At 51.4% G+C, this 68,850-nt stretch overlaps 3 protein-coding genes and 2 long non-coding RNA genes across 7 annotated transcripts in view; 2 read left to right on the top strand and 3 right to left on the bottom strand.

Annotated features, from left to right (window-relative positions):
- Nucleotides 1–4,619, bottom strand: part of PRKAG3 (protein kinase AMP-activated non-catalytic subunit gamma 3) — a 14,439-nt gene extending 9,820 nt beyond the window's left edge. The window contains exons 1-3 of one of the 2 annotated variants that reach the window (XM_084779315.1): nt 4,483–4,619; nt 1,154–1,193; nt 298–450 (exon numbers count right to left, since the gene is read on the bottom strand). In XM_084779315.1, coding sequence (XP_084635441.1) covers nt 298–450; nt 1,154–1,193; nt 4,483–4,572 — 283 coding nt within the window. In that variant the 5' untranslated portion in view covers nt 4,573–4,619. Of the gene's footprint in view, nt 1–297; nt 451–1,153; nt 1,194–1,557; nt 1,702–4,482 lie in introns of those variants that run through there. The other variant, XM_084779316.1, reaches the window with a different exon arrangement.
- Nucleotides 4,620–21,761: 17,142 nt separating this feature from the next.
- On the top strand, nt 21,762–36,127 carry WNT6 (Wnt family member 6). The gene is made up of 4 exons (XM_084778379.1): nt 21,762–22,071; nt 33,170–33,390; nt 33,617–33,951; nt 34,860–36,127. The coding sequence occupies exons 1-4, from the start codon at nt 21,992–21,994 to the stop codon at nt 35,319–35,321; spliced, it is 1,098 nt and encodes a 365-aa protein (XP_084634505.1). The 5' UTR covers nt 21,762–21,991; the 3' UTR covers nt 35,322–36,127.
- A 7,136-nt stretch (nt 36,128–43,263) lies between these two features.
- On the bottom strand, nt 43,264–45,966 carry LOC311595644. Its single transcript, XR_014778514.1, has 4 exons — nt 45,853–45,966; nt 45,627–45,733; nt 44,858–44,929; nt 43,264–43,727 (listed from the first exon to the last, which is right to left on the bottom strand). It is a non-coding gene; the product is annotated as an uncharacterized lncRNA (long non-coding RNA).
- WNT10A (Wnt family member 10A) lies at nt 44,271–56,385 on the top strand. The gene is made up of 4 exons (XM_084778522.1): nt 44,271–44,845; nt 45,818–46,080; nt 52,962–53,341; nt 55,405–56,385. Exons 1-4 carry the CDS (start codon nt 44,733–44,735, stop codon nt 55,900–55,902), a joined length of 1,254 nt encoding a protein of 417 aa, XP_084634648.1. The 5' UTR covers nt 44,271–44,732; the 3' UTR covers nt 55,903–56,385.
- Nucleotides 56,386–56,512: 127 nt separating this feature from the next.
- LOC311595645 lies at nt 56,513–59,307 on the bottom strand. 2 transcript variants are annotated; one of them, XR_014778516.1, is made up of 4 exons: nt 59,006–59,307; nt 57,822–57,896; nt 57,213–57,351; nt 56,513–56,953 (listed from the first exon to the last, which is right to left on the bottom strand). It is a non-coding gene; the product is annotated as an uncharacterized lncRNA (long non-coding RNA). The 2 variants fall into 2 exon arrangements; XR_014778515.1 differs by having other exon boundaries at nt 56,513–57,351.
- Between the last annotated feature and the right edge of the window lie 9,543 nt (nt 59,308–68,850).

The raw sequence follows: 68,850 nt of genomic DNA, 5'->3' as shown, positions 1-68,850 counted from the left end.
GCATGGAGGACAGTAACTTCATCTTCCAAAGCACGTTCTCTGTGCTTTCACTGTTTGGCAGCATTGGGGGCACCGGGATAGTGTAGCTTCAGAGTCCTAGCAGAAAGACACTCTTCCATCTTTCCAAGGTGGCTGTGCTGGGCCTGGGTTGGTAGCATAGTTGCTGCCTCTCATGTAGTGAGACTAGGGCTGCAAGACGAGACTGGACCTAACTCCACGTGGTGAGGAGATCTGAGGTCAAGCCCCACTCTAGAATTCCTGTTGTCTGCTGTCCTCTGTTACCATAACTGACCTCACCTTGTTCCAAACCTGGTGGCTCTGCTTCCTCTACAGCCTCCTGCCTCGTCCATCTGGAAACCTTGACATCCCGTATGACATGAGCTCTTTCTGAGCTGGTGGCCACAGCTGGTGGTGGCCATGAGCTTTCTCCTTGTTCTAGAAAGTTCATCTCTAGTAAGAGGAAAGGAACCTGTTTGATTAGTAGGGAGTGATACAATAAAGCCAAGTACAATTTCATTAGTGAGGATATTGGAAGTTATCAAAACGCATGCACGTGCGCACATGCGCGCGCGCGCGCACACACACACACACACACACACACACACACACATGCACGCACACACTCTCAGACATACTTTTCATTTTTCATTCATAGGAATCTTCCAAGGCACATATTATAAATAGGAGAAGCATCCCTTTTTAGCAGTAAGGGACCAGAAACTCAGAGAGGTTAAGAAATTTGTCACAAGCCAGGCGGTGGTGGCACACGCCTTTAATCTCAGGCAGAGGCAGGGGGATCACTGTAAGTTTGAGGATAGCCTGGTCTACAAAGTTAGTCCAGGACAGTCAAGGCTGCACAGAGAAACCTTGTTTCAAAAAACAAAAAACAAACAAACAAACAAAAGAAACTTGTCACAAATCACGCAGCTGGAAAGCAGTAAGATCAGCATTGGGTTTCAGATCTTCAGCAAAGAGGAAAGGGAAGGTGGGGGACACACACAGGGGAAAGGAGGGGGGAGAAGATGGAAGAGAAGAGGAAAAGCCTCTCCTGACACAAGCCAAGCTAAGGGTTAAGGATCAGGGTTCAGAAAGGTGGGCAACAAGGGGGCTAAAGAGAAAAGACTAGACTCACAGGGAGCAACACTCCACCCACCTTGACTCTCTGGACCCCCACTGTGGCTCCAGGTCAGGGTCTATAGGAGAGAATGTCTGAAGTGTTGTGAAAATGCTTTCTGTTTTAAAGTCCCTGGGTTGTCCCCTTTAAAAAGCACACCCACACAAACACCACGTGTATATATCAACACACAACATACACAGTTGCGCACCCCCTGGCACACACGAAACCTCATACAGGCATGTACACACAAACTACATACTATACAGCACCGGCCTGCTCACACCCACAGAGTAATGTACAACAAGCACGCGGGCCACACACACACACACACACACACACACACACACACACACACACACACACACACACACACACACACACACGGCCACGAGCTTGCAGTCCTTCTCCGTCCCAGCGCCGGCCCCCTGGGACCCCGGTACCCCAGGCAGTGTGTGCTCCAGCTCGGGCTCCATGCGGCCAGCCCAAGTCCGCTAGCAAGTGCGCGACAGGAGGCGACGGGTAGCACTATTCTGGGCCAGTCCCTGGCAGTGGGCCCTCGGGGATCGGGTTCACTTTGATTGTCAGTTCTTGGGAGGGAGCGCTCAAACTGCAGCTGTTCCCACACTGCAGCTTGGGGGCGCTGCGGAGGCAGAATTCTCATTTTCGAACTGAGAGTTCAAAGGAGGAAAATTAGCCGCCTTCTCTTTCTCCTCCACGCAAACTTCCCGAGCGAGGGTGGGATGAGTTAGGAAGGATACGGCCTGAGGCTGGAGGTAGGGGAGGGGGTTGTGGGTGGTCCTGAGAGAGCAGTCAGGATATGTCCTAGACATTCCATTTTGGGTTCTGCCAACCTCTCCCGTTCTTAAGTGAAAGATGAAAAGATGGAGAAGGTGGGTCAGGCAGGTGACCATCGCTCTGCTGGTCAGCACGAAGGTGAGAGATGGGATTGAGAGCTTGGGCTCATAACCTGTGTGCAGCACACGAGCCAACCTGTAGTTGTGAGCTGAGTGGATGTGCAGGGGGCCCAGCCCCTAACTCATCATGAGGTACTGACTCTGCATCTCTCTGTGCCAGAGGGGAGCCCAGCCTGTCTCTGGTGCAGCTCACCCCCTTCCTTGGCATTCCTAGGGCCTGAGTCAGAGTCCAAATGTGGGACGCTGACCCAGCTGCTCTGGCTTCCCTCTCCCTGTCTCTCCCTGTCCCTCCCTTAGCTTGTCATTCCCGACTCTTTCACTGTGACCCCCTGGTCCTGGACACCAGGAGCGGAATATTGAATTTCCTGTTGGAGTTGGTGAACGCATTTCCTTCCCTCCCTCAAAGCACCTGCAATGGCCTCCGAGGAGGGTGGGGGAGAACTGTGCCAGAAGAAGCTTTCCCTTTTCATGCGTGTCCCTGGGGCCTGGATCTGCTGCTGCCAGAGGCACAGAAACTTCTGAGGCACAGAAAATGGGCCACCTCAGAGAAAGGGAGGCGATCAGCCCATGCTCTACTGCCTAGGTGTTACAGAGGACGGTCGTACCTTGTGTTTTGCTGAAATGTGACAACGGTCCACAGTGTGTGCTATTTTCCTTACTAGCTGCTAGTCAGTCTCCAAACCAGTATTTGTTTTAGGTTTCTAAGTAGCATCACTTCCAAACAAAATTAGTTAAGATAGATACTTGGTTGCTGTAACAAAGACCCAATTTAAGAGCACCTTGGGAGCTTGGGTGGCGGCTCAGTGTAGGTAAGGGCACTTGCTGAGGATCTTAGCTGAAGTTCCCAGCACCCACATAAAATGCTGGATTGTAGTCACTTTCTGTGGAAGTGTGGAAACAGGAGGCTCACTGGGTCTCCAGCCTAGTTTCAGGGTTAGTGTGAGACTCGGCCTCAAGAAGTATTAAGGTGGGGATTGATACATTGGGACATCCAACAACTTCCTCTGGCTTCTGGGAATACATGCACACACAACTTCCCTCTCCCCACCTCCGCTCTCTCTCTCTCATAGACACACACACACACACACACACACACACACACACACACACACACACACACATGAGGTGAAAGACACTTCAAACAATTACAGTCTATAGAGAGGCTAGAGCTGGCAGAGTGGTTGTGAAACCGTTCAAAGCATCTTCTTCCTCACGTCTACTCTTTCACTAGCTTTCCCCGTCAGAAGAAGGGAAGAGGGACAAAGAAAAGAATTCACGCACTTTCTAAGACCTGAAACGAGAGTTCCTCCCTTAACTTCCACTCAGGTCGAATTGGCCAAACTTAGCCACAAAAGGCTTCAAGGGGCAGGGAGTTGGGGGGAAATTTCAGAAGTTTCTGGTTGAAATTCAGTCAATGCTACCACTGAAAGAAAAGACAACTAGACAGCAGGTCCGTCTGGCTGTCTCCGTTACATAATGTTTTCACTCCACCATCCAGGCATGGAAAGGAACTCAGAGAAACCAGGCAATGCTTTCCAAGGTCGTCTGGCAAGCGAACAACCACAATAGGCTTTAATTGGGTCTGCATGGTGTCCCAAAGGGACTTTTCATCACAACTAGCCAACATAATTTGGCCACCCAGGGGCCAGCAATCAAATGAGCTGAAAGATATTTGCACATGGAAGGGGCAGCTCTGCACCGAGGTGGACGCAAAGGACACGGCGCTGAAAAGAAAGAAAAGGAAAAGGAAACGAATGGGAACAGGAGCAGAAAGGGGAAATGAAGGAAAAAGAAGACTGGGCTGGGGAGGTACCCCCAGTGGGTGGAGTGCTTGCCTGGGTTGCACGAGGCCTGAGTTTGATCCCCAGCGCCTCATAAAGTCAGCATGGTGGTGTGTACAGTGACCCTCAGCACTCAGGGGTGGATGCAGGAAGGTCAGAAGTTGAAGGTCATCCTCAGCTACATAGGGGGTTCAAGACAGCCTGGGATATATGAGACCCTATCAAACACACACACACACACACACACACACACACACACACACACGACAAACAGACCAAAACCCACAAACAAATGTGCAAAAGTTCCTTTCAGTCTAGTGGTCCTCAACCTTCCTAATTCTGTGACCCTTTAATACAGTTCCTCATGTTGTGGTGACCTCCCCCCCCCCCCCAGCTGCAGTAAGTACCAGGTCATGGGCAAAGCTGCCCACATGGGAAGCCAAGGTCCCAGAAAACAGTCCCAGCAATAGTTAAGTGTGCTGCCTGGACTTAAGGATTGTTAATATCCAGTGGTCCCTGCGTGTTGGCCATCTTTTCCTATTTCGGGATGTTTTCATTGCATTTATCCTGTTTCTCTCCCAATGTCATTAATGGTTAGTATGGAAGGGTTCTCTGCCAGTTAGGCTACAGTGCATCAGAACGGGGCCACCTGGAAATGGGATACCCATACCGCAGAGAACTGGCGCCCAGGTGGAACTGCCTCCTTGCTCTCTTCAGAGGATATGAATGTTTTCTTCCTGTTGGGGACAGGCAGGCCCATGGATTCAGTTCCCTCTTCTCCTATCAGTAAAACCTCACAGCTTCGTTTTGCAGATAGTGTGGCCGTGTGACTAAATCTGGCCAATGAGATTTCAGCAGCAATATCACAAGCAACGACACAGAGGCGCCCATGACAGGGGGAAGCATCCCCTAGGCTCCTAATAGGGATTATGATAGCCAGCACTGGAACAACCTTTAGGTCACCATGGTGGTAGATGTAGGCTGAAGATGGCAGATCCTCCTGTACCTTCATCTAGATCTGCCTGTCTATATCTATTGTGTGTCGCCCTAGCAGGGTATCTCAGACTGGCTACTTTGCAATGAGATTTATTTCTCAGGGATCTGAAGAGTGAGGAAATCTGAGATCAAGAACCTTTAACTATCGGGGACTTTGTGGCAGAAGACAGAAGACAAAAGGCACGCTTGAGTGCAAGAGAAAGACGAACTCACTCAAATAGAAAGCCCACTCTCAAGATAATGCGTCTACAGTCATGAACACAGCCCTTGTCCATTCCCAAGGGAAGACTGTGACCTCATCACCCTCAAAAGTCCCCGTCTCAGTATTTCCCTATAGGTGAGAACTCTCCAACATATGAACTTTGGGGGACACAGACCCCCATCCCTCATCTGGCCTTCTTACCTATGGAAAGTTATGGTAGAAACAAATCGCCGTGTTTAAGCCACTGAGAAGTTGAGCCTTTGTTAAAAGAGCCAAGTGTTTCTCCAGCTAGCACATGTACCCTGTGGGAGTGGGTCAGGCTTAGTGGTTCCCATGTGTCGATGTCATGCTTGTGCAGTGTTCAGCATCTCCCATACACCGTGCAAAATGCATCCTAAGGCAGCGCAGAGCATGTGGCCCCTTGCAGCCCTGTGAGACGAGCAGCTTTATTATTTCTGTTTTGCAGATGAGGAGGAAACAGAGGCAAAAAATAGATTAAGTAACTTGATAAAAAAATATCAAGTGATGGAGACAAGACAGACTGCCCATTTCCGGAGTCCATCAGCCACCACTGACATGCGAGACGACTCATGAAAAGCTCAGGCTTGGCAGGTACTAGATGCTCAGTAAGTCGTTACTATTGTCAACTCACCTCCGCAGACTTCCAGTCTCAAGACTACGAAGGCAGACTGTGTGGGATAGCTCTGATTCTCTCCTCACAGCCATCAAAATTGAGGTGGATTCCAGCAGGGGCAGAGCTGCACAGCACTGAAACCTCGTGGTTTTCCGATTACAAGAGTGTTCAATTCTGTTCTGCCCTGCCCTGCCCTGCCCTGCCCCTACCCGTTTACAAGAGTGTTCTACTCTGACCTGTGCTGCCCTGCCCTTGTCCTGCCTCTACCCTGCCCCTGCCCTGCCTCTACCCTGCCCTTGCCCTGCCTCTACCCTGCCCTTGCCCTGCCCCTACCCTGCCCTCCGCCCCTGCACCTGCTTCCTGACCACTGTTCCCACACCTGCTCTTGCTGCCAGCCCCCCCCCCCCATCCCCTTGGGCAAGGCAAATCAGCAGAAGGCCCTGGCTTCAGCTGGGTAATGTAGACTTCTTTGGTGCTTGGTTTTCACCTCTGGCCATGGAGTTATGTTTCCTGTAACCCTACTTCTTGGCTCTCTTGCACACTAGATACATAATCAGGCCTGTGCACCTTGACCCTCGGGTGGATTTGGCTGCTGTCACTGCGGAGCAGTTTTGTCTGGTGCATGAGACTGGAGATCGATCCTGTTGAAGTATGTGTGTGTGTTGTTGTTGTTGTTGTTGTTTTTATATCAAAGGGATAAAAACACCTTGAAGATGAAACCTACCACTGAAAAGTTGCAAGTGGGGTGGCCTGGGCCCGAGTGGTCCAGACACTGAGAAAGTGGCCTCTGCTGTGTTACCAGATACAGACCTTGGAAACTCTGTCTACAGCTGGAGAACAGCATGGATTCTAGAGTCCCAGGGACCTGGACAGAACCAGTACCTCGTTAATACAATCCAGATGGCCTCATGGGCCCCCTCTGGACTGTTCTCTGGAGGGATATTGGGGATGGTGTTGGGCAGGTGCTGCTGGTACCCAGAATCTCTTTTTTGGAAACTTTCAGGTCTACCTTTAGTGCTTTAGAGACTGTTCTTTCTCTACATAGCATGTGTGTGTGTGTGTGTGTGTGTGTGTGTGTGTGTGTGTGCGCGCGCGCGTGCACATGCAGGCAGAGGCAGAGGTTGATGTCAATTTCTTTCTCAATTGCTCTCCATCTTTTTAAAAAACCTCCTATCTCCTAAATCTCCAGCATTTAAAATATTTGTTTTTGTTTGTTTTAATATATGTATCGTTGTTACTGTGTGTGGGTATATGAGAGTAAGTGCAGGTGCCTGTGGAGGTCAAAAGATGGCATCAGATGCCCCAAAGCTGGAGTTGCACAGGTATGTGCGCTGCCCAGCTGAACTCTGGGCCTCTGGAAGAGCTCCAAGTGCTGGATGAACACTGAGCTATTTCTCTAGCAATCCATCTTACTTTTGGGGACAGGGTATCTCGCCAAACATGGAGCTCACCCATTTGGCTAAACTGGCTGGCATTTGAGTGTCGGGAATCTGCCTGTTCCCTACCCCTACCCCAGTGCTATGTCACAGGCAAATATACCTGGGTGTTGGTGGTCTGAACTCAGGCTTTAGTTTTTTGTTTTGTTTTTCAAGACAGGGTCTCTCTGTGTAGCCTTGGCTGTCCTGGACTCACTTTGTAGACCAGGCTGGCCTCAAACTCACAGAGATCTGCCTGCCTGCCTCTGCCTCCTGAGTTCTGGGATTAAAGGCGTGTGCCACTGAACTCAGGTCTTGTGACTTTTTTTTTTTTTTAGAGCAACTAGCTCAGCTTTTTTGTTCAGTATCGCCTCTCCTTTACTATGTTACTTTCTTTCCCCCCACCCCACCCTCACCCCCTCCCCGCCAAGGCAGGGTTTCTCTGTGTTGTCTTGGCTGCCCTGGACTCACTTTGTAGACCAGGCTGGTCATGAACTCACAGCGATCTCCCTGCCTCTGCCTCCTGAATGCTAGGATTAAAGGCGTGCGCCATCATGCCCAGCCCCACGTTTCTTTCATGTGGAGTGACTTTGCCTAAGGGCCCATCATTCTGACTATCGTTTCTTCTCTGTCTTTCTCTTCCCGACCTCCTCTCCGTGATCTCCTTCAGGAATCCTTGTCTTACTAGCTACACAGGCTTAGATGTCAATTTGAGGATTTAGGGTGGGTAGTTCAGTGGGACAATGCTCACCTGATATGTGAAGCCCGAGGCTCAACTCTTAGTTCTGCAAAAGGAGAGATAAAATAAAGTTATAAAAAAATAAACAAATGCTGGGCTGGAGAGATGGCTCAGAGGTTAAGAGCACTGGCTGCTCTTTCAGAGGTCCTGAGTTCAATTCCCAGCAACCACATGGTGGCTCACAACCATCTGTAACAGGCTCTGATGCCCTCTTCTGGCCTGCAGCATACATGCAGGCAGAATGCTGTATACATAATAAATAAGTAAATCTAAAACAAAAACAAAAACAAAAACAACCCACCTCCAGTCAAGTTCAAGTTCCTGCCCAGAGAGCTGTTTCTCAGCTGTCCTGAGAGTTGTATAGTTCATCTAGAACCAATAAGGTCTTGGGTAAGGCTAAAGGTACAGCTCAGTCACTGGTTTACCATGTACCAGGCTCTAGGTTCAGTTCCTAGTACCAAAAACGGAAGGGGGGAAAAAAAAGGCTAAGCAGAGTGTAGCCTAGCTTTAGGGTCTCAACAGAGTCTGTGCTCTGCCTGGCCTTGGACACTGCCTGCACTGTGACTCTTGGCATATCACAGCAGACGAGCCTTGATCCCCACATTCCTAAAGTGGGAATTAGTAATATCTCTCTTGCACAGTTTATGTTTCAAAAGTAAAACATGCACAGCACTGGAAAACTCCAAAGAACGTAGACAGGCATAAAAATGGAAGAGAGAGGCCGGGGATGTAGACTGTCTGCCTAGCATGCGAAGGCCCAGAAGGCCGGGGGTTTGATGCTCATCGTGCACGCGCGCGCGCGCGCACACACACACACACACACACACACACACACACACACACACACACACGGCTTGTAATCTCAGCCCTTGTCAGATGGAAGCAGGAGAGTCAGAAGCCCAAAGTCATCACTAGCTGTGTAATGACCAGGGGGCCGCCTATCTTAAACCAAACAAAGTTTTTGAAAAGAGCACTCCGGCTGAGCCTGGTAGTATACAAGCCTTTAATCCCGGCACTTGGGAAGCAGGGGGGAAAAAGAAAGAAAGAAAGAAAGAAAGAAAGAAAGAAAGAAAGAAAGAAAGGGGTGAGGGAGGAAATGGAAGAAGAGGAGCATCCCCTTGTTCTCAAGGCATGCTTCCAGAAATGCATCACTTCCTGGGATTGCTCCTGGACATGTTGCTGTTTATCTCCCCCACAGACTGTCTTGGCTTTGTTGGTTCACATAGTGCCCACGTTTCGTAACAGTTGCTGGAAGAAGGAGGAGGAAGAGGAGGAAGAGGAGGAGGAGGAGGAGGAGGAGGAGAAGAAGAAGGAGAAGGAGAAGAAGAATCTTCCTACTTAAGAGCATTTTACATTTTTTTTGCTTTAAAAAAAAGCCATCATGAATGCTACTTGTCAACTAATTGTCTCGTATCATCTTGAAATCACAAATTCACTTCAAACTTGGAGGGGACAAAAAAAAAAAAAAAGATGCCTTTGATTCTTCCGTGGAACTCAGCAGGTTCTAATGATGTTTCTTTTCCCCAAAGAGCATTCTTTGAAAAATGCTTTGTAGGTTGTAAGGTGGAGAAAGGGTTGTCCCCCAGGGAGGACGCTGCTAGAACGGAATGCTGTTCCTCGAGGCTGAGGGTAGACTCTAGTTATTAATCTAGAGAGAGAAACAACTTTTCCAAGAACAGCCCTGGACCCCACTGGTTCACCCTGTCCTTTCTGAGGGCTTTGACCTCAGCAGCTGTGGTCAAAGATGTCACAGAACGCAAACAAGCAGCTTTCCTGCCTGCTGGCCTCTGAGTGGATCGCCTTAGGATGCTTCAACTTTGTTCTTTGTGATATGGTGCCCTCTGCTGGTGATTGTGGGATCTATCCTCAGTTAGGACTCAGGTCTACCCCTCATCATGCAGGGAAAGGGCCGAATGAAATTAGCTCTCAGCTCCCAAGACCAGAACTCTGGCCTTCTTGGAGCACACCACTGTTGGAAAAAAATGTCAAAGACATACAAGTAGCCAGATGGGTCCTCCAGCCTCTCAGGAACCCCAGTCACACAGGAGACTGTCATACAGTGTGAGAGTCCATCTTGGGTTATCCTTTGAGGTGCTCAGAAACAGAGTCCTGTTGACTCCCCTGGAGTGCCTGCCTCCCTTTTCATGGATGAGTTTAATATCCCAGAATGGGTTACATTCCGCCCCTCCCCCACCGCAGATACCACCACCATTTGGCTCTTCCTCTATTTTGCCATGTCTGTGTTCCATGTAAAGTATTATGACTTAGCATTTATGCCTTAAATTGTCTCATTTTACCTTAAAGTTCCAAGGCAATGGAGGCATAGGAATGGCTCTTTAGGACCATTGAGCCTAAATGAACTTAAATGGTTCCTTAGGAAGTACCCTCATCTGGGGCAGGAATATTTGATTCTCATCCTAAATTCTTCACTTGAAAAAATATGGGTCTAGAGAGATGTCTGAGCGATTAGGAGTGCTTGCTGCTCTTCCAGAGGACCCAGGCTTGGTTTCTAGCAACCTGTAATCCTGGTCCTGCATTGGGAGATGAAAGAAGGAGGATCAAGAGTTTAAGGCCAGCTGGGCGTGGTGGCGCACGCCTTTAATACCAGCACTGAGGAGGTAGAGGCAGGCCAATTACTGAGGTCAAGGCCAGCCTGGTCTACAAAACAAGTCCAGGACAGCCAAGGCTACACAGAGAAACCCTGTCTCAAACAAACAAACAAACAAACAAACAAGAAGTTTAAAGCTAGCCTCAGCTACATAGAAACTTTGAGGCAAGACTGGGTTATATATGAGACCCTTCCTCAAAAATAAAATAAAATAAACATATGATTTTGAAGCAGACACATAGTATTTTTGTTGTTGTTGAGATAGGGTCTCTCTTTCTATAGCTCTGGCTGTCCTGGAACTCACTATATAGAGCAAGTTGGCCTTGAATTCACAAAGATCCACCTATGTCTGCCTCCTGAATGCTGGGATTTAAAGGCATGTGCCATCATGCCTGAACTTGGTATCTCTTGGTATTGGCCTTTCTCCGAGTCTTTGAGATGCTTTCTAATCCTTACACAGCTCTGGGAAGTTGACTCTGAACTTTAAAATCCTCACGAGAGGCGCAGACCAGCTAGCTCTCTGCTCAGATTTCCATAGCCCATAAGCACTTTTTTCCTGAATTTGATCATACTCTGGCTATCTGCAAATTCAACTGCTAAGATCTTGCTTGCCTTTGGAAATGTGGTAGGTAAACTGTAATAGTCGGGGCAGCAATGGAAATGCTTGGCATGCCAGAGAAGCAGACAGTGGCCGTGTGAAGACAGCAGTTGGGTCTTTTTGTGACAAAGGCAGGGGCAAGTGTGGGATGCGGACATACAGGGAGCTCTGGGAGGGAGGCCAGAAATCCTAGAGATGAACAGTCAGGAGGAGGGACATTCATGCTGAATCCTGAGCCTGCTGGGTATCTTGCAGCTCACTTTGGTTATGGGAAGGCTATCCGTAATAGTGTCTCCATGGGAACCTGGTTTGGATTGGGTGGCTTGTCTACCTGGTGAGGGAAAAGACAGACTGGGCAGGGAGGGAACTCAAAGAGTCGTCTCATTCTTGACGATGATGATCGAGGCTCTACTTTCCTCTTCTGGCAAACACCAGATCCATGCAAACAGAAAGCCGTGTAGAACCAGCCTCCTTTTCAAGGAAGGGGCTTCTGGCTACCAGGAGTGCAGCCAGCAGACAAAGGACCCCCCCACCCCAGGGCTCAAAGCCTCAGTGGCAGAAAACATCTCTTTTACCCTTGCTGGGGTTACTCACATAGCCAATGACAAAGACGGCAAAGGCATGGCCGTTTCAACTTGGCAAGGGACACCCTGCAGTACAAACTCACTCTGGTACTCTGGGATTTCTGGGTTGAGGACTGGCTGAGGCTTTGTATGCCCAAACACTATTCCTTCCCATCTTTTACAGGTGTTGCTCTAAGCAAACCTCTTGTACTTAACGTTTACTCTAGAGAACCTGTCCTGTTACGGACCCATTTTACACGCCCAAGATGCAAGAGCCAAGGAGTCATTTTGTGCTCAGTGACTCTGGATATGAATCCAAAAGGTAAGACTTACCTAGCTCCCTGGGGACCGCTCTCTGGTCATTCAAGGTCCAGTTGGACTGGAGGCACGGACAGAGGGGAGCAGAAGGTTGGCCTGTGGGGTTCTGTGACAGTCTTCCTGCATGGTGGGGCCCTTGTACAGTCAGAATGAATAACTGAAGGCCTCGGGCTGCAGGGCAGAAAAGAAGGGCAAGAGAGAAGGCGGCAGGTGCATCAGAGCCTGTGTTATGTTCACCTTGTGGCTCCGCAGACATTGATGAAATGCGTGCTCTGGGCCAGGCCTGTGCTAAAGGAGAGACACTTGGAAAAACTCTGCAGGTCTCTAACTATGACTGTCCTTGAAGGACACAAATCTTGTGAGCTGGCAATGTTCTCCTAATCAGTTCCCTCATTTATTTTTTCCCCATTAAATAGCTGATGCTTTGATAACAAAAATTATCAAGGTTGGGGATGTGGCTCAGTTCGTAGAGTCCTTGCCTACCATGTAAGAGGTCCTGGGTTCAAGTCTCAGCATTGCATAAGCGTGGAGTGGTGATGCATACCTGTAATTCCAGTACTGGGGCTGTAATGGCAAGATGGACTAGGAGGCTCAAGGCCAGCCTTGACTACTTACTCAGTCTGGGCTACGTCAGACTTTAAAAAAAAAAGCATTACATATGGGCCTCTTTTCATCACTTGACATTATGTTAAGTGAATGTTCCTGGTTCTAATACAATAAACATTCTTCACATTTTAAAGCCTATATAATATTCTCTCTATATTTATGTATATATGTATCTACCTATCTATCTATCTATCTATCTATCTATCTATCTATCTATCTATCTATCTGTCATCTCTGGTTTTTTAGTACAGGCTTTCTCTGTGAAGCCCTGACTGTCCTGGAACTTGCTCTGTAGACTAGACCGGCGCCCGTGTAACACTCTACCAGGTGACAGGCCATACTTGTGTACAAACATGGTTATTTCCAGCTATTCAAACATCCATAATGTACTCAGAGTTACAGTGCCACATATACACAGGTTTCCCCCTTTTGAATCACTTCTTTTTAGTATCAATTTGGAAGCCCTATGAGGTATCTGCTCACTGTGGGTGGCAGAGTCTCCAGAAAGCACAGTCATATTTACAGCTCCCCCACCCCCCACCCCAACACACAAGGACTCTCTCCTCACCTTTCAGGAGTTAGTACTGCAGCCTAAGCTGCATTGCTAACCTTACACATTGGAGTTACTTCTAGATTCACCGTTTTCTGTCCTGTAGACAAGCTTTCAGTCTTTAAGGAACAGTGTGTCATTTGCCAGGAGATGGCGCTGTGGCGCTGTGCTATGACTGGGGTGAGCAGGCTATTGGGAGTTAAGGAGGGGAGGGGTGTCTATGCGCCTGGAGAGGACCCTGCCTAGGAATCTAGTGGGCTCTCCAGTTTGTTATCTAAGCTCAGAAGACCTGGCTGGCTGAGAATACACTACTTTCTACTAAATTGCCTTGGGTTACCGTTCCTTGCAGGATGTCATCCCCTCTGTGGCAATTCGACATCAGTTTTAAAGTGTCGCCCTCAGGCCAGAGACTTAGCTCATATCCTCTAACACATAGCCAAGGGGAGAAACATAGAGAAGAAAGCCATCCTAGATGCTGCATTTTCTACAAAGCAGAATGAAAGTGCTGTGAGTCGCTGGGAAAGGGAGGGGTTGTTACTGGCATCTAAGATCTTGAGGGAAGTCAGGGTTGAACGGGGCTGGCTGAGAAGTGAGATACAGAGAGCACGAAAGAGGAGTGGGTGGGTCAGGGCTTCAGGTCTGACTCAGAGCTACTTGTAAGGCCAGGACTTTTCCTGGAGACAAATGCAAGATAAGGCTGGGAGACAAGCAAGAACCAAACTGGAATGGGACGTGGATGCACAGGTTGTATTTATTTGGCAAGCCAACCAGGGCCAATGAAAGCTTCACAGCAAGAAAGTCTTAGGCTGGTGTTTGGCTTCAGCAAAAGTGACCTGGAGTGTAGCCCGCTTGGTATTTTTATTTTATGTTTTGTTTTGTTTGTTTGTTTTAAGACAGGGTTTCTCTGTGTAGCCTTGGCTGCCCTGGACTCACTTTGTAGACCAGGCTGGCCTTGAACTCACAGAGATCCGCCTGCCTCTGTCTCCCGAGTGCTGGGATTAAAGGAATGCGCCACCAGATCTGGTCTGCACTCGGTGGTGTTTTCTTGAACACATTTTTATTATTGACCTCTCAGAGGAGTTAACAGGTCTGTCCATTTTCTGCCTCCTGAGGCGGCCCTTACCTTGGATTCCGTGAAACTGCCATGCAGCCCCTCCTCTGTCTCCTCCACATCCTGGTCCCTCATTTAGCCGTTATTGACCATCCTTCCTCAAGGCTACTTTCAGCCCTGTACTGTCCTCTGGGAACTCCAGGGTAATTGTACCTTACATCACAATGACTCAGCCCATATATCTAACTAATTGTACCCTACACACCTCTGCTCCGGATCCACATACCTAACTGCCTTGCCTGACAAATCCTCATGAATGTTTTGGAAGCATCTTGAATTCATATCCCAACTTCCCCCTCCCTCCTTCCTCTGTCCCCCCGCGCCGCCCCCCCCCCCATGCTCCACCTTGCCGAGTGTCAAGTGTTCCTTGTAGGATGAACAACACTAGCATCCATTCTGTTACGGGTTAAACCTCTGAGGCATCCTTGAGCTACCCTCCTGCTTTTTTTTTTATGGGCTCTCCTGGGTCCACTCCAGGTCCTTGACTCTGGTCACAGTGTCCTCTCTTCCTTTTCCCTCCGCCACACACCCAGGTCAAAGCCACATTGTTTTGACAGGCAGCCACAGAACCTTGTAACTGGTCTTCTCACTCCCACTTGAGCTTTTCTCTGCTCCTGTCACCAAAGTGAGTGCCATAACCCATCTCTTCCCCCTTCTCTCCTTCTTCCTGTCTTCCTTTCTTTTTCTTTTTTCTTTTCTTTTCTTTTCTTTTTTTTTTGAGACAGGGTTTCTCTGTATAATAGCCCTGGGTATCCTGGACTCGCTTTGTTGACCTCGAAGTCCCAGAAATCCGCCTGCCTCTGCCTCCCGAGTGCTGGGATTAAAGGCATGTACCACTACACCTGGCTATAACCCATCATTTCAAAGCCTAGGACTGACCATGCCCTATTGCCCAAGTGAAATCTCCTATGTTGGTCACACCTCTTTTTACTCCTGTCACCTCACTACTGGGGAACATTGCTTAGTGTGGCCAAGTAGTGCAGGATGGATGTTGGAGGAGGAAGGGGTCACCTCTGGGCTTCTGGGAAAGCCAGAAGACACCTATGATCCTCAACCTCCTAATGTTATCAAATGTTTCTCTACAGCAGTGCTTCTCCACCTGTGGGTCAAGGCCCTTTGGAGGACAGGCCCTTTCACAGGGATTACCCAAGACCATTAGAAAACACCGATATTTTTCCATTCTAATTCATAACAGTAGCAAAATTGCAGTTACAAAGTAGCAACAAAAATAGTTGGGCCCACTACAACATGAGGGACTGGACTGTATGAGGAAAGTTGAGAATGACAGCTCTATAGAATACAGACAGGTCTCCTTAAAGGTCAGCTCTGTTTCCAGCTAAACCAGTCTCATGAGGCTCTTATATACTTGGTTCAAGGACCATGTAGAACTCGAAAGATTGTATATATTGAGGACTCAGGATATTTCTAGGCTAGGCGTGTGGCATAGCATGAGGTCCTGGGTTCAAACCTCAGCACCACAAGAAAAGGTAAGAGAATGAATTTCTACCTTTGTGGCTTTCCTATTTATAGAAATAAATCTGACTATGTGTCTGTATAAACGCATGTGCGCATGCGCGCCCCGCCCCCACACACATACACACCTTTCCCCCAATGAACATAACGAGTAGAGAAAAGAGCATATAAAGAATGTAAAATTGCTTGCACATCAATAAAATGAGCTTCCATGAAAAAGACACAGTCTTTTACTATCAATTTCTCTCTACAGGCTCCTAGAGATGTAACTGCCTCCTTCTTCCAACCCCAGAGCAACTGCCCCAGACTTTTATGGTGGCCATTAGCTGCTTACAATCTGCTTTGGCTCACCCTGATTACCAATGCTTGCCTTCACAAGGGCATGAAGTTTCTCTGCATCCATAAGACACTGTTCTTTAGATCTCGTGTCTTGAGCAAGTCATATGCAGCAGGATGATCTATCTCTTCAGCTCCTGAGCAGCCCCACCAGGGGGAAACATGAGATGATCCTTCCTCTACGCTGTGCTGTCTGTATGTTTTGTATGTTGTGTTTTGCAGGTTAAAAAAAAAACCCTTTATGACTATAAAGTACCCACCTGTGTGGGCTGTACCCATTCAGTTGTTCCCCTCTTCATTTCAATGCAGTATATATTATATGAAATAGCCAGTTTATTACAAAACAAGTGAATGATGAAAGGGTTTTGAGCATGTTCATGAGGGACCAGGATGAGCTACATGCTCAGTAGGTTAGATAATACTGAATGCATCTTCCATGCAGGACATAATCAGGTGATAGAGGGTTTGTCTTATTTGTAATTTGCCTGTAATCTAAACACACTCCTAAATACTGTAACACAACTTTGCATCTTTTGTTCTTTACATGTGTCTCTTGAACTATGGAGATCTTCCTTCATCTCCTTTTCTTCCCTTTGGCAATGGTTTTGACCTGTAAGTGTTTCACTACATTTTTTGGTTTGTCTGGGTTATTTTTGTTTTGTATTTTTTTTGTTCAGTTGGTTGGTGTTTTGTTTTGAGACAGGGTTTCTCTGTATAACCTCCCTGGCTGTCCTGGAACTTTCTTTGCAGACCAGGCTAGCCTCAATCTCACAGAGATCTGCCTGTCTCTGCCTCCCAAGTGCTGAGGAAAATCACTACTTTTAAAACAATAATTAAAAAAAAAAACACTTTCGTGATTAGCAAGGTTTTCTTGATCTGATAGCCCCAAATCCCTGTGGGCCTAGTTGCCTCCCAACTTTGTTTGCCACATCATCGCTTGTCCTCCCTCCGTGCTCCTAGAAGGAATTTTACAATGACTGTTCCCTGCTTAAAAATGCCCTTCTTGGGCTGGAGAGATGGATCAGCGGTTAAGAACATTGACTGCTGTACCAAAGGTCCTGAGTTCAATTCCCAGCAACCACATGGTGGCTCACAACCATCTATAATGTGATCTGGTGCCCTCTTCTGGCCTGCAGGGATACAAGCAGGCAAGACGCTGTATACAATAAATAAATAAATCATTTTTAAAAAATGTCCTTCCCTCTTAGATATTATCCTCTTAGACATTAGCGGGAGCATTCCTCTTTAGAGAAACCTCTCTATTTTCTCAGTGGCTCAGAAAATGAGTCACTTCCTAGGTCCCCAGGTACTGTCAAGGCTGTAGTTCTCCCCCACCCCTTTTTTTTAAAAAAAGATGCCATAACTAGTCAGACTCAAGTACAGGTGGCACCATTGTCTCCGCACTATCTAGTTTGGCTGCCCAGCACATAGTAGGCATTGTCTGCTGCCAAGGTGAGAGAGCCAACCCAACCCAGTCCCAGTGATACAACCAGGACAGAGGCTGGACTCTGGAGCTCTGACTGGGCTGCCTCCTACCTCCCAGTCAAAACCACAGCATCTGGATGGTGGGATGAAGCTTAGAGGTAACATGCTTTCCTGGAACAGTTAAGGCCCTGAGTTCAAGCATCAAATCCACTATCATAAAAACAAGGACAAAACAATGAAGAAAAAAAAAACCTCAACAAAACAAAAGGGAAGAACCATGCAGGTTTAAAGCAAGATGGCTGTAGAGGTTCACCGGGGCTAACCCTTCCTGTTGGTCAGCTGGGGTTGAACTAAGTGGAAGCCAGTGTTCCCATGGCATCCCCCCAAATCCAGCCTCAGTGAGAAACAGCCCATCTGTCCTCAGTCCCCACTTCCTCTTTCAAGATTCTTCTAGGCAGGTTATTTCTCTCCCTGATTTGATTGGAGGCTTGGGAGAAAGGGTAGAGAGAGATAGAAAGAGGTAAGGTAGGTAAGCTCTGAAGTGAGAGACAATGGCTAAGAGGGAATCTTCTAGGAGTTGGGCCTCTGAGGCAGGTACCACAAGGTGAAGGGTGGGCACACTCTTGGGCTACGAGGCAGGCTGTGGAAGCCGAATAGAGAGCTGTCTGGGCTACCCAGAAGGAGAAGAAATGAGTCTCCCCTTCCTTTCTCTTTTTCCTTCCCTCTACCTCTCCAGAGGGCTGGCCTTTCCTCTCTCTGTTCTCCTGGGTCCCAGAGACCAAGAGCTTGTAGGAATTCACAAGGTTTATCGCCTTCCTGCAAATGAGAGTTAGATCCTATTGCTAGAGACACAGGGAAGGGGAAAATGGAGGTTATTGGGAGGGGAAAGGTCACAGGCCGAAATTCCTGGGCTCCAGCAGCTTCAGTCATCCTGAGGAAAGAAGCTGGGGTGGTGGGGGGGGAACACTACAGAATGATTTAAAGACCAAATTCTGTACATGGGGGGTGGGTGGGTGAGACATGAAGACACAAAAAGTCAGTGAGAGGGAATCTAGTGGCGACAAAGCGCTCTGCTTTCGCCTGCAGCGGTTCTGATGTTATCTGTCTCCAGCTGCCTCTCTCCCTCTCCACAGTCCCCACCTCTGCCTTTCCTTCCCCTTCAACCCCACAGCCAGATACCCAAGTCTCCCCTGAAGGGTCTTTGCACCAGAGCGTAGAAGTGGAATTTACAAGTTCACAGCGTTAGGGTGGAGGATGGTGGGTGAGGTGGAGGCTCCCAGTGCCCACACTAACATCTCTCAACTCATGTTGCTCATTTCTACACTCCCACCATTTCTGTTTCGGTCTCATGAAGAAGTGTTTCTCTATATGAGCGTATATTGCAGAGGCGTGTGTGTGTGTGTGTGTGTGTGTGTGTGTGTGTGTGTGTGTGTGTAGATAGGTGTGGTTGGCATGGAGGTCGTCATGAATTTCAGCCCCAGCCAGCCCACCATTGTCTCTCCATCTGTACCTGCTCCTGAATATTAACTAGCATTGTGGTGGTGGTGGTGGTGGTGGTGGAGGAGGAGGAGGAGGAGGAGGAGGAGGAGGAGGCAAGGGTGTGGTTTCGGTGGGGTGGTCCATCCGATGGTATGTCTGAGTGTCTGTAGCTGTTTCTCTGTGTCTTTGTGTGTCTCAGTCCTCTGTTCTCTGGGGGAAAAAATCTACTAAGGTAAACAGTAGTGACTTGAAACTTCCAGAATCTCCACACTCTGGTCTCTGAAGGCTTGAGGGGGTATAAAGATGAAAGTCACTGATCTGACTCTGTTCAGATAGCAGCCCAAAGGGCAAAGGGGAGCACCTGCGGGGAGAGGCAAGGCAGGCAAGGGTAATCCCAGAGCTCTGTTTTCTCTGATGACAAATACAAATACCTTGGGACCAAAGTTCTGGAATAGGGGCCCCAGAAGGTCTGCCCCAACCTTCGGTGTTCTGAGGCTTCTGCAAGCAATGCTTGGAGAGCCCAGGGATGCCTAAAGATTCTGCAAGATCTGGCTGGAGGGGCACATTGCAGGAGGGGAGGGGTGGGACCAAATTTGTGTGTTTAGAGGAAAGGTGGGGGGGGGGCAGAAAGGCCGCCTGCGGGGGAGCAGGCTTCTTGGCAAATGCCCCAGTTTCCTGAGCTGATCCCTGCTCCCTGCCACTGCTCCCAATTCTGTTGTTTCAATAACATCATTTTTATCCACCCCACAGAGAGACAGTGTCTTAGGAGGGGGAGGTAAGGGGCAGAGCTAGGGCATGGGAGTGGGGGGGGGGTAGGGAGGAGAGGTGGGGTAACTGAGAAAGCCTGGGGTCTGGAATCAGCAAAGACTAGATTTGGGGCGCTCCCTCCTCAGGGCGATCCCAGAGCCCAGGTCCCCTGATGACAAAGACAAATACATTAAAATTCTTGCCTGGGAGAAGAATGCAAGACAAGGGGAGTATTTCATAATCTGCAATAACAGTAGCAGGGTGGGGGTAAGGGCCTTGGAACTGAGGCACTGGCTCCGGGGGGGGGGCTGGTCATTGGCCACCTGCAGCCTCAAGAGACCCCCCCCAATACATCCTAGCTGCCAGGTGGCACCAACTCTAGCCTCAGTAATCACCCAGCCTGGTATACTTTCGAATGTGCCAGGTCCACTGGTGTGATGGTGTCCACTGTGCTTGGCACCGACTAATACAAACGGCAGTGTATAAAATTGCTGTGCGCTGGAGCATTACAGTGTATTGGAATGGGAGGAACAGTGGCTGGTCCATAATCTGGTAGAGCACTGCTTCCTTCCCTCTCCTCCTCTTCTTCCCCTGAGTGCCCGCAGTCTTCAAATCTCGGTACCCAGGGCAAGGACTACAGTGCTACACCTGTGACACCAGGGCCCCCAATTTAGAGCTCCCGGAAGATCCAAGGCCTTGTCTTTGAGTCTAGGCTAAGGCTTCTCCATCCCTTTCCTCTGCCATTCGTCTTCTTTGTTCCTGATCTGCTGCTTCTCCTGATGTAGGCATCCGTGGTCCTTCTCTCATGCCTGCTTTTTGGTCCTGAGTCTCATCTTCACCCATTGGCCCCACTCGCCGGACCTTTCCTCTTCTTGCTCACCAGTGGTGTTTGTCTATCTTGGCAGTGTTCTCAGTTTCCACTTCGAAATTCCTCCCCACCCCAAACGACAAGGAACTTTCCCCTCTGGTGTGAAATTTCTGCCACGTGGGCTCAAGGTCCTCTGTTTAAGGTTGATGGGCCCTTTAGATAGCGGTGGTAGGGAAATTGGCTCCTGCTTCGGAATGTCCCGCACCACCTGTCCCTCAGCACTTCTGGGGCACGTCGGGGGGCCTCTGCCCCAGGCCAGAGCAGCAGAGGCTGCCGCCCGCTGCCAGCCGCTTGGCTTGATGAATGGAGCTGTCCCTCCTCCCCACGAGGCCTTTGATCTCCCCCCCGTGGGAGGGGGTCAGGGGCATCAAAGACATTTTTGTGGCATTAGAGAATCAGATAAACGCCATCTCACCTGCAGCTGGCTTTCCCACCCCTTCTGCCCGGGCCAAGTTGGGGGAGGAACCCGAGGCAGGGACCCGCGGACAAGTGAGACCCAGTTACAGCCAGCGCTGACCCCTCTTCCCTAGGAAGTCTGTAACCTCGGCCCTTCGCCTCGCTTCTGAGTAGCGAATGCTGGACCGCAGGCCCTGGAGAAGCTCCACTGTCTTATCTCCCCTATACTGTTCGCCCCCGAACACCGGCTGGCCACGGCTGCACGGCTAGGGAGTGAGAATCCAGGCCTCGGGTTCGCTCCCTTGCTGGGATAGAGGCTGGAGAAGGGGCAAATGAGTTGGCTATCCGCAAGAGAGTAACGCCTCCAAAGTGCGTTGGGCGGGTGGTGGGGGTTGGACAGCCCTCTACCGAGCATCCCGCGCCCCCGGCCGACTTCCTCCCAGGCCCCCATCTGTATCTTCCTGCGTACTGTTCCCTCCCTCCAAACTCCCTCATTCCTGGGAAGTTTTCTCTCTTTACAGTCAACAAACCTGTCAAACGTCTCGCAGCCAGTCCCCCTTCCTCAGTTCCTCACCCCCCTTTACTCTTCTCTATGATTCTTCCCGCTCCTCGGTGCCCCTGGTCCGGGGTTGGCAGGGGACAAGCCCGCAGAAGCGAGGAGTGGGGCAGGCGGGCGGGTCCCGCACCCAGGAGCTCGCGCGGGCCCCGCCCCAGCACCCAGCTCCCGCCCTCCGCTGCGCTCTGCGCCTGCCGCCCCGGGGCGCACAGCTCCCTCCCAAGAGTCCCGCCGCCTGACTGTCGCAACTGCCACCCCCGTGGCCCCCCTGTCCCCCTCCCCCGCCCACGCTCCGGCCCCGTTCCCCTCCCACCCCCGCCCCCGGCTCTGATTTCTCTCTCCAGCAAGCTCCGCAGGAGACACAGGCGCTGGCTGCTGGGTCCGTTCTCCGCCTCCGCCGCGCCCTCCTCGCCCGAAATGGGCCCCCCCGCCGCCACCGCCGCCGCCGGAGCGCTAGTCTCTCGGTCGCTTTGCTTGTCCTGAAGCTCGGTGCCCGCGCGCCGGGGCTCACTCCGCAGCCTCACCGCCGCCTCCGCCAGATTGCGGTAGAACGCTCAGGATGCTGCCGGCCGTGCCCTCCCGCCTTGGGCTGCTGTTGCTGCTGCTCCTATGTCCCGCGCACGTCGGTGGACTGTGGTGGTGAGTGCTGAGTGACACTGTCCCGCGTGCAGCTTCAATCGCTAGAGGGTGGGGACACTGAGCTAGTCTTGGAACTCGCCACCGCGATCCTGCTGCCTCTGCCTTCAGGCTGTACCCGCGCCAGGATCCCAGTTACCGGACGGGCGGTTGCACCAGGACTCTTGCAGACAACTTTCTGGTCTCTGCAGGAGCATTTCTGAAGTGCCACTTTGACGCTCTCTAACCCTAGATATTCTATTGTGTTTCTTCCCCTGTGTTCTCCCTTCCCCCAAAGAAATGTGTCCAATTCACATCACCAAGGAATTGGCAGATAGGTAAGGAAGAGCTGCTGGACGTCATGTGATCCATAGTTAGAGATTGGGTGAGGGCGGGAGAAAGAGCGAGAAGGGCTCTGGAGCTGGATTTGGGGAAAAGACAGGAACAAGGTGGACAGAGTCAAACAGCTGCCTCTCTCCCGCCCCTCCTTGCCTATAACTTCACTATTGCTGGCTGCTTCAGCGTGGGCGGGAGTGGAGGAAAAGGGAATGTAAATAGGGAAACTGAGTCAGGATTCTGACTTTCTTCACTGCTCCCTGCCGCGCCCCCCCCCCGCGCCCCCCGCAGCAAAAAAGACAGGAAGGGGATCCTGGAGGCCGGCCCTTCCAGACGTGGGAAGTAAATGTGTGGCGATGGAGATGCGGGAACTGGGGCTTGGGAGGGGGGCGTCCTGCTGAAGCCAAGAAGGGTCCTGGCCAGCCAAGGGATGAGGTCAATTCTCAGACCCGAATTCTGCGATTGGATTTAACTAGAGCAGACACCTAGACTTCGAAGGTGCCCAGAGCTTTGAGCCTTGACGGGTAGGACAGGGTAAGGGAAGCTGGGGGGCCCGCCAGGACAGCTCAGATCCAAATCCTCAAGACTTTTTTTTCCCTCTTAGTTTTTAGAGCCACAAACACCCGCCCGGAATAGCTCAGTGTTCAGAGAGGAGGGATTTGGGCAGCAGTGCTGACAGATTAGCCAACCCTAAGAAAGCAAAGACTTCTACATTTGCATATTCCCCTGTCATTGGCTGAATTCTTACCCTCTTGTCCCTCTCTCACCCGCCTTCGCCGCTTTGGACCCAGGGGTGGGGCAGGCCCATCCCTCTCTTCGACCGAGATTGAGTACTATGCCCACACAGGAAGCTGCTGGCTGCTATCCTTCCGTGATGCGGGAGAAACATCCTTGTGGGTGTCAGTGAGAGGGCAAACACAAGACCCAGGTTCGAGTTAGGGAATGTGTGCCTTTAGTTCTCGGGTTAGCGGCAATGTGGTACTTAGCAGCTTTGACAGACTTTAAATCTGTGGTCATGGGAGTGTCACTTTCCTATCCTGCCCTACAAACTCTCATTTATTTATTTTGTGTGTGTGTTTTTTAAAGACAAGGTTTCCCTGTGTAGCCTTGGCTATCCTAGACTTGCTTTCTAGACCAGGCTGGCCTCGAACTCACAGAGATCTACCTGCCTCTGCCTCCCTGAGTACTGGGATTAAAGGCGTGCGTGCGCCACCACGCCCGGTTTAAACTCCCAGTTTTAAAAGAACAATGCCCCTACCTGGCAGACTTGCCAGGCGTGGGAAGATCTATAACATGACCTGACGTTAAGATCCTTTTCCCAATCCAGCTTCTCATCTCCTAGTTCCCCAAGGGATGAAAAGTGGGGTTACTTTAAAATCAGAATAAAGAGTCAAAAAGTGGTAGCCGGCCAAGAGCTCTCTCTTTCTCTCTCTCCTCCCTCGCACACACCTTTCCTCATCTTGCCCTTTCTTAAGATGTAGGACAGGGCTGTCCCTGCCTTCCTCATTGATCTAAATTATTCTTCTTCCTTACAACTAAAATTGTAAGAAAGTCCTTCCTTCTCCCACAAAGCTGTCATTCTGTCCGCCAACGGCTATATGTGGGCTCTCACCTGTGCTCTCACCTGTGCTCTGAGCACTGCGCAACTAACTATGCAGCTACTGCATTTAACTGTCAACTGTCTTCCCTGGGGTCTTTTTGTTCTGTTCCTAAAAGGCAAAACCTTGTCTCAGAGTCTTAGAAGCCCGAGATAGTGTAGGTACTGGACACAGGTTTTTTAATGGAGTGTTTCTTTCTGGGTTTGTGTTGGTGAGAATTCCTTTGTTCAGGAAGGACTGCTGGGTGGGAGCCAAGGCAACGGGAGAGGGGCCTGGGCCCGCTGGAGACTGACGCTGAAGCTGGGACTCAGGGAGTGGGGGAGGAGGGCAGGTGTGGGAGAACACAGGGGCCTTCATGGCCACAGCTGCAGTGGGGAGCTGAGTGAAGAGTGAGAGGGCCAGGGTGATAAGGTGGCCAGGGAATGCTTCTCTCAGATGTGTCTCCGAGAGAACCTGCTCCCCCACCTGCCTTGGCCTCCTCTCTGTCTATTTCTGACACTTAATTCCTATGGTCTGAACCCAGGCTGACTTTCAACTGGGCTTATACTCCTGTCCTTTCATGGCCCTCCCGGGCCAGGCTCGGGCTGGTGGGTACACCCCGTTGGGTTGTTAGCCTGAGGTTCTTGACACTTTCCACCCTACCTCCCCTCTATAGCTGGGTTCTTCAGAAGTAGTGTCTAGGACCTTCTTTGCTGCCCTCTTCCTCTTCTTCTCAGAGGATGATGGCCAGCTTAGAAACTCCATGGGTGGCCGGGCAGTGGTGGCGCACGCTTTTAGTCCCAGCACTCGGGAGGCAGAGGCAAGTGGATCTCTGTGAGTTCGAGGCCGGCCTGGTCTACAAAGTGAGTCCAGGACAGTCAAGGCTACACAGAGAAACCCTGTCTGGACAAAAACAAAACAAACAAAAAGAAAGAAAGAAAGAAAGAAAGAAAGAAAGAAACTCCATGGGTGGCCAGAAAAGCAATGTGACCTACAATAGCTACTTTCACAATCTAGCCATGATCAGGATCAGGACTGAAAGGATTTCAGGGTCTCTGAGTGACTTGATTGTCTAGGTCAGTAAAAGCCACTAAGAGAGGCTTCTGGAGGAGAGTGATCCAGGCCTCGGATCGGCTCAGGAACCAAGCTCCTGGTTCCAAGGAAGTTTTTCTTCCACCTTTCTTTCCCCTCCACCACCTCCTCCCGATGCAATGCAAGATTTCTATTTTTAATTTTTCTTGTTTAGTTTTGAGACAGGGTCTTGCTATGTAGCAAAGCATGCCTTCAAAACTGCCGCCAGCCTCCGTGTATCTCTCCAATGTAACCATATCTTTGTGAATCTCAGAAGCCCAGATTCCAGGACACTGGCCAGGCCCTCTTGAGGTCATCTTGTCCAACCCCTGCCTGGGGGGTGGGGGAAGGAGGGCATCCAACCTGTGTTCTGCCCTCCTTCCAGGAACCCTATCCTGAGAATAAAGACTGGAGAGAGGCTCTGGCTCCCCAGTCACATGTCCTCCTCTTCCTCTTCTGATCCCGGCTCCTCACTCCACAACGTCTGATCCATCTTATTTATACCTTCAATCAGCGGTTGTAGAAAATAGCGCACTCTCATAGTAGAAGCCAAACCAACCTCCCTCCTTCTTCTCTCTTCCTCTTCCTCTCACTGTTTTATATTTTCTGTGACAGAAACTAACCCTCCCCTGTTCCACTAGGAAGAAGCCGCCCACTCTACCCCCACCCATCCTACCTTGTTTCCCTCTTTGCAGGGGTGGGGGGAAGAAACCGGAGCTAAAGGTCAAGGGCAGCCTCCCTGCTGACCCTACAAGGAGGCAAGGAAAGGGCCAGACCTCATCCTGGCACTTAAGTTTTCTAGCTGCCTTCTGCCATACTTTTGTGTGGCCATCCTGGTCCTGGTCATTAGGCCATCCTGTCTCTAACTGGGGCTCCTGACCCTTCGTGGTCAATGCTGATGCTGCTTCTCATCATGCTCCAGAGGAGGGCTGGCTTGGGGGTTGGGTAGCCCTCCAGTCCCTTTTCCAGGCCTCAGCCTTGGCAGCTTCCCCTCCAGGGAGACAATGGGGCTGTGAGCAGAAAAAGGCAGGGGCAAAAGGAGGCTGGCTTGATCCCGGCCGGAGCATGCCCTGGGCCCACCAGAGTCCTGGCACTGTGACATTTCCTGGGGGGGGGGTGAGGCTCCCTCCTGCCCCATTCTCATCTGAAGCCAGGAGTTGGTGGCTGGAGGTCAGTGGGAGGCCCCATCGTCAGGGCCCTGCAAGGGGGATTCCAGAATGTGTACTTTGATGGGGAAGTGCAGCTGTGGAGGGAATGGGGCAGGGCAGCAGTCAGCCCTGGCCAGCCAGCAGGAGGCCTCAGGGAACCAGATGCCTGCCTCCTGCAGACTGATGAGAGCGCCCCCTAGCCTGGTATTTCTTGGTCAGCTAGGAGCTTGTGAAGAGAAGTGTAGCCAGGAGGAGCTGCCTTTGGCTGGTTCTACTAGCTCTGAGCCCTCTGTTTAATCTAGAGTTTGATCTAGAAAGGACTGAGTGGTAACCTAGTCTATTATGGTCACTGGTGAGGGTAGAAGGTCCAGGGACAGGAGGGGACTTGCCCAGTGCTAAGCCTGCATGTTGGGAGCTGAGAATGGGGCTGGGTCCTGCCTCCTTTTCCGTGACCCCTTCCTTGTGTGCACTGGAATCAGGGTGAGAGCCATGGCCTGCACTGGCCCCTTTGCTTCCTCATCCCATCCTCAGGTGGGTGCTTTGCGTTCTACATGCGAGAGTAGGAGGGATGACAATTGCCATTGCCGACCAGCCATCCAGTGAAGGGCATTGGCCCCAAAACTTTGGCCAATGGGGAGCCCTTTTGTACAGTGAAGTCTGTCTGGGAAGGTAAAACCCCTGCCTCTTCCCAAAAAAAAAAAAAAAATGGTAGAAGACAAAAGTGAGAGCAATGACGCAGAGAACCACATTTCTTCTGTGTGGGGAAGGGGAATGGGGGCTACAGGTGGGCAGTGGGGAGGCAGGGGTTAATGGGAGCTGGGGCATCTCAGACTTTGATGTGGTGGTTGGGATGGGGGGAGGGACTGGGGGGAGGGGAGCAGTAATTACTGAGTTAGGAGTTAGACAGAGCAGGACAGGACAGGCGGGCGGGCACAGGCCCGGCAGCCTCAGCAGCCGTCAGGCAACATTTTTTTCTGCCCCCTTTCCATCACCCACCTCCCCCACACCCCCACCCACCCCCCACCCACAGCCCCGGGGCTCAGAGCTCCCTCTGCTGGCTCCTAGGAGGTGGGGTCAATTGAAGGCTCTTAGGAGGTAAGGAGTTGGGGGAGGGGATAGAGAGGCTGGCTTGTGTGCTGCTGTGAGAAGAGGGGAGGTACTCACGTGGTCTGTGGTCCCTTTAGCCTCAGTGATCTAGCTGGGCAAGGAGATGGGCCCTAGAGGGTGTTCTGGCCCCTGGGGAGGCTGAATGGAGAGAGAGACCTAGACAGACTGGACAGGAAAGACAGAGTTTTGGAGAAAGAACATTCTTGGGACTCCACACATACCACCTACATCCTTACTGTTTGCCCTGCACGGATCAAGCCTGAGAGAGAATACAAGCTCTTGTTGGGAATTCACCCTCTTGTACAGGCCATTATACTTGGAGTGGGATTAAAATGATTCCCATTTTCCATGAGAGGAACTGAAGTTTAACTTTTGTCATCCGTCCGACAAATATTAAGTGTGTTTCGCGTGCCAGGGTCTCACTCCACATCACCCAAGCAAATGGCAGACTCCAGACCCAGCCAAGCCCGATCCCCAAAACCCTGAGTGTGCTCCGCTGATGTCACCGTGTCCACTTGTGGGATTCCTGCCTTTAACGAGACTTCTTTCTGATTGAGGAGACAAGACAAGGAATCATGCAGGCAGGACACACTCAGATGAGAGACAGCCAGAAGGTTGCTGCTGGGGCCAGGGCTGGTGCTCCTGGGACAAGAGGGAGCTGGGGGTGACACTGGTGAGATGCTGGCTAAGGATGTTGTCATGACTTACAGTTGCAGAGGATGTGGCCTTGAGTCTAGAAATGTAGGGGTGTGGTCTGGGCTGGACTCAAAGCCCTGATAGCAGGGATGAGCTGTGTGGAACGTGCTGTGAGTGGACACTTGGGGTCTTCCTATGACTCAGGCAGCCATGTCTTTCAGTCCTGCTTTGGGTGTTGTCAGTTTTGTTTTTTTTAAAACAGTATCAGTGATTAAACCCACAGCCTCAAGCATGCTAGGCAAGGATTCTATGACTGAACTTTTTATTTTTGAGATAGGGTCTTACTAAGTTTCCCAAACAGTCCTTGAGCTTGTGCTCCTCTTACCTCAGCTTCCTGAGTAGCTGGATATGTGCCACCAACCCAGCTCCTGTTGGTGGATATCTGCTGTTGTTGAGACGTGGTCTCACAAAACTCGTTATATAAACCAGGCTGACTTTTCATTCACAGAGATCTGCCACCTGCCTCTGCCACCCAAACGTTGGGATTAAAGGTGTGTGCCACAATGCCTGGCTCTGTTTAGATTTTAAAATTACCTAGCTTGCCTTGCAATGAGGAATCCTTCCAGTAAGCGGCCAGTGACCACCGTCAGCTTCACTTGTCTCGCTCACCTGTGTGACTGGGAGATAGCTGAGGGGTCTAAGCTGGGTCTGACACTTTCTTCTACTCTCTGAATCCAGAGGTAAAAGAGTAAGCTGAGCCGAAAATCTGGGATCTCTGGGGCTCACGTCTGTAGACATTGCCTATAGATGCCTGTCTGGCATCTGTTGCCATCTTAAAAAAAAAAACAAAAAAAACCCATATATATATATATATATATATATATATATATATATATATATATATATTAGTATGTATACAGTGCTCTGTCTGTACATACACCTGCAGGCCAGAAGAGGGCACCAGATCTCATTATAGATGGTTGTGAGCCACCATGTGGTTGCTGGGAATTGAACTCAGGACCTCTGGAAGAGCAGACGGTGCTCTTAACCTCTGAGCCACCTCTCCAGCCTATCTGATGCCATCTTAATAGGCCACTGATGCATCAAGCATGGTTCTTGGGGGGAGAATTCTCGGTGCAGGCCAGGACAGTTAGAGTGGCCTGCTAAGCGGGGCCCTTCTTGTCTGTATGTTGAGTTCTTCTCAGGGCCAGCCATGTTCTCTGTGCCCAGAAGTGGCAGTACGATCATGTGCCAGAGCCTCCGGTAATCTACCTATTCCCTATCACCATATATTCCAGGCTTTAAAATATACATATTGCCCTAAAAGTGTGCATCTTCTCTGGGCTAACCCCAGGTCAGCACTGATCCAGACTCCCCCCACCCCCACCCCCCAAGCGGGAGCTCATTATGTAAGGAAACAAAAGGGCAGGAAGCAAAGTAAGAGGGAGGGGGAGGGGAAGTAGAGAGGAGGGCGGGGCATTGTTCTAGAAGCAGAGTCAAGTATTTAAGATTTACTTATTATGTATACAGTATTTTGCCCACATGTGTGCCACAAGAAGGCACCAGATCTCCTTACAGATGGTCATGAGCCACCATGTGGTTGCTGGGAACTGAACTTGGAACCTTTGGATGAGCAGATGGTGCTCTTAACCTCTGAGCCATCTCTCCAGCCCCCAGAGTCAAGTAGTAACCACGGGAGAGTGGAACACTTCTTACATCAGTTCGTCTTTTTCATTGTTCTTTTTCCTGAAGCCCATAGAGGCAACTGACTTGTCTGGAATGGCTCAGCCCTGACAAAAACCAGGGTCAGAGGTAGGGCCGGGTAGCTTGCTCAATCACCCCTGTCTTTTCTGGAGTCTTCATTTCCTATGCATTTAGGATGGGAGTGAGGACAGAAGGGCAGGGAACAGGCTGGTCCCTTGGGATTCTAATGTTATCACTGCCCATCCCTCCTTCTGACCAGCTGGTAAACCGGACTAGTTCCCAGGAAGTCAGCCAGGCCCTCAGCCCTGTGAAGGGCCAGCCCCACCTCCTGGGGGCTTTGCCCTTCTATTCTTTCCTGTCTCTAGCCCCTGGGAAGCAGACAAGGTCAAGAAGGTTTTGCAGTTCTCCCTTGCATGCCCCCAACTCTTTCCTGATTTGCTATGGGAGAGGGGGGCGGGCGGCGCCGGGGCGGTGGTAGGGCAGAGTGACCTTGGGAAGATAAATCCAGTCAACCTTGGGAAAATAGGGAGTGTGCAGAGGGCAGGGGTGGGCTGGGGGTGGGGCTGGGGAACTTAGCAGTACAGGCTATGGAGACGGGGAAGGAGAGTTTTCAGAACCCCACAAGGTCAGGAGGAGTTAAAGTGTGCAGGTGGCAGAAGGGGAGCTGAAGAGCTGCCGAGAGGCCTGCTTCACTCCTCTCATCTCAGGGGGAAAGAAAATGTTTGAGGCTATGACACGAGGAGTCACGAAATGACACCAGGTCCATCAATGGGTCCTGGACTCAAGGCAGGGGTGGGGGGTGGGGAGGCTTGAGACTCATTCATTCAGATACATAGGTAAAGTATTCATCGCCATTATATATTCATCTATAATGGAGAATTTATGACATGCAAGTTTTCAGAATAAACATTGCAGGGATATGAATTGGGTACCCAGAAAGCTTCCAGAGAAGATAAAGGGGGAAAAAGAAAGGAAGAAGAAGAAGAAGAAGAAGAAGAAGAAGAAGAAGAAGAAGAAGAAGAAGAAGAAGAGGAGAAAAGTTGTCCCAACACTTAGGGACAATATTATCAACCTACCCTGAACAACCATGCTGGAAAGCACTCAAGTCCAAATTCCTTTTTAATGAGGTAGATAAGTGGACATATTTATTAATAAAGATGTGTGCAGAAGGATAAGACTGAATTCTTTTTGCAGTGCAATTTTCAGTGTAGACCCTGATATAAAGAAGGGGACACAGACACAGAATGGAAAAAGAGCCAGTGGGGGAATACTGGCCTCAATTGGGAGCACGGTAGACAGGTAGGTGAATGAACAGACAGAGACTGATCAGTTCTCCCAGGTCACCGGGCCATTGGAAGCAGGTTTGGTCTGTCCTACTCCTGGCTCACCCACTGCTCAGCACTCCATCGGTCCCTTCTCTGGGGCTGAGAGAGGCATAGGGTTAGGGTTATTGGCGTTTGGAGCTCAGAGCTCAGTAGAAAGGAACCTCTACTGTGTGTTTCTGCTGAGAAGGGATGATGCTTGATCCCTGAACTATTTAAGTAAGGATGTCAGCGACCTAATATCTCTCTCTCTCACTCTCTCTGTGTCTCTCTCTCTCTCTCTCTCTCTGTGTGTGTGTGTGTGGAGAGAGAGAGAGAGAGAGAGAGAGAGAGAGAGAGAGAGAGAGAGAGAGAGAATATGTATAAACCAGAAATCTGTAAAAGAAAAAAAAAAAAAAAAGAAAAAAGAAACCCAAAAAAACCCGAGGCTTCCATATCTTTCTGCAAACATTTCTCCGAGCACCTCATCTTCAGCGCTGAGAGTTTTACCTTAAGACCTAAATTCCTCCCGCTGCTATTTAAGACCATTACATCTCCGGACATGCCTGGGCAGCCTGTGCTTGTGGAGCAGATGGGGACAGTGGGGCGGATATGTGTGGAAGCAAAACTGAGAAGTAGGCCACCCTGACCTTTCACACTCTTCTGCCAACATTTCCCTTTACATTTTATACTCCGGTGCCTCCTGTGTGCCAACTCCCCCCACCCCCCACATCTATCTTTCTCTGCTCTCTGCAGAAGGGTTTTGAATGGTCTCAAATTAACCTCTGTAGCTCTGCCCACATTTCCCTTCAAGCCTGAGTTCTCAGCTATGTTCAAATAGGAGCCATCTGATTCAAGTGGTTTCCCCCCAGGTGTGAATTCCTGGCTGACAACCTATGGAAAGCAAGTGGCAGCTCTCTCCTCAGGTGGAATGAAGGTGGGCCGGGTAAAGAGGCTGCTGACAGCGTGCAGAACTTTCCATCAAGTCTTACCCACCAAACCAAACATCACCCCCCTCCATGCCCCAAGTTGGTTATGTCACCCTAGCACACAGGGCTTGGCTTGATGCCATCTCTCTCTCTCTCTCTCTCTCTCTCTCTCTCTCTCTCTCTCTCTCTCTCTGTCTCTCTGTCTCTCTCTCTCTCTCTGTCTCTCTCTCTCTCTCTCTCTCTCTCTCTCTCTCTCTCTCTGGGAAAGCCAGCTACCCTGGAGCAAGAGACGGGTCAGCATCACCAATTTGCCAACAAAGCTGAGGAGCGGAGTTTCCAGCTGCTTCCTCCAGGCAGCTGTTTAGTTCAGAAGAACAGGGCGCAGCAGGATAAAGGGGACCACCTCAGCCATCTAAGCTACATTTTCTCATTTTACAGAAAAAGTTGAAGTAAAAGCGAGGGCGTGGCTTTCTTTCAGAGGCTCTCTTCGCTTGGCATTCTAATACCTCATGGCTGTTTTGGCCTTCAGATGGCCTCTGCTTTGTGCGGGGGCTGTCCAGGTTGCAGCCTGCCAAGGCCACACCCTTCCTGATACTGTCTGATTTTCTTTAGAATACTTTCTTTATGAAACATGCTTCTCCCCATCCCCTTGGACAGCTTTTTGATCTTTCTTCTGCTAATTTCTTCCTTGTCTCCCCTTTGGGCTAGGCCCATTGAATTTTAACCTTGGCCTCCCTAGCGCCAGCTACCTTCCCCTTGAGTGAAGTTCATATGCAGGCTTATTAAGATGTCCACAGAGGGAGAAGACTGAATTCTGGTCGCAATGCACTTTTCAGTCTAGACTTTAGGAGAGAGGAGACATGTTGGGATTCTGCTTCAGTCTGCCTACCTATGATGTCATTGCCTACCTGCTATGGGGGCGTGGCCCTGCCCAGGACTATATAAAAGGACAGACTGCCCTCTTGGCCCCCTCTTATTCTTTCTCTCTTTCCCCTCTCTTCCTCTGTCTCTGTTTCTCTGGGGTACCCCTCCCCCCTTTCCATCTCTCCCCATGCTCATTTAATAAACTCCTCTATAACGTAATATCTGGTACCACAATATCTTATTGCCTTACATATTTTTTAATTATAAAAGGACACAGACATGGAATAGAGAGAGAATCAGAGGGACACTATCAGTCTCAGATGGGAGAGACTCCTGCAGCAGCGGGCTGTGGGCTGAGTGGGGCTGGCTCCATCTTCTCTGCCCCACCCCCACCCCAGGCCTTTTGTATTTTGGGAGGTACACTCCTGACCTGAAGTTCTGCTTCCCAGGGCCGTGGGCAGCCCCCTGGTTATGGATCCTACCAGCATCTGCAGGAAGGCCAGGCGGTTGGCAGGACGGCAGGCTGAACTGTGCCAGGCGGAGCCGGAAGTAGTGGCAGAGCTTGCCCGGGGCGCAAGGCTGGGGGTCCGAGAATGTCAGTTCCAGTTCCGTTTCCGACGCTGGAACTGCTCCAGTCACAGCAAGGCCTTTGGGCGCGTCCTGCAGCAGGGTTAGTGTGGGAGGGGCCACGGAGGGAGGTGCTTTCTCCTTGCTAGGGGGAGCAAGTTTGGGAAGGCTGCTTGAACCCCATCTCCTGATTTACCCCTAGGCACTCTGCCCACCTTGCCTCTCCACACCTGGGTGACTCAGGTGACTCAGGACAGGTCCTGGGGGACCTTACTTCCCATCTAAAGTACTGGACACTCATTGGCTTCTGCTCTCTTCTCCGTCTGCAGACATTCGAGAGACAGCCTTCGTGTTTGCAATTACTGCAGCCGGTGCCAGCCACGCGGTCACTCAGGCCTGTTCCATGGGTGAGCTCCTACAGTGTGGTTGCCAAGCACCCCGAGGGCGGGCACCACCTAGGCCATCTGGCCTTCTGGGCACTCCTGGACCTCCAGGGCCAACGGGCTCTCCAGATGCTAGCTCAGCCTGGGAGTGGGGAGGCTGCGGAGATGACGTGGACTTCGGGGATGAGAAGTCAAGACTCTTCATGGATGCGCAACACAAGCGAGGACGTGGAGACATCCGTGCACTGGTGCAATTGCACAACAACGAGGCGGGCAGGCTGGTGAGTATGGGCAGAAGAAGTAGGTGTCACGCATGAGTGTGGAAGTGAGGGTGTGCAAGAGAGGGTGTGGGTGGCAGAGTGTGGGTGGCAGCGTATTGGTGGTAGCATGCACACAAGTAAAGGCGTGAATGTGTAGCAAGCAGGACGTCTGTGTGTGGACCACAAGTCCAGCCGGAAGTCAGTAGAGACCAGGCCAGCCCAGACCCTGACTCAGACCAGCAAACAAGGAAGAAGATTACGAGGGTTGTGTTCTCTGTAGTGCGTTCAGATGGCCCCTCCTACATCCTATGTCTCTGCTCGAGAGCAGTTGAGGAACATCCCTCCACATAGTCTGTGTCCTTTAGGGTTCAGCCCCTGAGGCGTTAGGCAGACGGGGAGGAGGGGGCCCGGGAGAGGAAAGTCCGGACAGGCCCACATACCTGTTGAGAGGATTGGGGAGGGGTGACAGACAGACGCTCAGGCGGCTGGCTGTGTCTGCTCAGCTCTGCCTGGGGCCGCGAGGGGCAGGAATGAGGAGGCTGGGTTGGCAAGGGGGTTAGGCTGCGACAGCTGCGACTTCTCCCAGCTACAAAGAGTGGAGTATCTCACCACTGCGTCCGTCCATTCTATTCTCTCCCACTCCCTGGCTTCGGACCCTGGAATCTTTGCTCTATCTGCTATTTCCACTTCCCACTCTCTTACTCTTCCGTCTTTGTCATTCTTCTTTCTGAGCTGACGTTTTCTTGATTTCCTTCTTCTAAACTTGTGCCTGCCTGCCTACGTGTCTGCCTGCCTGTTTTCCTTCCTTCTTTCCTTGCTTCCTCGCCTCCTCTCCCCACTTCTGCATCCTTTGCTTTCTGTCAATTCCCCCGTTTCTCTCCGTCCCGCCCCTTGTCCCCCCCCCCCCGCCCCGCCTTCTGCTCCTGCAGGCAGTGAGGAGCCACACGCGCACCGAGTGTAAGTGCCACGGGCTTTCGGGTTCGTGCGCGCTGCGCACCTGCTGGCAGAAGCTGCCTCCGTTCCGCGAGGTGGGCGCACGGCTGCTCGAGCGCTTCCACGGCGCCTCTCGCGTTATGGGCACCAACGACGGCAAAGCCCTGCTGCCTGCGGTCCGCACGCTCAAGCCTCCGGGCCGAGCCGACCTCCTCTACGCCGCCGACTCGCCCGATTTCTGCGCCCCCAACCGGCGCACAGGGTCGCCTGGTACACGCGGCCGCGCCTGCAACAGTAGTGCCCCGGACCTCAGCGGCTGCGACCTGTTATGCTGCGGTCGCGGACACCGCCAGGAGAGCGTACAGCTCGAGGAGAACTGCCTGTGCCGCTTCCACTGGTGCTGCGTGGTGCAGTGTCACCGCTGTCGTGTGCGCAAGGAGCTCAGTCTGTGCCTCTGACCGCCGCCTGCCTCCGAACTGTGCAGAGCAGGCTCTAAGCAATCTGCAGGACCACTGGATTCCAGCAGGGGGCGCTGTCTGGACCCAGCTGATCCCTAGGAAAAGTACAATCTAAAGCCTTGGGGACCGACAGGGGCCAGAATCTTGGGGTTTATACCTAACCACGAAGGTCTGGGGACCCTGCCCCTCCAGCATTCCCCAGAAAGGCCCTCTGCTAGTTTCTGCGGGAAACTAGGCAGGTTCTCCCTCCCCTTGGTCTCCCAGATGGAAATAAAAAAAAAAAAAAAAAAAAGAAAAAAAAAAAGAAAGAAAGAAAGAAAGAAAGAAAGAAAAAACCAGACTCTAGCCTCTGGAGATGGTACTCCTCAGAATTACTGGGGTGGATGGGTGAGTTTAATATCAATAAAGACATTTAAACCCACAGTTTGAGAGGAGGTAGTCCTAGAGGGCCAGGATATGGAAGGAAGTCGGTCCTCCAGAACTAGCATTTCAGCCTGACTGTATCAATTCCACCCACCTCTGAGGCAGGGCGGGGTGACGGCAGGCTACTGAAAAACGTGTATCTCTCTTTTGGATCACTTTTTCGTTCTTATCCACACCAAGTTCTTGAATCCTGAGAACTAGTGATTCCACTTTAAAGGCACATAAAGGGCCCAGAGGCTTGAGTAGTGTATTCAGTTGTCAGGCCTTTGTGTTAATGTTTTAGGGTGTTATGTCTGTTTCTGTGACTCCTGAGGAAATCAAGGGTAGACTTATGGGGTCATGAGATTAAAGCTCTTTATAAACTGTAAAACACAGTGAAACTACTTGTGAGGAACACCTGTTTTTATCACCACCAAAACTAACCACCCATCAGTTCTGTTCCCTGTTGGGAGATCACTCAGTCAGGTAAAGTGTTCCTTTTGTAAGGGCTGGCCCTGAGTTCCACCCCTGGAACTCACATGCAAAAGCCCAACATGGGCCGGGCATGGTGGTGCACACCTTTAATCCCAGCACTCAGGAGGCAGAGGCAGGTGGATCAGTATGAATTCAAGGCCAGCCTGGTCTCTACAAAGTGAGTCCAGGACAGCCAAGGCTACACAGAGAAACCCTGTCAAAAAAAGAGAAAGGCCCAACATGGTGGTGCCCTGTTTTGTTTTTTGAGACAAGGTTTCTCTATGTAGCCTTGGCTATCCTGGACTTGCTTTGTAGACCAGGCTGGCCTTGAACTCATGGAGAGATCCGCCTGCTTCTACCTCCTGAGTGCTGGGATCACAGGTGTGTGCCGGCGCGGCCGTGCATGGTGGTACACTTTTAATCCCAGCACTGGGGAGAGGGAGACAGAAGGATCACTGGGGCTAGCTGGCTAGCCTGCTTGATTTTCCAAGCAGTGAAAGACTGTCTCAAAAGGCTTGGGGCCTTCCAGATGAGCAATAGATAAAGGTGCATGCTGCCCCTAAGCCTCCTGGCCTGAATTTAATCCCCAGAACCAGCACAATAGAGGGAGAAAGCAGAATAAATAAGTGTATAATAGCTTCAAAAGACAACACACACACCCCATGTAGACTGACCAACACAGTGTTTCTAATCACAGTCAGAGCAGACTAGTTTGTCCCAGGATCTTATTTATACCTGATTCTGCTCAGGAAGCTGATTTCGAGGGGTTAGAGGACACGTGGGTAGCTCTGGACTCTCTAGAGATGAGGCTTATGCCTTCATCTTCAAGCCAAGAGAATGGGATGTGCAGCCCAGCGATGGAATATTCTCCCAGGGAGAAGGCTGCAATTGGGGAGGGGGGGTGACTCTTCCTCCCTCCAGCTAAGCAGGAAAAGATATGAGCTTTTGATTCAGATAACTGGCAAGCTGGGCGTGGTGGCGCACGCCTTTAATCCCAGCACTTGGGAGGCAGAGGCAGGCGGATTGCTGTGAGTTTGAGGCCAGCCTGGTCTAAGAAGCGAGTCCAGGACAGCCAATGCTACACAGAGAGACCCTGTCTCAAAAAAAAAAAAAAAACAAAACAAACAAACAAACAAACAAAAAAACCCCACAAATTGATTCAGATAACTGAGTTTGAAGCTGGAGTGACGCCAGCCAGTGTGGCCCTGCTTCTCTACCTGTGGGGTCTTTATTTCAATTATCCACTGCTAGCAGGGCACAGTAGCCCATGCCTGTAATCCCAGCACTCTGGGAAGCCAAGGCAGGCAGAACCGGCGCACAGAGTCGCCTGGTACACGCGGCCGCGCCTGCAACAGTAGTGCCCCAGACCTCAGCGGCTCAGAGTTCAAGGCCAGCCTGGTTTACAAAGCGAATTCAGGACAGCCAGGGCTACAGAGAAACCCTGTCTTGGAAACAACAACAATGACATAATAATAAAATAAAAGGAACAACTATTCATTGCTATGTAGCAACAACCTCAAAGTAACTACTCGACATCCTTTTTTGGGCCGCTATCTGTCAGGAACCAGCTTGGTTTGTATGGAAGACTATATGCAGAGTGGCTGGGGTCACACTGCTAGAAGACGTGCTGGTGTGTGTGTGGTGGGTTCTTACGGTTTTGTTTCCATGCCTAAGGACTCAGCGTTTCTCCAACACTTTCTTCTCCCTGTGGCTATCATGGGCTTTCTTCCATCATGGTGGCCTGAAGATAGACAGACTTTGAGAAAAGAGAGTGTGTCAAGCCTCCAGGCAGAGTTGTTGTTGTAGTTATTTTTCTCCTGAGAGTCCAGCCATGGGAATTACGTAGTATCACTGTCACTCTCCTTTGGTTGGACCAGATCACAGAGTCTGCCAAAGTTTACAGAGAGGAAGTAGACTGCCTAACAGTGGGAGGAAAGACAGAATTTGCAGCCATCTTGACCCCTCCCCCCACCTTAGGAGAACTGTTGGGAGGGCTTCTTTTTTCTTGAGATATGAAAAACATCTAAAAGCCTGGCAATTGACACATAAGGTATATCATGTGTATGTTTCATAAAGGGCAGTTGGTGTGAGAGCGGGGACAGAGAGCTGCTGGCTTGCAGGTACTGGGCAGCTCCGGCTGCAACGAAGACATCCAACTTTCAGACTAGGCTGAAGAGACATGCAGAATTTAGTCTGAATTCAGCCACAGCTGAGTTGAATGCACCGACTTCAGCAATATTGTTACAGGTTTCCTCTCTGTCCCTCTGCTCGTTCCTCAGTCCCCTACGTCTACTGCTGCAGCTCACTCTGTCTACCATCTTTTTCTCTCCCCTTGTACATTTTCTCTATATGACAGCTTTGTGACTACATGCTTAGGACCGATGATTTAAAAAAAAATATTTATTATGTATATAGTATTTTGCCTGCATGTACACCTGCATGCCAGAAGAGGGCACTAGATCTCACTATAGGTGTTTGTGAGCCACCCTGTGGTTGCTGGGAATGGAACTCAGGACCTCTGGAAGAGCAGACAGTGCTCTTAACCTCTGAGCCATCTCTCCAGCCCCTGACTTTTTTTTTCTTTCCCCGAGACAAGGTTTCCCTGTATAGCCCTGGCTGTTCTGGACTCCCTTTGTAGACCAGCCTGGCCTTGAACTCACTGCGATCCACCTGCCTGTGCCTCCCAAGAGATGGGATTAAAGGTGTGCACCACCACTGGCAAGCTGATGATTTATTTTTGTTTTTCGAGACAGGGTTTCTCTGTGTAGCCTTGGCTGTCCTAGACTCGCTTTGTAGACCAGTCTGGCCTCGAACTCACAGCGATCCACCTGCCTCTGCCTGAGATTAAAGGCATGTGCCACCACGCCCGGCTGATTTTTTTTTTTCCCAAGAGAAGGGTGTCCTGGAGAAATTGCTCAGTGGTTAAGAGTACTTGTTGCTCTTCCAGAGGATCCAGGTTCAGTTTCCATGCAGTGGCTCACGGGCTCACGGTCATTCTTTAACTCCAGCTCCAGAGGATCAGGCACCATATTTTGGCTTTGCCGGCACCAGGCATCCACATGGTGCTCAAACATACATCCAGGTAAAACATGAGTGCACATTAAATTTTGGTTTTGTTTCTGTTTTTTCCCCGCCCCGCCCGCCTGAGACAGGGTTTCTCTGTGTAGCAGCTCTGGCTGTCCTAGAACTAGCTCTGTAATCCAGGCTGGACTCAATTAAAAAAAATTTTTTTTTAGCCTCCTCAGTGATAGTCCCCCCAAAAAGATACTCACTAGTTCAGCCTTGGTCATTTGTTCATCTCTGAACCAATAATACTGGCCAGGGAGAGATGCTACTACCCCATTGGCAGACTCTTAAGACCACAGGGAACGGGGGTACAGAATGGGAATACAGAGTTCTTTAAACAGAACAGAGGAAGGAATCCTCGGGACAGACTCTACTGGTGACCTCCAGTACGTCCATCTACTCCCATGGTGCCCTTCAACCACTGGATCTGGGCTGCACCCTCAAACAACATGGTAGGCAGAGGATGTCAGGCTGTGGAAGAAGAAAGGGGCATTTGTGATTTCCTTCCTGTCTCTCCTGGCTCTCTTCCATCAATTGCCTGAGCTTCGTGGAGAATTTGAGCTCAGAACTTCCTGACCTAAGCAGACCTTAACATCTCACATAGGAGCGTAGAAATGGCTTGAAGGGACACACAGGGAAGCTAGCTCTGAGGGGCGGGGCTTATAGTTACAGATCTGCCTTCCCCAGAGCTTGGGGTGGTAGCGGTTCCTCCCCTCCCTTTTCCTTCCCTCTCCATTCCCCTCCCCTCTCTTGTCTCTCCCTTTCCTCTCCCCTCCTTTCCTTCTCCCTTCCCCAGTACAGACCCAAAGCCTAGAGCAGGCTGTGCTAGTCATCCAGGAACTGACAGTGGCCGCCCAGCCCCGGGCCTCTTCAATCTCTTGCGCTTCTCAAATACACCGCCAGAGGGCGTTCAGAGTCCAACTTCTCTATTGACCGAGAGCTGCAGGAGGAGCAGGACGTCTGGGGAATCCAAGAGCTGAAAGCCTCTGCGGTAGGACCCATGGTCAGCTTGGGGTCAAACGGCTAGGGTTTCAGGCTGTCTGGGACCTCTAGACTGACCAGACCTAGGTCTAGAACTTCAGTCTATGCGTCTCTACTGAGATGAGATGGGTGACGTTGACGTATCATCCTATACAAAAAGCAGACTGGGGCTGGAGAGATGGCTCAGAGGTTAAAAGCACTGTCTGTTCTCCCAAAGGTCCTGAGTTCAATTCCCAGCAACCACATGGTGGCTCACAACCATCTACAGTGAGATCTGGTGCCCTCTTCTGGCATGCAGGCACACATTCAGGCAGAATACTGTGAAAATTAAAAAAAAAAAAGCAGACTGGAGTAAATGATGTGAACTGACCCCATTTCAAGCATTCCAAAAGGAAGGTAAGATGTAGTTTTTGTTTTAAGGCTTTGGTTAAGTCATCTAAACAGCTAACATGTCTGCCTCAGTGACCCCATCACAAAATTGGACTGAAAGCTTTTTGGCAGATGGTAAGAGTACACTGCAGACTGCAATCTTTAGGGGAGGGGGTTTGAGGCAGTGTTTTTCTGTGGAGCCCTGGCTGTCTGGAACTGGTTCTGTATTCCAGGCTGGCCTGGAACTTAGAGATGCATCTGATTCTGCCTCCCTAGTGCTGGGATTAAAGGCATGCATGTGCCACCATGCCCAGCTGGAACTGCAGTTGAGTTGCCAGTCACATAGCAAGGATCTGTCTTCTACTACCAAGTCCCACGAGGGCCTCGGCACTCCCTAGCTTGAGGGGTGATAATGCCGAACAGGAGGCGTGGATGGAGGTCAGGAGTCTACTCCTCTTTAAGCTTCTGTGTTCTTGCTCACTGCTGCTTAGGAACGGGGTGAGAGACAGCACTCAGGGGCCTCCCCTCCCGTGGCTTACCCAGCTGCTCAGCCCCAGGCACTGGCAAAGTCCCCTGCTGGCTGAGGGGTGGGGGACATGTAGAACTTAGACAAAAGGGAAAAGCACAGAGGCACCCCAGATGTGTGTGTGTGTGTGTGTGTATGTGTGTGTGTTTGTGTGTGTGTGTGTGTGTGTGTGTATGTGTGTGTGTGTGTGTGTGTGTGTGTGTGTGTGTGTATGTGTGTCCTGAGTCAAGAAAAGGCAGAATACAGGCAGATGGGTCAGGAGGTTGAGGGGAGGGCCTAGGATGAGTCTGAGGCCAAGGGCTCCCAACCCACCCATTTCTCTTTCCCTTTGAGAGCCACACCTTAGGAATCTGGGGACATGGGAGGAGCAAGCTACTTCTCCTTACCTTGCTGGAGGCAGGCTCCACAGGATGGAGGACCCTCTATCCATCTAGAGTGTCTTTCTCTCGCTTCTTCACCAAGCTCAGCTTCCGCCAGCCAGCGGAGCATCAAGAGGGAGCAGGACTGGACTGGGCTAAGCTGGGGCTAACCGAGGGTCCCACCTGTTCCCACCCTGGGCCTCCCTCAGCCCTCCCTCCGTGAGACCTCCCCCAGAGCTGCCGCAGCTGGAACCATTCTCTCGCTGCCTTTCATCCTCCTGGCTTTCCACCCCCACCCTCAGTGGCCCCTGTAATTGTGGTCTCTGGCAGGCGGCTGCGGGGGCTGGGGCTGGGCTGAGGGCCAGGGCCCAGGGCAGGTCTGAGGTGGAGACTGGGGGCTGCTGGTGTCGGTAGAGGTTGGGCCTTGAGACATGGGTCATCCAGGTTAAGGCCCTAGAGGCTGCGTACTGTCTTTGGGTCTTGGTCTACACATAGGCCAGAACCTGTCACTTACACGCTTGGACATTGCCGGACCCAGGATGGGGGAATAGGCTTCAGGCATTGGTATTTGCCTTCTAGAATCTCCAAAGGGGTGGGGGGTGGGAGGTAGGGAATCCTTCTTTGTCTGCTGTACTTCTGTGTTTCATGAACAACGTGGGCCCTGCTGCAGAGACCCTTCCTTTCCCTCCCCCAGAGGAGGCTGCAAGGAGCCGGGAATAGCCACTCTTCCAGGCCAACAGCAAAGGTAGCCTCCCCTAAGCATTTGGGAGATGGATAGGAATGCAGATTCCCCGATCCAGTGCTTTGGGGTCTAGAATCAGTATTCCCACACTATTCTACCTCAGGGGATGTATATGCTGCTTCAAGGGTGGTGAACATTAAGGTGAACACTGGATGGGGAGCAAAGAGATCTGCATCTTGAGTATGGCCTCCTTGCCTGGGTTGGGTGGGGGTCTATTCCTAAACTACTCTGGGCTTCAGTTTCCCCAAGAGGCAATCAAAGTGTGGCTCTCCAGCCTGCAGATGCCTATCCTTGGTTTGTGCTTCCTTCCCTACTGCAGTGTCAAGCGGGGGTGGGGTGGGGGGTGGGGTGGGGGGTGGGGTGGGGGGTGGGGGGTGAGGGATGGGGGGAAGGGGTGGAGGTTGGGGAGTTGAGGGGGGCTTCCCTGTTCCTGCAGCACCACGGCCTGCTTGGGAGAGAGTTAGGAGGGCAGGGGTGGCTAGGGTCAAACCAGGCTCTGGTGACACAGGCTGCTTCCTGCCCCCGGCTGTTTTCCTGCTGTCCAGCCAGGCTGCTCCTTCACTGTCCCGCCCCAACCCCCCCCCCCAAGCTCTTAATTCCTGACAGCTGCCTGCCATGGCTGCAGGCAGAGACGAGGGGAGGAGGAGGAGTGTGTCACTCACCAGCCTGCAGCCCTTCAGGCCACCCCCACCACCTGACAGTCTTGGGGGCAAGAAAGGCACCTCCTTTCTAATTCTCCAAGGAAGGTCAGTTCCTGGAATGGGGCCCTTCTGTCTCTGGGCCCAGAGGCTATGACAGTTTTGTTCTTAAGCCAGGAGGGGGCTCTCTTCAGAGAGGGGGCCATGGCACATGAGGGATGTGGGTGCGTAGAATAAATAGGAGGCTTGTGCCCATTTCACAGAGGATGATTTGGAGGACACGACAGGAGTCAGACTCACTGTCTGGACCCAGATAAGAAGCAGGACCAGTCAGAGCCCTTTCCATGGTCACAGACACAGGCTCTACACAGAGCAGGGGACTAGTGTTCAACCAGGGGTGTGAGGGAAGCAAAGGAGCCCAGAGGAGCATTTAGACAGCCTGTATAAGACCAGGACCAGGGCCAGGGCACATCTCAAAGCATCCCTGGCCAACAAGGAGCTGCTCTTAGTGTAGGGAGCACAGCTAGTGTGGTGGGAGTCAGGGCAACGAAATCCAGGTTAGATCTTTAGCCGTTTGCTGTTATACATTACATGACCCTCTCTGGGCCTCCGTATTTTCTTGTGAAATAAAAGGAAGCGGGAGGTGCTACTAAAATGTTCTGACTGCACACTCCTGAATTAGAAGGTTCTCTGTTACCTGCTCCCAGTTAGAGGCATCCCAAGGCACCTAGGTCCCCAAAAAAGCATTTACTAGAGTTCTGATCCTTTTGCCTTCGGCAGCACACTGACTGTATGAGGTGGGCCCCGTTACTCATTTCATAAAGGGGCAGAGGGCAACTCCAGGTGCACCTGTGGAAGGTCAGAGAGCAAAGCAGAAGAAAAGTCAGATGCTGCTAAACCCCTTCCTGGGTAACACACACACACACACACACACACACACACACACACACACACACACACACACACACACCCCTGTCTCTCTAGGCAAGCTGGGGGAAGTCCCTCCTGAAGCAGAAAGGCAAAAAACGGAGGGGCCCCAGCTTCTCCCCTCCAGCCCCCGCAGGTGTGTGCTGAGGTATGGGTGGGACACTCCCCTGCAGCTGTGTCTCAGCTTCAGCGAGGCACACACAGCTCAGGTTAACACTCAGACCAGTGCCCGACATCTCCGGGTGTTTTGGGTGCCAATAGTCAAGACGCCAGTAACTTCTCTTTCCTTCACCCTCTGCACGCGCTCCCTTCCGCCCTTTACCCGCCCCCCCCCTCACCGCGCGCCAGTCCTAAGTGGACTCAGTGGCCTGGGGACCCGAGCTCGCCACCCTTGTCGTGACGTCACTTGGGGTAGAACCCAAAGACACCACATGGAGGGGGGAGCAGAACTCCCGAGCCAGGACAGTCACTCTCCAGGCGGTGGGGCTGGGCCAGACAGTACCGCCCCCACCGCGCCCGCCTCGTACACCCTGGGGAGCGCAGGCTCGCAGCGCAGCGCTGGGGGTGGGGGGGTGCTCCCCAGCACCTCAGCTTCAAGTCCCCAGCTCGCTGTTCCTCCGGGGGGCCCCCCTTACCCTATAGAGGCACCAGGAGTTGTCGCAAGGGGCCCTCGGGAAATTCCCTGGACCCCAGTGCCAGGAGGTGCCCGGTTCGCCCGCTCCCCATCCACCCCCCCGAGGGCGGTGCCCGGGGGCGCTGCCCCATGGAGCGGGGAGGCGGGCGCCTTCTGCTGCGGGAGCCGTGACCTGAGTAGGAGCTGTGTGTCGCAGCCGCCCCACCCCTGCCGATCATGCGCCGGCGACCCTGGTTTACCAGTCCTACTGGGCTGTGAGCCCCCTACTCCCGGCCTGTCACGGCCCGCGCGCCATGGGCAGCGCCCACCCTCGCCCCTGGCTGCGGCTTCCACCCGGGCCCCAGCCGCGGCCTGAGCTCTGGGCGCTCCTGTTCTTCCTACTGCTGCTGGCTGCCGCTGTGCCCAGGTGAGCCCTCACCTCATGCTCCGCCCTCTTGAAGAGCTAGGACCCCCGGGGCCCTGCTGGGGTGCTCTTGCCGGGGAAGGGATCCTGGAATGAGCGGGGAGAAAGGGTCACAGAAAAGCGCTGGTGTCCAATCAAAGATAGTGAGCTACCTCCAAGGAAGAGGTTGGACTGGTGACAGGAATATGGGCAGTCCAGGTCGAGATAGGGAAGTGCCCAGGTGAGTGATGGTAACTAGTTCAGGAGGTAGGTATTGGGAGAGGGGGGTGAAATAAATGCCAATTAGGAGTTTTTTCCACCCTGGGGGCAATGCACCCCCATTCCAAGAATAAGTTCAAATTGCCTCATTCCACCTTGCAATTCATCCTAGCCAGGAGCAAGAACAGAGGGTTTGGAGGGGGGTTCCCCATTTCGGGTGGGGGTCAAGTGAGAGACTGATGTTAAAAGCGTGTGTGTGTGTGTGTGTGTGTGTGTGTGTGTGTGTGTGTGAAGCTGGGTTGGGCAACCAGCAGTTTGCATAAATATACACGTGCTAGAGCTTATGGGCCAGTGTGTTAGGACAAGCGTATGTGTGAGTGTGCCTCTGTGGGTGTGTATCTGTAACCGTCTGATGAAGTGTGTAAGTGTCAAGGGCTCTGGGTTTCTGCTTCCACTATCATGTGTGCAGAGGTGTGTGTGAAGAAATGCCAGTTGCTGAAACACTGCTTTGGGGTAGGCTCCCGGGGGCACCCTTTGAGGCATCTGTACCTGGGGATGAACTAAAGTACTGAGTATGTGCATTTACCTCCATGGGTGTGCAGCTGGGTGGGTCATATTGGAGTGGATGAGGAGAGGCATGCATTCCTGGGCCCAACTTTAAGAACCAGGAGTTGGGGGTAGAATGATTATGGCCTGTAGGACAGAGTGTGTGTTATTAAACAGGCCCTCACAGCCTCCCAACAAAATGCTTATCCACCCCACCCCATATGCCTGCAGGTCAGCACCCAACGACATCCTGGGCCTCCGCCTACCCCCAGAGCCTGTGCTCAACGCCAACACCGTGTGCCTGACATTGCCCGGCCTGAGCCGGCGGCAGATGGAGGTGTGCGTGCGTCACCCTGACGTGGCCGCCTCTGCTATCCAGGGCATCCAGATCGCCATCCACGAGTGCCAGCATCAGTTCCGGGACCAGCGCTGGAACTGTTCCAGCCTGGAGACTCGGAACAAAGTCCCCTACGAGAGCCCCATCTTCAGCAGAGGTAGCTGCCCCTCCTTCCCACTCAGAACCCGTGCCCCATAACTGCTAGCTTATCCCTAGTGAACTCTCAAGGTGATAGCTTCTTAGATCCCTCTATCTGCAAACCGTGTTGCTTTCTGGTCTCAGAAAAGTATCCGGAATTGGGCCCCCGCCCCCCCCCGAAACATGGGCCAGAAGCGCCTCTGATTGGGGGTGGCAGGTTCCACGGCTGAGATTTAGACTGCTGGCTTGTCCCTCTCTGTTACGTAGCTCATGATCCAACCCAGAGCATACCCTTAGCACCTTCCTCAATTACCCTTTACGGAGTTAGCAAGCGACCTTAAGGGACCTTAAGGGTCCCAGTCTGTGTGTCATTCTCACCGGGCCCCCTGCAAACCCTCTCTGAATCAGAACACTGATCTGTTGTCGGACAAGCTTAACAGCCTTGTCAACAGGTCCCAGTTTCCCCTTCCCCTGCGGTCCCCCCCCCCCCATGCAGTGCAGTGCTCTGAGAAAGCCTGTCCTTTCTCCCCAACTTCTGGATGACCCGGGCCCACCTAGACAATCTCTAGAACGGTTAAGCTGTGGGAGGCAGGTAGTTTGTCACTTGCTTCAACTCCCACTCACCACCTAGCTGAGGCCTTGAATCAGGTCTCTGGGGCAAGATTGCTGCTTGGATTTGTCTAGGTGGGTTTTCTTCTCTCAGCAACTTGTCAGGACAGCGTGGGGACCTAGTAGCCCTGGCTTCTTAGCGTTAGAGAGACTCTAGTTGGTAGTGGAGGAGGAGGAGGAGGAGGAAGAGGAGGAGGAGGAGGAGGAAGAGGAGGAGGAGGAGGAAGAGTATATAGACTTAGTGCCTCGGGCATCTGCGGGGAGCAAGGCGTTAATGGACCCAACTTCAGAAAGAATCTAATCAGGTTTTTCCCTTTCCAGTAAGACCCCTTGGGGTTTGCACCCCTTGGGCCTCCAAGTTAGGGGCCACCTCAGCCTCCCTCTGCTCAACCCCAGGCCGCTGCCCCGCCCCTGCGCGCTCCCTCCTGCCTCCCCCGCGCGCCTGGGGCGCTGTTTCTACCCGGCCGAGCCCAGCCCGACGCGTGTGGCGGCATGCAGCCGCTAACTAATCCCCGCGGGCCGCGGCAGACTGCTCCGCGCTGCTCTCTGAGAGCACTCCCGCCCTCCTTTCTTGCTCCCGCTCGCGTCTCTCCCGCCCCGCACAATCATATCACCATCCCTTCTTGCTAGCTGGGGGGGGGGGTGCCGCATGTGATCCCCTTTCCCGCCCCCCCCCGCCCCCACAGGCCTGCTCCACTCCCTCTGCAAGATATCACCCACCCCTCACCACCCGCGCTGCTCGCTGACACCAAGTGGCGGACAGGTCTCAGCATCTTCCAGGCTTTGGCTGGGCTAGGCCGGTGCTCACCGCCTCCGAACCACCCTCTGCCACCCTCGGGTTGCTAGGTCACGTATGCTGCATTTCTTCCTGGGCTGCTGCTTCAGTTTCTGCACACTGGCGGTTCGGGCAGGCTTTAAGGGTCTTTCCCTTGCCATCACCAGAGAGGCTAGCCGGAGCGAACTCTTCACTTCTCTCCTTGGCCTCAGTGTCCCCCCCACTAGCCCTGATCTCTCTAGTATGAATCTAGGCAGGCGTCCCTGATAGGGTCCCAGTCAGGCCGCTGCCACCTAAGGTCTTTGAAGGTTAGGGGCGAGTTTGGAACGATAGAGCCGCGCGGGTTTGGCGCGGGGCCAGGTGCTCTGGGTTCACCTGTAGTTTAATAAGCGGGAGGTGAGCTGGGGGGGGGGGGACGCTGGGGAGAGAGGTTAGGGGTGGAGGGGGAGACTTGCCAGGGCTAGCCAGGGCGGGGCGGCACCCAGTGCTGAGAGGGGGCGGGGCTGTGGCTCCTGGACTCCACCAGCCAGTGGGGCTGGGTTCCTTCGCTAGGCCTAGGAACCCCGCCCTACCTCGGTGGCTTCTGCTCCCCCCCCCCCCCCCTTATCCGTTGCAACACCTCATTTCTACCTCTCCCTCCTTAGTGGGGACGGCTCTGGGCTTTTGGAAAGACAATTGCCATCCTCCCAACCCCTTTTGCCTCACCACTGCGACTGAGCCTGCCTTCATATCTGGTTAGGTCCACCCTCCTTCTCCTTCCGGGCTCATTTTCTAGTACATTTTGGTCCTCTTCTCTAGGACTAATTAACTAAATTTGAACCCCACCAGCCAACTCTTGGTGGCGGCCAGCCCCTGGCTCTGTGGGTCCTTCCTCTATCTCATTCTGATCATTATAGAGAGCCTGTTGACCTGGCTCTACACACACACACACACACACACACACACACACACACACACACACACACACACAGACAGACACACACACCCCAATATACTATCAGGGGCAGGACCCTCTGATCCAGCCTGCTAAGAAGGCTGCCATTAATAATTCCAGGGACTGCTGAGGGTGGGTGGGTGGGTGGGTTCCTTAGGCTTTTCTATGGCACTGCCGTTACTGCCACACTATCCTCCTGAAAACTTCCCAGAGATAGGTTGAGAGTTTGAAGAAGGAAAGAGAGAAAAGATACAAAGAGGGACAAACCTGAGGATGTAACTAGGCCTTACCTAGCCAAAGAGAGACACTGCAAAGCAGAGGGAAAGTAGGGGACAGGCACGGGGAGTCTCCAAGGGCCTTGACAGAGTCAGGGGAAAACATTGTAAGAGGGCCCTAAAATGGTACTAGCTTCTTGGCACATCCCCAAGGGCAACAACGTCCTAGTGTCAAGGGTTCTGGTAACCCTCAACTGAATCTTATACTATGAACCAGTGGATGAACAGAGAACCCCTCTATCTGTCCCTTCGGAGGTAATAAAAAGGAGATTTGAGGAAGGACATGGTGGCAGCGGGGACTGGGCTTAAGTTCTGGTGTGCCAGGAATGAGAGACCAGAGGGACCAGGTGAGGATAGGGTGGTCCAGGGAGCTGCTTCCGGTAAGGCTATTTGGAATGGATGGAAAGAAGGGGCCTGAGGCCCCACAGCCAGCCAGGATCCCTGCCCAGGAAAGCCCAGCAGTTTAAGTAGCCATAGTCTGTGTTGCAATGGTTCTTTCTCTCCCCATTGTTTCAGAGAGTCATGGTTTTAAGAGCAGGCGGTCAGCCTTTGGGAAAATGTAGTGGCACTCAGAGAAACGAAGGCACAGATAATCATATCTCAGGGTCATCAAAGCCCTTGTATTCTGATGACATCCCAATAAATTACCCAACATGTATTAAGCATTTCATATGTGTTGGGCATTGTACCAAGATATTGGACCCATGTTTTAGGGTCCTCAAATGGTCCCCACTTGTTAGGTCTCATTACTACCTTTACAAGTGAAGCTAAGAGATATGCCATCAGTCATACAGACTATAAATGAGCGAGAAAGCCAGGACTCTACTCAGTCTACCTGACTTTAAAGTGCCTAATCCTCTCCTATACTGCCTACGAGGCCAATATGAATGCCCACCATGTACCCAGAGGTGAGCTGGAGCAATGCACACGTGTACTGCAAGTACTCCAAGAAGTGAAGCGCACACACCTATGTTGGTATGAACGCATCCCCTCTCTCTCTCTCTCTCTCTCTCTCTCTCTCTCTCTCTCTCTCTCTTCCCCCTTTAGGAGCATGCATAGATTATTTGCAAGGAGTGAATGGCGACCAGACCTCTTTTCTTTCCTCTTCCCTCTTTGACTTGAATGGGCAGAGCTTACGCTGTCCTGGCCCCTCCTTGTTCCCACTGGCCCCTAAATCATCTTCCCTTCATACTCCTCCGTCCTCCAAACTTACTCCCTCGGCCCCCTTCCTGGCCGGTTGGCTGCAGCCTATAGTAGCAGCTGACTCCACTTAGATGCTGGCAGTCTCTGTCTCAGATCAAAGGCAGGGCGGCTAATTGTGCATCTTAACAAGCCCCCCCACCCCCACCCCAAGCTCCGGGCAGCCCAGCTGGCCATGGCCCCACCCTTTCCCCCCTCCAGCTGGCCAGATGGCACAGTGCCTGCATCTGCCCCAGACAGTTGGGGCCAAGACCGAAACTGGGGCCCTGAATGGGAGCTGGGGCAGGCCCAGTGGGCAGGACTTCTCTGAGCATGGATGCTTAGAGCAAAGGATGACCATGCATGCCCTGCTCCCCTCTACACTGTGGCTGTGAGAGCTGTCAGAAACATGAAGTGGTGTAGGGAAGGCATCTTAACCGGCATGGGGTAGAGGTTCTCTAAGTTTGTGAGTTACACTCCCCCCCCCTTTCTTCCCCTCACCACCCCAGATTCTTCCATGCCTCTCTTAACCATGACAAAACCTTGAAGATGTAGTTGCCCCCCTGAATATCCCTCTAGACTTGATGCCAAGTATGTACAGAGTTATAGAAACGGAAATTAAGGATATATGGGTTTCTTTCTTAGCGGGAGGATTCGGTAGAGCTCATGTCCCTCAGCATTCGGTGGCCCTGGGAGCTGGGAGAGTTAAGAGGGGGCTCAGCTCCATCATCTGTGACCTTGGGATTTCCCAGTTTGTTGTACTCTGTGTGTGTGTGTGTGTGTGTGTGTGTGTGTGTGTGTGTGTTGGGGAGGGGGGAATGAGGATGAAGTCTAGGCTGTCTCTCTAGAGGTCTGAGTATTGCCATGTGTCCTAAAGCAGGCAGGATAATGACTCTGCCAGCATGCTTAGAGCTTGAAAGATAAAAGGCAGGGGATAAGTGCAGGGTGCATGTCCTGGAGTTTTGGGTCTACCCTTTACCCTTAGGCTCCTCCAGCTCACAGCAGTTTCTGCTCTCCCCCCCCCACCCCCACCAAGCCTGTGCCAAGTCCTAGCATCCTCTTTGAAGGCAACAGATCAATCTTCATCTCCTCCTGTCTGGTCCTCCTAGTGAGGCTCCTGTTACCAGGATGTCATGAGCTAGAAAGAGACCCATGAAGAGGGGGAATCTATTTCGTAGGCTTTCACTAATCCAAACGATTTGTTTTAGACGTGGGTCGTGAGCTTCCAGGCTCTGTCTTTGATCAGGGTAAAACAAACAAACAAGCAAAAAAAAAATGATGTGAAAAATGTAGCAAACTTGAACGAGATCAGACAGCAAGAAGAACTTCTCAATAGCAGCAATGTTTATGTAGTGATTACTATGGTTAAGACATCACTCCAAGCACTTCAAATTTAATAACTCGTTCAATTCTTGGAACAACAATTGGCTAGATAATAACAACATCTGTTTGCAGAGAAGGAAACTGAGGCACAAGAAGATTAAGCCGCTTGACCAAGGTCATATTAACAGCTGGCCAGCAGAAGAGCCAAGATTTGAAACCCTGGCGATATGATTGCAGAAATCAGATCTTAGCTGCTAAACAGCCCTTGGGATCATTATTATAATTTGTCTTGGCAAGAAAAGGATATAGCTTATGGTGCAGCCGGTGAGGCTTAGAGCAGGAATGGGAGAGGGGTTTGGTTCTGCCCAGTCCCAGATAGCTCTCTAGAGCTTGTAAGGCCTCTGAAAGCATGTCCTCCCAGTCTTTGATGCTGGGGCAAGAGTATTTTGTCATTTCTTGGGACTCTCTGAATATTTTCCAGGGTCCTCACCCCTCCTGCCACATTCTGGGTTTCTTCCACAGGGAGGGATCCGTGGCACAGGTGGTAGATTCTCACCTTTTGTGGGGGTTTTTCTTCCTGGCTTCTCTCATTGCCTGTCCTCTCCAGGGTCCAGAGACTAGCTACAGCCTTGCTCTGAAAGCTGCTTCTAGCTTGTCCTTTCTCAGTGGAGACTAAGCAGGCAGTAGCATGCAGCTCTGAGAGCTGGACCTTCCTCTTTGAGTGGTCTCCCCTGGTTCAGGTCCAGGAGGACCCTCTCAAGACATGGCTCGGGCTAGTGTGCCCAAAAGGAAAGCACTGGCCCCAAACAGGCACTGGGCCAGGCTAGCACATCTCAGGGCCCTGTGTTCTCAATCAGAGAGAATTCTTTTGCCCTCTAACCCTCTAATGAAAACCAGAATCTACCTGTCTTCCCATTCAGTTTGCAGCCCTGCGATGACATGCCAGATGCCACTTAGGACATTGGTTTCACCTGCACCAACATTTCAGATGTTTCCAGCAGACCAAGACAGGACATAGGCAAGGGGGCCAGGGTAGGAGAGGGTACTCACTTCTGCTTTCAACCATGTTCTGTGGACCAGGATAAAAACCATTGGGGTGAGGGGCAGGGGTGTGTGTTCCAGGCTGGGCCTGAAGTGAGCATACAGCAAGCAGCTCACAATCTGGGGTAGGGTACATTAAAGGCAGATGATTTGGTCTTATCCTCCTGTGCATTGGCATCTCCTGGGGTCTGGCATTCCATCACTTGTAATTCATTCTTTGGCTTAAACTTCACCCTCTTTCCCCTAGGCTATTTAAAAATGGCAGATATCACCGTGAAAGGTAATAGATTAAGTGTCTAATCTGAAAAAGAATGTGTTTGCCAGGCACTTTCTGCCCTGGAGGAGAGATCTAGACATATAAATTCCAAGCTTGCTAAGGAGGTGTTAATGAAAATGGAAAGAGGGTGTAATCCCACCCTTTCTGTCTCTCCACTTCCTGCCCCAGGGACTGAATCTCACAGACTGCTAGTAAGCCACCTATTGGTCAACTGTATCCCTAGCACACATACCCCTTGGTTTGTTTGTTTGTTTGTTTTTTCCTGGTCTCTTGCCACAGATTTTCTTTTTCCTTAATGATTTATTATCTTTTATATGTACTGGTATTTTACTTTTTGTATGTCTGTGTGAAGGTGTCAGATCCTGCGGAACTAGAGTTCAGATAGTTGCAAGCTGTCATTTGTGTGCCAGGAATTGAACACTGGTCCTGTGGAAGAGCAGCCAAGTGCTCTTAACCGCTGAGCCCTCTCTCCAACTCCTTCCCGCAGGTTTTCGAGAGAGTGCCTTCGCCTACGCCATAGCAGCTGCAGGGGTAGTACACGCTGTGTCCAACGCATGCGCCCTGGGTAAACTGAAGGCTTGCGGTTGTGACGCCTCCAGGCGCGGGGACGAAGAGGCCTTCCGTCGGAAGCTGCACCGCCTGCAGCTGGACGCTTTGCAGCGCGGTAAGGGCCTGAGCCACGGGGTCCCAGAACACCCTGCCCTGCCTCCTGCCAGCCCAGGCCTGCAGGACTCCTGGGAGTGGGGTGGCTGCAGCCCGGATGTGGGCTTCGGAGAACGCTTCTCCAAGGACTTTCTGGACTCCCGGGAGCCTCACAGAGACATCCATGCACGCATGAGACTCCACAACAACCGTGTTGGCAGGCAGGTGAGAGTTACCCTCAAGCCCCAGCTCCTAAGCCGGCTCCACATCCACTCGGGTAGCTCCCTCTTCTAAGAATCACTCTGTTTTCCAAGCTCAGGAACCGCACAGCCCTCTGGGAGTCCATCCTACCACTGTGCGCTGAGCACCCGCTGTGGGCCTGGGAAACAGGGTTGAAACTGCCTTTGCATGGCCCCCTCTGGAACAGCTTGCTCCTCTATTTTCTCTGATGACCAAGAGAGAAAGAAATAGGCTGGTAGTCAGGTCCTGAGCTACCACAGTCTTCTTCCCGTTAGACTGCAGACTGAGGGCCTTTGTTACAACTTCCTACCTTCTTTTTCCTTTTTCTGGGATGCTCACATTACCTTAAAGTTCCTTAGTGTAAAATAACATCACTAAAACAACAACAACAAAAACAATACATACACGGGCACTTAAACACAGAAGCAAGGAAAGAAACAATAGATTGAATTTATCAAACCTTCCTATGTGTTAGGCATTTGTCCTGAGCTCTCAGCCTCCTTGCTGCGGTACCTATGATGTTGACACTCCTAATAACCACGTGCTCAGATATGGAAACCAAAGCACAGAATGACTATGAGACTTGCTTGGGTTGGGAAAGTGGTAGAGAGGCTGGCTCTATCCCCAGGCAACAGAGCTCGCCTCTCAGCACTTTAACGGCAGCCAGCAGCCAGCGCCAGCGGTTCTGCACTGGGGCCTCCTCTAGATCCTTCCGGGGCTGCGCAGCCCTCCCTGGTTGCTGGCTTCCTCTCTCGCTATCCTCTTCTGCCCTTGGCCTCTTAGCCTACTCCAGTTCATCTTCACCCTCCACAGCGGAGTCAGCAATTTCCATCTTGACTTAAGAGTGAAGGTGAGCTGAGGCCCAGGCGTGTTTATCCTGGGGTCTCATGCAGCTCCCACCAGCCATGCCCTGTGCGCGGGGGCTCCTTTCCCAAGCTCCTGATACCACTCCAGCCCAGACCTACAGTGCCTCCTCCTTGTCCTTGTTAAACTGGTTAATTAATGGCTGCAGCCTGTGGGAAGCAGATGTTCTGGAGCTGTTGGCCTAGGGAAGCTTTGGTGTGTGTGGGGTGGGGTGGGGGTGGGGGTGGGGGTGGGGGTGGGGGGGAGGATGGGTTCCCACATGATGCTGACACCACAGGCTATGCATGCAGGCTGTACTGTAGCCCTCCCAGACCCAGAACATAAATGAGACTTAAGGCCTTCTTGACCAGTTTTGAAGACCTCATATCCTTGCTTTCTTAGAGAGAGAGAGAGAAAGAGAGAGAGAGAGAGAGAAAGAGAGAGAGAGAGAGAGAGAGAGAGAGAGAGAGAGAGAGAGAGAGGGGGATCAACTTCCAGTGGGGGTGTCTGGTGAGGGCAACACTAAGGGGTTCTTTGGGAGGACACTATTATAGAACAAGTGAGTGGCAAGCAGGCCACTCTTAGAGACCCAGGAACTCGTCTGCTCCCCCCCCCCCCGTGGGGCTCACAGTTTGGCTGTCTGGGTCCTGTTCTGCACTCAGGGAACGCTTTGTCACCTGTTATCACCCAGTATAAACAGAGTAAGCACCAGTTGGTATAACAGGAGGAGGATGTCTCCTTAGTTCCTGTCCCCCCCACCCCACCCCCCAGGCTCCCTGCAAAGACCTGCAGGGCACAGATGAGGGGGATAGTTGTGGAAGGGGGCCTCTTTCACTCACTGCCTGGAGGGGGGCCAAAGGCTTTGAGGTTGGGATGTAGGGAAGCAGGCGCTTCAGTACTCCAAGGAAAGGAGAGGGAATTTCCCTCAAGATCTGGGATCCTCAGGGCTCAGGAAGCAAGAACCCTCAGGCCCAAGGGCCCCCACGCAGTTGTTTAAAAGGCTGACAAGGAAGGAGGGAATTCCCCCAGGGCCTAGCCGGATAGGAGGTTGGTGGGAGGGCTGCAGAAGAGCGGGAAAAAGTTCTGAGTCCTCAGTATTTGCTTCTGTACAATGGGAGCGGGTTTCCGGTCTCTGTGGCTGGAGTGCGTGGGCGGGCTGGGGCAGTGGATGTCAGCCCCATCCCCCTCGGTGCCTCCCTTTGCAGGCGGTGATGGAGAACATGCGGCGAAAGTGCAAGTGCCACGGCACCTCAGGCAGCTGCCAGCTCAAGACGTGCTGGCAGGTGACGCCAGAGTTCCGCGCGGTGGGGGCGCTGCTTCGCAACCGCTTCCACCGAGCCACGCTCATCCGGCCACACAACCGCAACGGTGGCCAGCTAGAGCCGGGCACCGCGGGGGCACCCTCGCCAGCACCGGGCACTCAAGGGCTGCGCCGCAGGGCCAGCCACTCCGACCTGGTGTACTTTGAGAAATCGCCCGACTTCTGTGAGCGCGAGCCGCGCCTGGACTCGGCAGGCACTGTGGGCCGCCTGTGCAATAAGAGCAGCGCGGGCCCCGACGGCTGCGGCAGCATGTGCTGTGGCCGCGGTCACAACATCCTGCGCCAGACGCGCAGCGAGCGCTGCCACTGCCGTTTCCACTGGTGCTGCTTCGTGGTCTGCGAAGAATGCCGCATCACCGAGTGGGTCAGCGTCTGCAAGTGAGCGGGGGGCCCAAGTTCCCCTGGGTCTCAAGAAAGACTCTCCACCTGGTGCCTGGCTTCTGCCGCCAACGATCTGCCTTGGCTCCCCGAGAGAGGTGGTTGGCTCGTACAGCCCTGAGGGGTCTGCAATCACCAGACAGTCCAGATCTGATTGACACAGCTCTGCTCTCTTCTATGGGTTCCTCTCTTCCTGCTCCTAGCTCAGACAGCTGGAGGTGATGCTGGGGAGAGCCCCACATCCTAGGATAACATGTCACCAAAGCAGCACGGTGTGGTAGGCCTGTCTCCTGCCGTCTTTTTCCCCTCCCCCAAGACTGGCAGGCGGCGCGGTGAAGCTGACGGGCACCAGGGAAGAACACTAAAATGAAGAAATGGACACAAGCAGTGTGACGTGGTTCTCTGAAGGCCCAGATACCCTTCCTCCACAGGCTTCATTCGTTTAACAGATATTTATTTTGCAAGCTCTTTGTGGCACTCTCTGGGGGGAAAGAGAAGGCTTCTGGAGTTAACAGGCTGACTAAGGGAGGTGGACAATAAACCAGTAAACACACATACACAAGGTGATTCCAGGCAATGCTATGGGCTGTGGGGAAAATCAAGCAGGGCACTGGGTATATGCTGGTTTGTGGGAAATGGAGCCCTTTCTGCTAAAACTATCAGCAAGGAAGACTTCTGAGCTGTCATATACAAGCTGAAACCTGCAAGGTGAGAAAGAGCCACACGGAGACGAGGAAGGGCTTTCCAGACAGGCTACAAGGAACCCAAAGCTCTGCGGGGAGTGAGCCCTCCGCCTGTTGGAGGAACGGCAGAGCGGCCTTGTGTCAAGGGCTAAAAGGAGACCTCAGAGGAAGGGGCAGCCATAAGAACTGGGTTTTATTTTAGAAGGGTCTGCGGAGAATCTTAAGCAGGCAACAGTTGTGTTCTGATTCCCCACATGTGTGGGAATCTGGCTGGAATGGAGATGAGACATAGCCAGGAAGCAGGTGATGGGGGACTACGACTAAGACTAATACCGAGCCGAGGCTTGGATTGGATGACAGCAGTAGAAATGCCTGGAAGGAATGGGGCCCAGGGATCCCGAGCCCTTAATGCCAGAACTCTAACCGCCCACTTCGTACCTGAGCCCTTTGCCACAAGCCAGGACGAGTGGCTGTGCCCAGCAGCAACCGATGGCAGAGACAGGAGGCACTCTGACAGAAGTAATCCTGGGCAAGACCTAGCTCAACCCAGCTTAGCGCCCCAGGGAGCAGGTGGGGCCAGGAGGTGCGGCTGGGCTGGGAATAGGGTGGTGGGGGAGGGCAGCAGACTCACCGTCTGGAGCTGGCCTCTGGAGTCCCAGCAGGAAAGCTGGGGGTGGATAGAGAGCCTTCTCTGAGCCCCTTATTCCTCCGGAGCCCTGGCTCAAGGTGTCACTTAGCAGGTCAAGACTCCTCCCTGGGACACTGCTGAGCTAGAATTTGGATCCATGTTTGTATTCACTTTGGCAGACCCTAGGGATCTCAGGCAGAACACAGGTTTATCTACCTCATCCAGGCCTATTGCTCAGTTAGTGACCTTGCTGGATGCCTCCATTTACCACCTAATAGCATAACTAGGCACAGACAAAGTCTTGTTCCAAAGGTCAGTTTACACAGAGCTCTCTCCCCCAACCCACCCCCGCCATATTTCCTTGCCCCTGTGAGGGGGGTGACTCTGCAACCATGCATCTCTGTTGACCCTCCAGATGGAAGACTGGGCCCACCAGACGGCTCTTAGCTCCCTGCCCTTTAACAGCTGCGTTTCAGCAGCTCGCAGGCATTGCTTGAGGCATGAGGCCCTCTCAGGTGCTCAGTTCTGCTGCCTCAGTGAAGAACATGCCCCCCCCCCCCAACAGCCCTACAGGCAGGTGGGTGAGAGTCTCTCCCAAGCAGACAGACACACCTGCCTCATTCCTTTCCTCTTGTTCATCCTGGAGAGAACTGTAGGGGCTGGGTTCCCCCCTTCTTCCCTCCCATCCTAGGGAGGAAGAGAGATGTGCTGGGGGACTTGGAGGGTGGAGGCATAGTCCTGTTGCTAGCACCATCCACCACAGCATTAGCCTTGAGCCCACCCTCTGCCTTTCAGAGCTTGGGGGGAGTGAGCATTATAGGATGACTTTTGGAAATAAGGCGGAAGGAAGCAACACACTGCAGAACATGCTGCCTGGAGTGAGGGCAGGGCCAGAGTCAGGGCAAGGGACTGGACAAAGAGTTATAACGGAGTGCCAGTGGGCAGAATCAGTGGGCCCCATAATAGCAGAGTGGCCCATGGGACTCCATAAAGGCCCTTAAAGGGAGATGTGGAAAGATAGGCACTGAACTGAGCTTTATGCACACTGGCTGACCGGCACAGTGGGAATAAAGGCACTGGCTGGAAATAAGTGGAAATGGTCTGAAATTAATGCAAGCTTAGAGCAAAGGTGGACTGGAGAACTTGGGAATCTCTAAGGGTGAAATTTGGAACGGGAACAGATCACTCCGAGGGAGAAACAAAACAAAACAAAACAAAAAACCCTCCCTTGTCCCCTGCACCTTTGCCCTGAGGGACACTAGATTATTCTTAGGCAGAACTGCGTGGGGTCTAATGTCTCAAAAGGAGGCAGGTAGGGAACGAACTGCAAATGCGGCTGATGGACTGATGGACACAGTGCTGGGGTTAAAGGTCAGGGAGAAACAGCTCCCTGGAGTGGCATGAGAACCATGGTACCAAGCTTTTCAGTCGCTGCAGGGGACCTAAAGGGAAAGGCCAGCTGCACAGTACCTGGGTGAGAAGCAAGGTCAAGGGCATCATTCAAGAACTCCCCTCCTTTTCCTGAATTAGTGCGCCCCCAGCTAGCCTCCGGTAGGGGGCCTTCCACTCTGGAGAGTGGCCAGGCCCCAGTCGCAGCCCCCCTCCTCCCTTTCCAACCCCCCCTCTCATGTGGTTGCCAGCAGCTGCCTGCGGTCGCCCCATCCCTAGCGCTCAAGGCACGGGGACTTTCCAACAGGGGAAAAAATGACTTAATGAGAGTGGGAGCCGGGGGCGGGAGGGACAGGTCCCTGTAATCACAGCTCCACTGTGGGGCCTGCGTACCTCCTGGTCCTTACCCAGCTTCCTGCTGCCAGCGGCCCGCCTTGGCTTCTGTTGGGGGAGGGGGGAAAGGCTGGCGACAAGGAGATTCCTTTTCAGGTGCCAGGCTCTCTGAGACTCTTAGGCTGCCCCCCCTCTTTTTTTCCCCTTGAGCTGCTAGAGAACGGATTCTGGGACACCCCAGAATTCCTCTCTGGATCCTGTCCATAGAGTCTTTTGCTGGTGAACTAGAGTAAGGGGTACCAAAGAGAGAACTCTTTGCTGTTCGGAGACTGCGCACTTCGCAACGCCCCCGGTTGCTGTGGCAACCAGGGCAGCCGAGGTGTGTCCGCGGGCCTGGGAGGTGCTTCCCCCCCACCGCCCTCCCCTTTCTCTGCCGCCCTCGGGGCCAGGCCCCTCTGCTGTGGTGCGCGGGGGTGGGGGTGTGCCGTTACCATGACAAGGGTGAGCTAGGAGGGCACATTCTTCCCCAGGGTGGGAGCGCCCTGGGGACACAAGAAGGGGGGTGACGGAGGGTGGGGTGGGGGGTGGGGGGGAGGCAGAGAGGGGAGCAGAGGATGGTCAGAACTAGGGAGGAGTATCCGACAAGATGAACCAGGGTTTCTGAGGTTGGGATGGCGGTGTTTGGAATCAGTCCTCTCCTCTACTCCAGCTCTTCTGAGGTGCCTTCCTCCTCCTCCTGTACCCTTCTTGGGGTTCAAAGCCCCCAGGCCTCCATTTCCAAGCGTCTAAGGAAGGGGACTTCCAACAATCGACCAAACCCTTTACGGCTATTCCATGTCGAGCCTGTGGGGCTGAGAGGCCTGTCTTGCTCCACTCTCAGTAGCGCTGAAGACCAGACTGAGAGCCACTGCCCTGCAATTAAGCCCCTCGCCTGCCCCTGTGCCACCCTCTCTGCCTGGCCCAGTCTGCTGCCAATTACAGCTTTGTGCTTGCAGGATTACCTTAGGGACCCGGGAGAGGCCGGGAGTGGGGACAGCAACCAAATCAAGAGTGTGAGATCCTGGGGAGTGTCCTTGACCCCAGGGTCCTCATCTGGAACTTCAAGCTGCAGCCTTGTGTGTGTGTGTTGTGTTGCAACGTCTGAGATCCAAGGCTGTGTGTACTCAAAAAGTTCAAGGCCTATTCTCTTTTCCACCGCAGGCTGCCGCGTGGGTCTCTCCTGGACCCGTGCCCTGACCGATGGACCCAGCTTGGCTTTGCTGAGCCAACCACAGGGAAGCCGCCGGCAAGTAACTCTTTTGTAGAAATCACAAAAATAGCGCCCTCTTTAGGTTGAAGGGTCCCTCTTTTTTGTCCGGCAATGAAAAGCAATCAGGGGGTGTGCAGAGAGAGGACTGACATTAGAGCGTTCTGCCACCACCCTGTCCCCTGCCATTCCTTCTCTCCCTATCCTGCGGTAAAGAAAGCTTCGCGCCTCCTGCAGTCCAGCTACTCACATCTGGTTGGCAGCTGGGAACCGCCCACCACAAACTACTGAGGGCATGGCGCCCTCTGTCGGTTCCGAGTGGCGAAGCACCAGCTTTCCGGCCTGCGTCTCTGGGGCAGAGGATCCAGGATTTTGCTCCTAATACCTTGGTCTTCAGTTCCACTCATTCCGTGTCGTATGCCTGGGGGAAACTCCCACACTCTGACTTGCATCGGTCCAAAATCCTACCCTAAAACTCATTCATTCTAGTGACCTAGCTTCTCTCAACCTCACAAGGTCACAAGCTGACTTCAGTTTCTGCGACCTGTCATTCTCCGCACCACGGTCACTTCTTGCTTAATGTAAAAGTCCTAAATTAGGAATATGGTTACATAAATACTACCTATTTGCTCAATGGAATTCCTTGCAGTATCCTTTAAACATGAGATGGTTGAAGTATATTTAGTGGCTGATTTAGTGATTTCATATTTGCTCTCCATTGGAGAAGGATTCATTAACAAAAGAAAGCACGGAGCAAGGTCGCCTTTTAGTGTAAGAAAACCGGACAAGGGCATTCAAGAGCTTATTTTGGACGAGGTTTAGATGGTTTAAAGTATGTCTACTACTTATCTGCATTTTTCATTTATGTAAAATAAGTCTATTTTACTTGGTCATAGTAATAATCTTACGTACTGAATATTTTGGTCCAAAAATGAGTATCACATATTTTTGAAAAAGTTTAAAACACTCTAGAGGCAGAGGCAAGTAGATATCTATGAGTTCTAGGCCAGCCAAGGCTACATAGAGAACCTTGGGTTTTTTTGTTTGTTTGTTTGTTTTTGTTTTGTATGTATGTGCAGTGGTCCATGGACGCCAGAAGAGGGCTTCAGTCTCCTAAAGCTGGAGTTAGAGGCAGTTGTGAACCGCCCAACATGAATGCTGGGACCCAAACTCAGGTCCTCTCGAAGAGCAATACTTGCTCCTAATAACTGAGCTGTCTCTCCAGCCCCATATTTTGTTATTAGAATACACCAAATTTTTGAGCAGGGGAGGGGATGGTGGCACATATCTTTAATCTCAACACTTGGGAGGCAGAGGCAGATGAATGTCTGTGAGTTTGAGACCAGCCTGGTCTACAGAATGAGTTCTAGGACAGCCAGGGGTACAGAGAAAAACCCTCGAAAAATGAAAAACCAAAACCAAACTTTGGAAAGAGTCTTTGTAAAACTAGGAATTGGGAGACCAGACCTTCTAGGAAGAATGAGTATGATTATGTTATTAGGATTTTCTGCCAGGCGTGGTGGCACACTCCTTTAATCCCAGCACCCGGGAGGCAGAGGCAGGCGGGTCTCTGTGAGTTCAAGGCCAGCCTGGTTTACGAAGGGAGTCCAGGACAGCCAAGGCTACACAGAGAAACCCTGTCTCAAAAAACAAACAAAAGATTTTCTTAAAAAACAAACAAACAAACAAAAGTTTGTGGGACTAAAAAGATGGCTCAACAGTTAAGAACACTTGCTGCTCTTGCAGAGGACATAGGTTCAGTTCCCAGAGCTCACGTAATGGTTCACAGTCATCTGTAAATCCAGTTCCAGGGGATCTGACACCCTCTTTTGGCCTTTGTGGGCCACAGGCACGCACATGGTATACATACATACACGCAGTCAAAATACTTATATGCAGAAAATAAATCTATTTTTTTGTGTGTATGTAGGGTTTTTTTTGTTTCTTTGTTTTTGGTTTTTGAGACAACATTTCTCTGTGTAGCCCTGTATATCTTGGAACTCATTCTGTATTTCAGGCTGGCCTTGAACTCCTTACTGTTGCGATTAAAGATGTGTGTCACCGCATTATACCTAGCAAAACTAAAAAAACAATCAGCCAACTCCCCCAAATCCTAATAGTTTGTAATGGGAACAGGTGTCCAATGTTATAGAAACCCAAACCAAGGAGTTGTTAGAAAGGTCCTTGTGGTTGTTTGATGGAGGCATGGCCTTGTTGGAAGAGGAAGGGTGCTGCTAGAGGTGGGCTTTGAGGTTTCAGAAACTCAGTCACGCCATCCCCACCCCCATCCCTGCTGCTTGTGGGTCAGGATGTAGAAACTCTCAGCTCCTTCTCCAGCACCGTGTCTGCCTGCTTGGCCGCCTTGCTTTGAGCCATGAGGATAATGGGCTAATCCTCTGAACTGTAAGCCAGCCCCAGTCAAATGTTTTCCTTCATAAAAGTCGCCATGGTCCTGGTGCGGCTTCCCAGCAGGAGAATCCTAAGACAGTACTTACGTGTGTATGTACCCAGTGTTGTCTGTGGGTGGGATCATGGAATTATTATTTCCCATTGGAAGACTTAAGGATGAAGATGCTGCCACAATGGACAGCGCAGAACATTGGCCAAAAGTCTTAATACTTTCTTCTTGTTCTTCACGTTCCCTCTCTTGTGACCCTTTAGGTGGTTTGGGTGTCATTCTGCCTGGCTTTCCTCTCACCCTTCTCTGACTCTGGGATTGTTTACTCCTTTGTGGGCCCGCACTCTCCAGACACTGGGGATTGAATCCAGAAATTTTACAAACACTAGGTGAGGGCTTTACCGCTGAGCTACATTGCCAGCCCTACATTTGCCTTTGGAAATCATCTGAAAGATACAGAAATGTTAGAACAGTTGCGCAGGGAACGCTCGCCTTATTCCTGAGCCACGCGAACAAGGCTGCCCACATGTAACCTTATCCCTGGTGCTTTAGGGTATGTGTTCTACAAATAGACAGTCTCCTTCTAACCTGATTCAGTGCTGCCAGTCAGGAAATTGAGCATTGCTGCATCAATGCTGCCCAACTCCCAGCCCTTATTAGACTTCCGTCATTTGGGCCAATGCTACGGTTTGTAACAAAGGATCTAGTCCAGAATTATTCATCATATTGAATTTGTCTTTCTAGTGTCTTTCCATCTGACATAATTACAAAGTGTGACTTTCATGACCCGGACAATTTAGAAGATTACAGGCACGTTGCATTGTAGATTTGTCTGTTGTTTCTTCGTGGTTAGATGTGGGTTTTGCATCTTTGGTAACAATACTGCAGATGTTACATTTTTCCCTCATTGCCCCGTTATTTATTCTGATGCTTAAAATTCCCTCAACTTGCTCCATCTGCCAAGCTAGCTTCTGTTTCTGTAAATTCATTGAGCACTTCCTTGTTTTATGGCCTGGTATTTTCTCTGCCCCAGCCATTTTGACAAGCAACCTTTATATCTCTTGATGGAAGATGAAACTGATATTTGCATTCCAGATAAGCTCACTCTTCTTCAGGTACCATTGCCTCCAGAACTCTCGGTGGACAGTGTTAGGAAATATGCTTTATTATATAAACAATTATCTCTGTGTCTGTCTGTCTATCATCTATCCACGCAGACGATCTATTGATCATCACTGACGCATGCAGAAAACAATGGCTTCACCTTTAATTCACCCTCAGAACACAGTTTGTCTTCATTTTCTCTTTTTTCCCTTTTGCATTTTTTCTTCTTGCCACTGAGGCTTCATCCACTTCCCTTTCAGACGTTATGTTCCTCCATGTTGAATGTGGAGAACTTTTGCTCTCCCACGGTGTCCCCTTTGCCTACAACATGGATGCCACACGTGGCTGGGTCCCACCTATGTCACGACTTTTGTATGAAATGATTCAAAAATAAAGGGGGCAAAGGCTGAAAACAATTCCGTTCTCTTTCGGAGCTTTTGGGAAATTCCTTAATCCTTTCCATTTGGTAAGTGACATCAGCTTTTCCAGACCTTTGTATTGAAAACTCAGGTGTCATAGAGGCCTTCATTTTGCTGACATTTCATACCGAGTCCTTCACAGTTAACTACTTATTGCCTGGCTTTCCCTCTTTGCTGAAAATTCCACAAAAGCTTGGACTCCCTTTTGTTTGTGTGTGCATGCTTGTAGGGTCTGTGTTTCTAACTGAGTACATAGTAGAGGCTCAATAAATGTGGTTGAATAAATGAACATCTATGGAAATAATTGCTAATCTCTGCCTTTCGCCCAACTGTCCTTCTTAAGATCTTTTTTAAAGTTCTACCTGCCAGCCAGATAGTTTGTGATGGGTGCATAGCTCTCCAAAGCAAGCTTTATTAATGCAGATTCACTATTTAGGTGTGTATTTGTTCATCAAAAACTGAGTCCTTCCCCCCCCCCCTCTTTGTTGTTGTTGTTGTTGTTTTGTTTTTTGAGACAGGGTTTCTCTGTGTAGCCTTGTCTGTCCTGGACTCACTGTGTAGATCAGGCTGGCCTCGAACTCACAGAGATCTGCCTGCCTCTGCCTCCCAGGCATGGTGCCCAGCTTGCTCTTTTTTCCTTTTTTTAATGCCTCTCAGTCCCTAGTATTCAACAGACTCTTAATATTTGATGAATAAATTAGTGCCTATCTTCTTCAAGCCAGGTACTTCCTCCTGTAAATGGCTTCTCTTTGCGACATCATCTTCCCAGCTATCCAGTCTCACAATTGCTATCACCTTGGACTTTCCTACCTGTTTTCTGTGTTTAAATCACTGGTCCTCCTACTCCCAAGGTCAACACTCTCTAGACTCCTCCTCAGACATTACAACTGCCCCTTCCTTTTCTTCCTTGTCAGCTCATCTCCATTAGAACTTTCTGCTTTCCTCTTCCATAAAGTGCATGCCATTTCCTCTCACTGATGATTCCAATAGATCTTTGTACTAATTAAGGCTCTTAATTGCAGACAGCGGAGACAGACTCTGATTCACTTACAAGGAAGAAGGAAGAACAACCTGAATGACGTTGAGTGACTCCTAGAATTGACAGGAAGACTCAAGAATCAGGCGCCCGGGCTGGAGTTGTCACTCAGTTGGTAGAGTGTTTGCCCCGCAGACCTGAGGACCCGGCTTGACCTCTAGCACCACACAAAACTGTGTATCATGGTGCATGTCTGAAATGCCAGGACTTGGGAGGCAGAGGTAGGAAGATCAGAAGTTCAAGGTCAGCCTGGGCCATGCTGGGATAGATGAAAATCTGTTTTAAAAGCAAGCAAGCAAACAAACTAAATCTATTTAGAGAAGTAGATAGGAGCTGAAAGAAAATCTTCAACCAAGTCCTGCCTCAGGAGGAGACTGGGTAGGGGGCCACAGCCGCTGTGGTCCAAGAGCTGTCGTCCCTCAAAGAGCTACCGCAGCCCTGACAGGCTGTTGCTGCTTCTGAGGTGAATTATAAAGTTAGATGACTCTGTGGGTCGCTTTGTAAAGATCCAGGCTTCTGAGGAGGAGCATTGGCTTGACTGTGACCTCCCTGCCAAGGGGTCAGGGGAGCAAGGGTCAGATTTCCCCTAAGGCTCACACTAAGAGAATTCCCAAGCCACACCCACACCCACACAGGGCGCAGGAGTGTGCCATTGGGATCCTCCACCATCTACCACGGTCATCCTCACTTTTCTCCCTTGCACGCAATGTTCCACGGAAACGCAGCAGTGTGTCACTCCCCGAGCTGTCCCTCCCGCCTCAGTCCCGTCAGCAGCTGTTCTCCAATGCTGATCCCCTGTGGCCCATGCGCCACCTCTATGTCCTGTCTCTTCTGTTGGGGATCTGGGCTGATCCTAGACTTTGTGGTCCATCTATGGGGGAGGGGGGCAGGGTTGGATTCATTTTATCTCTTACTACCCCCACGACCTGGGACACAATAACTTTTTTTGACCTCCCTATGTGCATCTGCTATATGGAAGGAAAAGCACCCATCTCCCAGAATTTTTATTCTCACTCTCTTTTACTCTCTCTCTCTCTCTGCCTCTATCTCTATCTCTGTCTCTGTCTCTCTTTCTGTCAGAGAAGAACTTGGTGGAGTTGATTCTTTCTTTCAACCTTTGGGTAGGTTCTTGGGATCAATCTCAGGTCATTAGGCTTGTAGCATTAGGCAAACACTTTTGCCTGCCTCCCCTGGAATTTTTCTTTTAAATTAGAAAGACTTTATATTTGTGGGTGTTTTACCTGCATTTATGTCTGTGCACTACTTGAGTGCCTGGAAGCGGGCACAGGATCCCCTGGAACTAGAGTGCCCACATTGTAAGCCATGATGTAGGTGCTGGGACTTGAACCTGGGTCCTCTGCAAGAGCAGCCAGTGCTCTTAACCTATAAGCCACCTCTTCATCCTGCCCACGTCTCCCAGAATTCTTTTTAAAGGCAAGGTCACTATGTAGTTCAAGATGGCCAAGAACTCTCAGGCCTCCTGCGTTAGTTGTCTGAGCCCTGGAGCTGCAGGTGTATCTCTCCATACTCAGCTTACAATTATTCTGTGGATCAGTTCTACCAAAAGGACTTCATTCATTCATCTCCACAGACGCTCGGGTTTGTATTAAGTGGGACTCCTAAGGTCTTGACATTTAAAAAAATATTTATTTACTTTTGGTTTTTCAAGACAGGGTTTCTCTGTGTAGCCTTGGCTGTCATGGACTTTGTAGAGCAGGCTGGTCTTGAACTCACAGACATCTGCCTGCCTCTGTCTCCCTGAGTGCTGGGATTAAAGGCGTGCGCACCACTATGCCTAGCTGGTCTCAACACGTATAAAGAACATGATTTGTACGAATATTTACATTTCTGGGGGGGCCTGTTTTCATCAGTGTCTTACAGGTTTAATGGCATCTGTATAATGGGACTTCTTGGCAAAGCTATTTTGTTTTGTCAGGCAACACAGCCTCCTCCCGGTGTAACTTGCAGATTCTTGAGCCATGCCCTCTAAGCTGCATGGCACCAGGAATCTTTTGGATGTTCCATATATTTAGGGTCTCAGATTGAGCAGTCATGTATAATGGGGTGGGAGACTATGGCAAGCAGCAGACTGCTGGCGGGAACAGCAGCAGCACCCCCTCCGCCTCCAGCTCATCAGCAAGAGAATGAGGCCTTGGGGGTGGAGGGTGGGGGTGGGGCCAGGGTGGCAGTGGGGGGGGGAGGGTGCGGGCTGGGGGTGGGAGGTGGGGGTGGGGTGGGGGTGGAGTGGGGGTAGGGAGAAGAGCGGAGGCACACAGGACACAGCAGATGGAAGAAAATCTTACTTGGGATCTCATGAGGCTGGGTATGGCTGTCCTATCAGTCATCCCCAGTGGATGAGTTGAGAATAAGATATTTAAAGTGGGGAAGGAGAGATGGCTCAGTGGTTAAGAGCACTGTCTGTTCTTCCAGAGGTCCTGAGTTCAGTTCCCAGCAACCACATGGTGGTTCACAACCATCTGTTTTTTTTTATTTTTTAAAAAAGATTTATTTATTTATTACATATACAGTGTTCAGTCTGCATGTACACCTGCACTCCAGAAGAGGACATCAGATCCCATTGTAGATGGTTGTGAGCCACCATGTGGTTGTTGGAAATTGAACTCAGGACCTCTGGAAGAGCAGCCAGTGCTCTTAACCTCTGAGCCAACTCTCCAGCCCCTTACCACCATCTATAATGTGATCTGATGCTCTCTTCTGGTATGAAGGTGTACATGCAGGCAGAACGTTGTATACATTAAAAAAAAAAAAGATATTTAAAGTGGCTGGGCATGGTCATCCCCAGTGGATGAGTTGAGAATAAGATATTTAAAGTGCCTGGTCGTGGTGGCACACGGCTGTAGGCTGTAATCCCAGCACTCGAGAGGCAGGTGGATTGCTGTGAGTTCGAGGCTAGCCTGGTCTACAAAGCAAGTCCACGACAGCCAAGGCTAACACAGAGAGACCCTGTCTGGAAGAAAAAAAAAGATATTTAAAGTGTTTTCTCGCCTCCAATGGGCAGAAGAAGGACACAGGAGCAGGAGGAGGGGAGCAGAGAGCACTAGCCAGTCTCAGAGAGGCAGGAGGAGATACTGAGGCCGGTCAGCAGCCTGTCCACTTGAAAGACGACTCCCCTGGCCCACTACCTTCTAAAGACAGGCCACACAGGGAGATCTTGGAAGCTACAGAAGGGCGCACCCGATAGGATTCCAGTTAAATCCTACAGCAGCAGGCAGAACAAATCTACACTAGCAGGCTAGGCAGTGGTTACCCTGGCGATGAGTCACCAGAAGGGGACACGGCGTGTGCTAGGAAGTGACATGACTGTGAATACTGTGCTCATTTTGCGTAACCTTAGACACCCTTAAGATCTGTACACTTTTCTGTATGTTATTTTAGTGGTGTTAATACGTAACTGTTTGGGGGGGGAAACAAGATAGTTATGTCCCTCTTCAAGCCCTTTGAAGTGACACCAGATCTGAGAAGAGCTGAGGGGGGTTGGAGGTGACGACCAGCTGGTGTCTGGCCAGATTTATTTTATCTCCTCTTAACATTCATTCACTTGTGGCTTTAGCACTTGCCACACAAAGCACAACACGGGAGGGGAGACAAAAAGAATTAATAGCGGTAGTCGCCATTTATCGAGAGCTTACTATGGAAAACACGAGTGTTCCTCTAACCTAATCATTCGATGATAAATTATTATTCCATGTATCGGC

Source organism: Acomys minous (genome assembly GCF_964271855.1).
Source record: "Acomys minous genome assembly, chromosome: 4".
NCBI classification, from domain to species: domain Eukaryota; kingdom Metazoa; phylum Chordata; class Mammalia; order Rodentia; family Muridae; genus Acomys; species Acomys minous.
Note: the sequence above shows the minus strand (reverse complement) of the source record. Positions and strands in the feature narration are given on the sequence as shown.

Excerpts from the sequence above, each read along its gene's own strand:
- WNT6 (XM_084778379.1), top strand. The coding sequence starts at position 21,992 with ATGCTGCCGGCCGTGCCCTCCCGCCTTGGGCTGCTGTTGCTGCTGCTC. Across the intron at positions 22,072-33,169 it reads CACGTCGGTGGACTGTGGTG|GGCCGTGGGCAGCCCCCTGG; the intron begins GTGAGTGCTGAG and ends TCTGCTTCCCAG. Across the intron at positions 33,391-33,616 it reads TGGGCGCGTCCTGCAGCAGG|ACATTCGAGAGACAGCCTTC; the intron begins GTTAGTGTGGGA and ends CTCCGTCTGCAG.
- WNT10A (XM_084778522.1), top strand. The coding sequence starts at position 44,733 with ATGGGCAGCGCCCACCCTCGCCCCTGGCTGCGGCTTCCACCCGGGCCC. Across the intron at positions 44,846-45,817 it reads CTGGCTGCCGCTGTGCCCAG|GTCAGCACCCAACGACATCC; the intron begins GTGAGCCCTCAC and ends ATATGCCTGCAG. Across the intron at positions 53,342-55,404 it reads ACAACCGTGTTGGCAGGCAG|GCGGTGATGGAGAACATGCG; the intron begins GTGAGAGTTACC and ends CTCCCTTTGCAG.